This window comes from Salvia hispanica, chromosome 1 (genome assembly GCF_023119035.1).
Source record: "Salvia hispanica cultivar TCC Black 2014 chromosome 1, UniMelb_Shisp_WGS_1.0, whole genome shotgun sequence".
NCBI lineage: Eukaryota > Viridiplantae > Streptophyta > Magnoliopsida > Lamiales > Lamiaceae > Salvia > Salvia hispanica.
In genome coordinates, this window is record NC_062965.1 from 21,423,118 (window position 1) to 21,494,845 (window position 71,728).

General features: G+C 39.0%; 6 protein-coding genes and 2 pseudogenes across 6 annotated transcripts; 5 read left to right on the top strand and 3 right to left on the bottom strand.

The window, feature by feature from the left end:
- The first annotated feature begins 1,320 nt into the window (after positions 1 to 1,320).
- Positions 1,321 to 3,590, top strand: LOC125211908 (receptor-like protein 7). Its single transcript, XM_048111873.1, has 2 exons — positions 1,321 to 2,033; positions 2,160 to 3,590. Exons 1-2 carry the CDS (start codon positions 1,342 to 1,344, stop codon positions 2,881 to 2,883), a joined length of 1,416 nt encoding a protein of 471 aa, XP_047967830.1. The 5' UTR covers positions 1,321 to 1,341; the 3' UTR covers positions 2,884 to 3,590.
- An 18,122-nt stretch (positions 3,591 to 21,712) lies between these two features.
- LOC125189928 (receptor-like protein 36) lies at positions 21,713 to 25,371 on the bottom strand. Its single transcript, XM_048087147.1, has 3 exons — positions 25,186 to 25,371; positions 23,784 to 24,063; positions 21,713 to 23,721 (listed from the first exon to the last, which is right to left on the bottom strand). The coding sequence occupies exons 1-3, from the start codon at positions 25,369 to 25,371 to the stop codon at positions 21,713 to 21,715; spliced, it is 2,475 nt and encodes an 824-aa protein (XP_047943104.1).
- A 2,053-nt stretch (positions 25,372 to 27,424) lies between these two features.
- Positions 27,425 to 28,332, top strand: LOC125189939. The gene is made up of 2 exons (XM_048087158.1): positions 27,425 to 27,539; positions 27,977 to 28,332. The coding sequence occupies exons 1-2, from the start codon at positions 27,425 to 27,427 to the stop codon at positions 28,330 to 28,332; spliced, it is 471 nt and encodes a 156-aa protein (XP_047943115.1).
- A 5,527-nt stretch (positions 28,333 to 33,859) lies between these two features.
- On the bottom strand, positions 33,860 to 36,899 carry LOC125218347 (receptor-like protein 11). The gene is made up of 2 exons (XM_048120003.1): positions 36,518 to 36,899; positions 33,860 to 34,522 (listed from the first exon to the last, which is right to left on the bottom strand). The coding sequence occupies exons 1-2, from the start codon at positions 36,873 to 36,875 to the stop codon at positions 34,098 to 34,100; spliced, it is 783 nt and encodes a 260-aa protein (XP_047975960.1). The 5' UTR covers positions 36,876 to 36,899; the 3' UTR covers positions 33,860 to 34,097.
- Positions 36,900 to 39,197: 2,298 nt separating this feature from the next.
- Positions 39,198 to 41,271, top strand: LOC125204931. Its single transcript, XM_048103708.1, has 2 exons — positions 39,198 to 39,648; positions 40,851 to 41,271. The coding sequence occupies exons 1-2, from the start codon at positions 39,384 to 39,386 to the stop codon at positions 41,027 to 41,029; spliced, it is 444 nt and encodes a 147-aa protein (XP_047959665.1). The 5' UTR covers positions 39,198 to 39,383; the 3' UTR covers positions 41,030 to 41,271.
- A 2,770-nt stretch (positions 41,272 to 44,041) lies between these two features.
- On the top strand, positions 44,042 to 44,674 carry LOC125189948 (wall-associated receptor kinase-like 8). Its single transcript, XM_048087163.1, has 2 exons — positions 44,042 to 44,283; positions 44,347 to 44,674. The coding sequence occupies exons 1-2, from the start codon at positions 44,042 to 44,044 to the stop codon at positions 44,672 to 44,674; spliced, it is 570 nt and encodes a 189-aa protein (XP_047943120.1).
- Positions 44,675 to 45,751: 1,077 nt separating this feature from the next.
- On the bottom strand, positions 45,752 to 48,496 carry LOC125189952 (annotated as a pseudogene).
- A 10,177-nt stretch (positions 48,497 to 58,673) lies between these two features.
- On the top strand, positions 58,674 to 61,776 carry LOC125189977 (annotated as a pseudogene).
- Positions 61,777 to 71,728: the final 9,952 nt, after the last annotated feature.

A 71,728-nucleotide genomic window follows, 5' to 3' on the forward strand; every position in this document is an offset into this window, starting at 1 on the left:
TTATGAGACTCAAAAATGGCGGACAGAGGGAGTGATATTTTATGAAAAAAAAACAATTAATTGTAAAACACACAAGATAGGAATTAATCACTTTTTTATTTAGTGACTATCATAATCGAGTGCTGCTTTTATTTCTTTAAGCAAAGTAACTTTCTTTTATTGACTAAATAATGTCTCTTTTGATAGTTAATGGGGTAGCTTTATTGACTAAATAATCTCTCTTTTAAAAGTTAAGTCTTTTTTATCAAATATTAAGCTAGTTATGTTCACACCTTTTATTGAAAAGGCCAATTGGGGTAGACCATCTAACTGCATTAATTGTATCGAGTTGTGTTGCCAATTTTGACTCGTATTTACTTTTCAATATTACTTAGGACTAGCTCATTTGTTTTAGGTTGATTGATATTCAATTTGTTAAATCCAAACACTCGATCTCGCTACGAGATCAAGTTAATTATAATTGATTAATTAGATATTTAATTAGTTATATTTATAATTAATAACGTTCAATTATAACTAAATAAAATCAACGCAAACTTTCCATGAAAAGACCTACTCTCCATCCCATCATAAATGTCACACTTTCCTTTTTAGTTTGTCCCACAAAATATGTAACGTTTCCATTTTTAGAAAAAACACTATCTCAGATTAATATAAATATACTATTTTCTTTCTCTACCTAACACACAAAACCACATATCCTAAAGTCTCGTACCATTCTCCAAGTATGTCATCTATTATAGGACGGAGGGAGTATTATTGAGGGTCGTACACCTTTAATTTTAGAATAAAAACCATTTCTTTAGATTATGTCCACACAAACTTCTTTATGTCTTTGTACAAACATTGTCAGGGAACCCATTATTTGTCCTAAAACACTTCATGACATACTGTAGCTTAAGCAATATGGTAAATCTTTAATGTTAAAAGCAAATAAACACACTGGGATGTATAAAAAAAAAGCAGCAATACGTGTTTGATAAAATTCCTAAAAATAAATAAATAAATTCCTCATTAACTATATATAGTGATAATTGAATTTTGTTAAACTTGGCAAGCAGGGGAAATTATTATTTCTGAAGTCCATAAAATAATGGGTCCTTTTTCTTAAAAAAACATGTGGAGACTTTATTAGAAAAAGGCTATCAATAATTGATTCCTTTTACATGTATTTATTGATTCACTTTACATGTATATTGAAGAGAGTAATTAATTTCTAAAGTATATTAACTTTGTTGATTATCTCAATATAAGCTCGTTTTGCTATTTATAGCCACTTGTACCTAATCTTCATTTGCTCACACCAAAAATAAATAAAAAAGATCAATATCTTCTTTCACAATGCTTCCAAAGCTGTTATTCATTTTCATACTAATTTCATCCTTCATTTTCACTGCTCATTCTTATAATAACAAATGTCTTCGCCATCAGAAAACCTTGTTGCTTCAACTCAGCGATGAGTTGAGCTTCGATTCTATTCTTTCAACAAAGCTGGTGCGATGGAATGAAACTGTTGAGTGTTGCAAGTGGCACGGTGTTGAATGTGATGCTTCTGGAAACGTCGTTAGTTTGCAGCTCGATGATGAGGCCATTTCCGGTGGAATTGGGGATTCGTCGAGTCTCTTCAGATTTAAATATCTGCAGAAACATAACCTTGCCTACAATGGTTTCAACTACACTCATCATCCCATTCCAAAAGGTATTGGAAATTTCACTTATTTGACACACTTGAATTTGTCATCTTCTAGTTTTGGTGGACAGGTTCCGGTTGAAATTTCATCGTTGAAGAGACTGGTTAGTCTCGATATCTCCAACTATTATAGTTCGACACCTGGAGAGTGTCTAAGTCTTGAGTATCCAAATTTGGAAATGCTTGTTGGAAATCTAACAGAGCTTAGAGAGCTCAATCTTGATGGTGTCAATATCACTTCTTCAGATGAAAGGCAAAAATGGAGCCACATTGTTTCATCACATTTACCCAACCTCACCACTTTGAGCTTTCGTCTTTGTTCTCTTTCCGGCCCTTTAGCAAGGTCGTTTTGGCAACTCCATTCCCTTTCTATTCTTCGACTAGATCATAATAATCTTTCAACATTAGCGGTTCCGGACTTGTTTGCAAATTTTCCATGTCTGACCACCTTAAGTCTTGGTAACTGCAGTTTGAAGGGTTCTATACCATCCACCTTTGCTAACCTAACCGAGCTGATTCATGTCGATTTGGGAAATAACTTATTGACAGGCTCACTTCCTTCTACGTTGTTCGAAGGTCTTTCCAAGCTGGCTTATTTATATTTGAGATTTAATTCATTCTATGGTAACATTCCCCACTCTCTATATGCTCTTCCTTCATTGTTGGAACTTGATCTTTGTTACAACCAATTTAGTGGCACTTTTCAACTCGACAACTTTCAAAGCTTTCCCAATCTCACATTGCTTGATCTGTCTGGGAATAGCTTATCAATTGATGCAGACAATGTCAATTCGATTTCATATGGAGATCTCCAATTAAAACGGTTATACTTAGCATCATGTAATTTGTCCAATTTTCCTGATTTCATCAAAGATTTGGATGTGCAATATTTGGATCTCTCAAACAATAGCATTGCAGGGGAGATACCTAGTTGGATTTGGGGAACACAACTTATAGCTCTATACCTCAGATATAATCTTCTAACAGATTTTCAAAAGCCTTACCATATTCCTCCTTCTCTTGGACTCCTATACTTGGACTCTAACCAGCTCAGGGCCGAGTTACAGCTGCTCATACCACTTGAATCTGAACTCTGGTTATTGACTTTTGCTAATAATAGTTTAAGTGGATCAATTCCAACATCCCTTTGCAAAGCCACAGCCCACAAACCTTGTTTATCTTTCTTTCTCTAAAAATAACTTAAGTGGCAGCATACCCCCTTGCCTACTTGAAAATGTTCAGTGGCTTGATCTGAATCAAAACAACATTGAAAACATACCAGATATATCTTCTATGGATTGTAAGCTACAACATTTGGCGCTTAACAATAATAATTTACAAGGGAAGATCCCAAAATCTCTCAAAAGTTGCATGTCGTTGGAGGTCATGGATGTTGGGAATAACAGCATCAACGATACGTTCCCGTGCATGCTATCATCCTCATTGAGAGTTCTTATTTTGCACTCCAACAGTTTCCATGGTGAAGTGACATGTAACATGAATTGGTCTGTAACAGCCCGCTTTCCTAGGGTACAATAAATGCGGCGACTGCTACCAAAACGGACTCAAAGAAATGAATGAAGGCTAGGGTTTCAATTAAAGAGTGTTGACCAAAAGATTTGAAAGAACTATCAGAGTGTTTAAAGCAATAACTTAACCTCGAAACTCGAATAAAAAGGAAGGTGTAATAAATGACGTAAAAAAATCAAGAGTATGACATAGTTTTCCAAGATAAAACCACAAGATAGTCTAAAGCCTCTGACTCGAAAGAAGAGTGCAACCTATCCGAAATAAGCATAAGTGTATCAAACTCAGCGGAAAACGACCAAGAGAAAGAATAGCTATGTATGAAGACACAACTACGTCAGATATCCATCTTAATTAATTATCATGCTCAACACCCGCCACCGCTCGTCATCGTTCAACCTGCACATAAGGAAAACACATGCAGGGCTGAGTATTTTGAAATACTCAGTGAACTCGTTGCCAAAACATTTTACAAGTTATGCCACCCTTACCAAGTGAACTCGAGTTTTACAATTTATCAAAATAAAATATCATCGAGTATCACAAAATATTTTCATAGATTGGCCAATCAAAATAACTCCCCATTTCCTCATCAAATTCCACATCCACATATCACAATCTTTCCATGGTGCGACGAAAGCGTGGCCACGCTTTTCGCCCACGAGACCGGCCGACTAGCTAGGACGGCTCCCGATCCCCTCGTGTACACAGCCTGGTAGGGTTTGCGGCCCATACTCAGACCCGAATTCGTATATCATATCCATAGCCCTATAGCCCAATGGAGCGAACTCACAAACTAGGCATCAGGCACACAATCTCACAATAAAACAGACATAGGCATGGCATAACAGTTAAACCACCCTTATAGCTCCGATAATTATCTTTGACTAAATAAAAGAGAGTTTTTGAGAGTAAAGCCCACCTCGACTGCTTAGATTTCAAGTAGTTTCGCTTTTTCCGTTATCTGGCTTCGCAACCGAGGTTTCACCTTTAAATTCACATAGGCACATATTCACAAATTAGGTTCAATTATGACTCTTAACTTATGCATGTCTCGTTACTTCCCTCTTTCCCATCGATTCACCTTAATCTTCATAACTTATAATTCTAAGTCACACTCATCATAAATTACTAATTTCAAGTCACGCTTAGCTTACATATATTTCTTAGCATCTCAACCCTAGATCTATCATCATATGTCATACAAAAGTATTTAGCCATCAAGCACACACTACACAACACACACTCACACGCATAACACACACACACGGCACACACACCTCACACACTCTCGGCACACACACACACACACACACATGTTCCCATATCCCTTCTTATCCCTTTTTCACTCAATTAATATGCATGAAGGTTCAAGAACACCGATTAAATCGGTTGGAAGAAAAAGAAAAGAAGGGGTAGAAGAAGAACAACATAACTCTTAAGCAAAAATACCTTTTTAGAGAAAATCAATCGGTAGAAATAAGGTAGAGACTTGGTTCTTCAATATCCTCGGATTAAACTTCGATTTCTTCTCAAAAGATGAAGGATTTATGGAGTAAAGTGGAAGAAAATTGAGAGAGTATGAAGAAGAAGAGAGGGGGACGAAAATATGAGGGGGGCGAAAATAATGAACTAGGGTTGGGGTCTTGGCTCTTATTTATAGAGTCCAATAAGATCTTTAGAATATTTGGTAAGATTCTATTCTCCACAATTAAATAAATAAATATTATGGAGTAGGGAAGAAGAATTAACAAAAATAGAATAGGGCACAAAGCATGGGATTTTCGAAAATTATGGCTTCTAATTAGCCAAGATTTCGTTTGGTATTTTTCCGGAGTAGAATAAAATATCACGGAGCAAAATAAATAAAATAAAAGAATTCTCCCAAATCTTGGAATTAAAAAGAGGCGTGTACTTTGCTTGATATATAAGGAATTGGATTTCTTTATTAACTAAAATAATATATGGCATAATCTTTTGAGCTATGGAAAGATTTGGTAGAATATTTAAATTCTAGGTATGGAAAGAAATCAAATAAGAAGTCAAATAAAATAACTCCTTTCCTTCTACATGTGATTTTCGAAAATCACAAAATAATAGTGGCTAGTATTTTTGGAAATTTTCTCTAATATTCTCACTCACCCTTAATCAAATAATTCATCTCATAAATTAATTAATCACATATGCCACATCATAATAGTCAACAAATTTGACTTTTCAAACTTCTCAATCAAATAAACTCATGTAATAAATTCACTTATCAAATAATTCACATCTTCCACGGCATCAAAAATAAATTCTAGGGCTCTAAAATTAGGGTTCGAAAATTCGGGGTGTTACATCCTACCACACTTAAAAGAAATTTCGTCCCGAAATTTGGTACCTTTACGGAAAGAGTTCCGGGTATAGTTCCATCATCTTATCCTCAAGCTCCCACGTGACTTCCTCGGGCCCGTGGTTTCTCCATTGTATTTTTACGAAGGCAGTGGTTTTATTTCTCGAGGTTTGGACCTTTCGATCTAAGATTATCCGGGGTTGCTCCTCGTAGCTCAGATCCGGGCTTACAGCAATATCCTCGTAACGAAACACATGCTTCGGATCAACACGTACTTCCGCAACTGCGACACATGGAAAACGTTGTGCATGCTCCCAAGGCTTGGGGTAGCGCCAATCGGTACGCAACGGGTCCTACTCTTTCTAAGATTTCGTAAGGTTCGATAAATCGTGGCTTCAACTTTCCCTTAACACCGAAACGTATTATCCCTTTCGACGGGGATACCTTGAGAAAAACTTTATCATCGGTTTGAAATTGTAAGTCGGTTCGTCGGACGTTGGCGTATGACTTTTGTCTGTCCCTGGCTTCCTTCATTCTCGCGCGGATTTGTCGAACGATTTCGACTATTTCTTCGACTGCATCGAGTCCAAGCGCTCTTCGTTCGCCAACTTCATCCCAGTAGAGCGGAGATCTACACTTTCTACCATAAAGTGCTTCGTATGGCGCCATGCCGATCGTTGCTTGAAAGTTGTTGTAGGCGAACTCGATCAAAGGGAGTGCGGTCTCCCAACTTCCGCCTCTGTCGAGCACCACGGCTCCTAACATATCCTTGAGAGTTAGTATCGTCCTCTCGGATTGTCCATCGGACTGTGGGTGAAAAGCGGTGCTAAAGTTTAAGCGTGTTCCAAGCTCGCGTTGTAGACTAACCCAAAATTTTGAGGTAAACTTCGGGTCACGATCAGACGTAATTGTCACACATGGGACTCGTGGATGTAGATCCGAGCTAACCTATCCGATCCATGGGTTACGGGGATGGGTATGAAATGCGCACTATTGGTAAGTCGATCGATGATCACCCAGATCGCGGTGTTCCCTTTAAGGGTCTTTGGTAATGCAGTCACGAAGTCCATAGCGATGTGCTCCCATTTCCACTCGGGTATCTCAAGCGGTTGTAGTTTCCCGTACGGTCGTTGGTGTAAGGCTTTCACCTGTTGGCAGGCTAAGCAGCGCTCCACGAAAGTTGCGACATCTCTCTTCATGCCGTTCCACCAAAAGGACTTCTTCAGACCCTGGTACATCTTTGTGCTCCCGGGGTGAGCAGTGTATGGGGTTTTGTGGGTTTCGCTCATGATCTCGTTCCTAAGTCCCACGTCGTTGGGCACGCACAGTCTCCCTTCAAAGGTGAGAGCGTTGTCGGAAGCCTCGCTAAAACCTCCGGATTCACCGGTTCTTACTTTGACATCGAATCTCCTCCAATCTCACGTCTAGCCGTTGTGCTGCAATGATCCTCGTCCTTAGATCAGGTTCTATTACTAACGCGGCGATTCGGCCTTCTACGGTTTCGGGTGTTCTAACTACTTCTATCCGCAACTTACTCAACTCTCGTACTAAGCCTTCCTCTTCGGTTAGAAAAACAGCGAGTTGCGAATGGTCTCTACGGCTTAAAGCATCTGCTACTACGTTTGTCTTGTCGGGGTGGTAGTCGATGCCACAATCGTAGTCCTTCACTAGCTCGAGTCATCTCCGTTGTCGCATGTTCAGGTTCTTCTGCTCGGAAAAGTACTTCAAATTCTTATGGTCCGTAAAGATTTCACACCTAACTTCGTAGAGACTGTGCCTCCAAATCTTTAGGACATGCACTACCGTGGCTAACTCTAAATCGTGGGTGGGGTAGTTCGACTCGTGCGGTTTTAATTATCGTGACACGTAGGCGGTCACCTTGTCGTTCTGCATCAATACGCATCCTAATCCGACCTTCGAGGCGTCGGTGTAAGCTACGTAGTTCACTCCAAGCTTTGGTACAACTAACACTGGTGCGGTGGTCAGCTTTTTCTTCCTTAGCGTCTCCAGTGCGATTCGTAGGTGCTCCGCGTGCTCCTTCTCGTCCTTCGAGTGGACTAAGATATCATCTATGAACACTAAGACGTGGAAAAACTCGGTTCATCAGGTCCATAGATACGGTTGGGGCGTTGGCTAGACCGAACGGCATCACGACGAACTTATAGTGACCATATCTCGTGCAAATAGCGGTCTTTGGTATATCCTCCTTGCGAACCTTCAGCTGGTGGTATCCGGATTTTAAGTCCACCTTTGAAAACACGCCGGCTCCTCGGAGTTGATCAACAGGTCATCTTTCCTTTTTTTTTTTTTTTTTTTTTTTGTTTTTAAGGGTCAATTTGTTCAATGGTGCCTAAGGACACAGGTGCGGCTCCTGGTTCGAGATCGGTCGTGAATTCTAGTTGTCGATCTGGCGGCGGTCCTGGTAACGCTTCGGGGAAAACGTCGGGAAGAATCTCGTACGGCAGCAACGTCTTCAATCCTTCTTTCCTCCTTCTCCTCTCCGTTGAGATAGACAAGGTAGGCGGGGCGTCCTTTCTTTATCATCGCGGTGGCTTGTAGCGCAGAGATTATAGCGGTTTGCCGGTTCATCGAGATTCTGTGGTATACGATGGGTTCCATATTCGGGGCGTGTAGGGATATTCGCCTCTCGTCACAGCGATTCGTCGCAAAGTTAGCGGTCAACCCGTCCATTCCTAGGATTACGTCGACATCTCTCATCGCCATAACTCGCAGATCGTAAGCGACTAACTTAAGTTCTCCTAGTACGATTTCTACGTTCGAACAAACTCGGGAAATTCTATAACACGACATTCGATTTCCTAGCAGCTCGATATAAGCAGTTCGTAAATGCGAAATATTTCTCGTCTCTTTCTATTGGTCATGCCTACACCTCTTGTTGGTGCATCATTTCAGCGCGTGTCTGTCTGTAGAACTTATTTCCCACGTGTATCTTAAAAGATTTAAGCTTTCGCCTTCCCTTGCCGTGTCGCATCAAGAACTCAGGGTATGTATTAAGAACTTAAATTTTAATCAAACAGTCTTAACTTGGATATGGACCGATTTCAATTCGAAGAAGCACCACAAAGTGTCTTTCATCGGGAAGGCTCCAACTTTATCAAGGAAACAAGAATAACATTTCTGGCTCGACATTTTCAAATCTCATCATTAACAATTGGTTCGAAACAAAGCAAGGACTAAGTTCCTATTAAACTTAACTCGTCCATTCAGAGAATTAAATAGTTTAGGGGTATCAAGGAAAAACCCATAGAGCTTGAGAATTTAATTCTGATGAGAGCTCGAAAGAACATGGGATGGGTGATGAAAACAGGGTGAAACCCATTCTGATGTACTTGTAAAATTATGATTCTTCCTATAAGCAGGGTTCAGGGAATGATCACACAGTAGCATTGAAAGAAGGCAGTTGCGCAAGAAAGGACATGGGACAGTTGCACAACAAGATGCAAGGTTCTTGGAGAAAAACAAAATGGGCAAGTACATTCACGAAATAAGGTAGTAAAGAGTGGAAACCACTCATTGCAAGTTAAGGTAGTAGAAAAGTGCGAATTTCAATTTCGCGCAACGAGGTAGATAAGAGTAGAAACAACTCATTGTAAGATAAGATATTAAGAAGTTGCGAATTTCCACATTCACGCAACAAGGTAGAAAAGAGTGGGAAGAGCTCATTGCAAGGTAAGAAGGTGCGAATTCCCATAAATCTCAATAATGTGGTCTCAAAGGGGTCTCAGTACCACGAACGGAAAGGAGTAACGCAAATGCGAAAGTAAAAAGTTATGGTGAATAAAAGTTTTAGAAATCTTAAATCCCATACCAAACTGCCCGATAAAATTTGCAAAAATTTCGGACAGCGGTTTTTGATCGAAACATGTCAAGGCCTAAAACGATCAGTCGCGTCAAAATTTAGAAATATAGACAAATGTCATGAAGTAGCACCGATAATGGTTCAACGGTTTTGTTGAGGGCAACTCGAAGTGATTGGAACTTTTCAGATCCATTAAGGAAGAAGAGAACATGATAGCCTTAACTTGGTGCTGAAGAAAGAAAAGTCATTGAGGGTGAAACAATATATGTAGTGAAACCGAGCTAAAAGAATTTCACTTCTACCAAAGAGAGCTTGTAACAAACATGGTTGTAAGATAAAGGGGTGAACCAAAGTTCCAAGAAGAATATTCCATCCTTTGAAGAAAAGCAGGTCTGGAGATTTGGTCACACTGAAGGTCATAACTACAGACAACTTTAGGAATGAAGTTTAATAACGGAAGCTCACAAAACCAAATATCGTTCTTATGAATTTGAAGAATACTACTCAAGCAAGAGGTCCAAAGTTATAAGGGCAAACACAAATTTCGCGCCAAGTGAGTCATGACTCGATATAGGAAAAAAAGAAATAATGGGTATCACTTGCAAATTGCGAGTCAAACGAGGTGTTTAAATAGATAAGGGTTCATGGTTATTCAAAACTTCCCGAAAAGAACTTAGGATCCAAGTAAGTACTGTTGATTTTAAAATCGGTCATTCTAACTACGATGGTCGCACTTCCTCGCACATTTCTCCCGAGCCTAATCATGGTAACGTCGTTCTATGAAACCGTGGATTCCAAGTCGAGATTCATCGTATCGTCGAAAATAACTAAATTTGATGGTCGCATCTTCAAAGTCTTCTTCTTGCCGGGTCACATAGTCCTTTCGATTGCCATTCTACACATGGTCTTAATGTGTCGTAAACGTCGTCGTATTTGTGTCGCGTCGCCACTTTGGCATGGTATGCAAGACTGCATAGTTTTATTAGGTCTTGGGTATGATCTCGCCATTGTAAGGTTACACCAAGGCTCGAAGTATATTTATTTTCATTGGTTCTATCACTCAGGAAAGTGATACTGCAGTTGTCAACTTACAACTAAGTTCTAGCACGTTCAGTCTGGCCTACTTCTTAGGCACTCTATAATTTCAAGCATAGCTTGGAGTCTCATACTAGTCATTCCGAGTTTCTACTGTTGATATGAGCGCTGTGATCGTATAACTAAGTCATGCTAGGTTCCAAGTAGTCCAGATCTAAGCATCGCAACATTTCAACATAAATCTCACGTAATCACGTTCGCAAAAAGGTTCAAAAGTTCCCCATTACCACACAAACTTCATCCGTATATTGCACAATTAACAAGTTTATTTGAATAGCATATTTCACCACACAAATCATTTGATGTTCCATAGCATATCAAGCATCGTATATTAATATATGTAAAGATTAGCACTTAGTCAATGCATCGTCCACAAAATCGCAAATCCAACTTCATGCAGTTCATGTCCATCTATTTCACAATCACATAGTTGCAACTACACATGCGTCATACTTCGCCTTCACAATTTAAAAATATCATATATTTTCAACCAATTATGCATTAAAATTTTCGCCTTCCAAGAAATCAACATGTACGTCCTTCAAGTTAAACTTGCAGTTTGAATATGTAATGACAAGTCTCAACATTAAGCAACACGTGTTCACAATCATACCTCAATATGTGATACATCATGCCTCATTATTAAACAAAAGCAATTATACATTTGCATAGTGTCTCCCGTTTTATAACTTCACCATTTTTTATTTTTTATTTTTTTCAAAAGCCATAGTATTTACTTCATATTTCACATAGGAGTTGCTTCGTAGCAGCCAAACAATCACATTTCACATCTCACAATTTTCACAAGTTCTCATACAACATTCAACAAATCATTCAAGAAGCATCGCTTCGCATTCATAATATTTTCAAACTCCTAGGATCATTTAAGAAGCATCGCTTCACAAGCACGCAATATTCTCAACACATAGGGCATGTTGTTCACAAAAACAATCATACCTTTCACCGAAATTTCCAAGAGCATAAAGTTTCAATCATAGCAATATTCGGTACCTCTTCTTTGTGGTTGAACGAGACGAGTTGCGGTGTTGAGCCTTCCATTTTCAGTTCATTAACAAAAGATTACGAGGACAACCTAAATTTTGAAAAGACTCTTGGGTCCAGAGCGGAAAGAACTGAGGCTCTGATACCAACTGTAACAGCCCGCTTTCCTAGGGTACAATAAATGCGGCGACTGCTACCAAAACGGACTCAAAGAAATGAATGAAGGCTAGGGTTTCAATTAAAGAGTGTTGACCAAAAGATTTGAAAGAACTATCAGAGTGTTTAAAGCAATAACTTAACCTCGAAACTCGAATAAAAAGGAAGGTGTAATAAATGACGTCAAAAAAATCAAGAGTATGACATAGTTTTCCAAGATAAAACCACAAGATAGTCTAAAGCCTCTGACTCGAAAGAAGAGTGCAACCTATCCGAAATAAGCATAAGTGTATCAAACTCAGCGGAAAACGACCAAGAGAAAGAATAGCTATGTATGAAGACACAACTACGCTTGATGTTTCAGATATCCATCTTAATTAATTATCATGCTCAACACCCGCCACCGCTCGTCATCGTTCAACCTGCACATAAGGAAAACACATGCAGGGCTGAGTATTTTGAAATACTCAGTGAACTCGTTGCCAAAACATTTTACAAGTTATGCCACCCTTACCAAGTGAACTCGAGTTTTACAATTTATCAAAATAAAATATCATCGAGTATCACAAAATATTTTCATAGATTGGCCAATCAAAATAACTCCCCATTTCCTCATCAAATTCCACATCCACATATCACAATCTTTCCATGGTGCGACGAAAGCGTGGCCACGCTTTTCGCCCACGAGACCGGCCGACTAGCTAGGACGGCTCCCGATCCCCTCGTGTACACAGCCTGGTAGGGTTTGCGGCCCATACTCAGACCCGAATTCGTATATCATATCCATAGCCCTATAGCCCAATGGAGCGAACTCACAAACTAGGCATCAGGCACACAATCTCACAATAAAACAAACATAGGCATGGCATAACAGTTAAACCACCCTTATAGCTCCGATAATTATCTTTGACTAAATAAAAGAGAGTTTTTGAGAGTAAAGCCCACCTCGACTGCTTAGATTTCAAGTAGTTTCGCTTTTTCCGTTATCTGGCTTCGCAACCGAGGTTTCACCTTTAAATTCACATAGGCACATATTCACAAATTAGGTTCAATTATGACTCTTAACTTATGCATGTCTCGTTACTTCCCTCTTTCCCATCGATTCACCTTAATCTTCATAACTTATAATTCTAAGTCACACTCATCATAAATTACTAATTTCAAGTCACGCTTAGCTTACATATATTTCTTAGCATCTCAACCCTAGATCTATCATCATATGTCATACAAAAGTATTTAGCCATCAAGCACACACTACACAACACACACTCACACGCATAACACACACACACGGCACACACACCTCACACACTCTCGGCACACACACACACACACACACACACACACACATGTTCCCATATCCCTTCTTATCCCTTTTTCACTCAATTAATATGCATGAAGGTTCAAGAACACCGATTAAATCGGTTGGAAGAAAAAGAAAAGAAGGGGTAGAAGAAGAACAACATAACTCTTAAGCAAAAATACCTTTTTAGAGAAAATCAATCGGTAGAAATAAGGTAGAGACTTGGTTCTTCAATATCCTCGGATTAAACTTCGATTTCTTCTCAAAAGATGAAGGATTTATGGAGTAAAGTGGAAGAAAATTGAGAGAGTATGAAGAAGAAGAGAGGGGGACGAAAATATGAGGGGGGCGAAAATAATGAACTAGGGTTGGGGTCTTGGCTCTTATTTATAGAGTCCAATAAGATCTTTAGAATATTTGGTAAGATTCTATTCTCCACAATTAAATAAATAAATATTATGGAGTAGAGAAGAAGAATTAACAAAAATAGAATAGGGCACAAAGCATGGGATTTTCGAAAATTATGGCTTCTAATTAGCCAAGATTTCGTTTGGTATTTTTCCGGAGTAGAATAAAATATCACGGAGCAAAATAAATAAAATAAAAGAATTCTCCCAAATCTTGGAATTAAAAAGAGGCGTGTACTTTGCTTGATATATAAGGAATTGGATTTCTTTATTAACTAAAATAATATATGGCATAATCTTTTGAGCTATGGAAAGATTTGGTAGAATATTTAAATTCTAGGTATGGAAAGAAATCAAATAAGAAGTCAAATAAAATAACTCATTTCCTTCTACATGTGATTTTCGAAAATCACAAAATAATAGTGGCTAGTATTTTTGGAAATTTTCTCTAATATTCTCACTCACCCTTAATCAAATAATTCATCTCATAAATTAATTAATCACATATGCCACATCATAATAGTCAACAAATTTGACTTTTCAAACTTCTCAATCAAATAAACTCATGTAATAAATTCACTTATCAAATAATTCACATCTTCCACGGCATCAAAAATAAATTCTAGGGCTCTAAAATTAGGGTTCGAAAATTCGGGGTGTTACATGGTCAGTGCTTCGAATTCTTGATATATCTTTAAATGATTTTAGTGGACTTCTGGAATCAATAAACTTCTCTAGTTGGAGAGGAATGATGCAATGGAGTTATGAAGAATCGTTCATCTATACAGTGACATTAATCATGAAAGGCACAGAGTTAGAACTTGAAAAGGTTTGGCCAGAATTTGGTAGTATTGATTTTTCTTACTTCACTTCATCTTCTCAACTTGTCCCACAATGCCCTCATCGGAAGCATCCCTCAGTCATTTGGCAACTTGAGCAAGCTCGAATCACTTGACCTCTCTCGAAACCAGCTCGCAGGGCCGATACCGATGGGGCTTGGAGATCTCACATTCCTTGCTGTCTTGAACCTGTCATATAATAAGCTGATCGAAAAGATCCCAAATGGCCATCAAATTCAAACATTTTCAGCTGAATCCTTCCAAGGAAATCCCGGCCTATGTGGTTTCCCCCTCAACAAAAGCTGCACTCATACTGATGACAATAACACTGATCTATCACCGCAAGAACATGAAGATGCGGAAGAGATTGAGTGGGAATACGTATCTGCTGCACTTGGATTCGTTGTGGGTGTAGGAAGCATTGTGTGGCTACTTTTATTCTGTCGAAGCCTCAGAGTGAAATACTTTGGCAAAATAGAAGAGGTTGTTGAAGACATATTCATTGCCAGAGACATGAGAAGAAGGCGCGCAAGGGAGGCAGCAAGGAATCGAGTCAGGAGGAGACACTAGTGTTAGTATTGCTATTAAATTTCTTGAAATGTTTTCTTCACGTGTGTTTGTGTGTGTTTTTGATATATGACCAATAACAGAACAGGAGGAAGAGCAGCAACCAGCCGGAGAAGTAGAGCGTCATGAGGAAGTAAACCTAGCCATGGCAAGCTCTAACACCACCTTCTCCTATGACTTCTACGGCTCCAAACTGACCTACCCAATCCACTAACGCGACGCCTAATTCCCACACGTCGGGATCAACGTCGAATCCGTGTGTGATTTTATGTGTGTGATTGTATGTATATACATAAAATATGTGTGTGTGATTGTTTACAATAAGGAATTGTGATCTATCTATTTGTGTTGTTTTTACTCCTAATAAATGGTCTTTTCGTTATAATTTCCCATAAATTATAGACAATGCACATGCAGACATGCTGCATATTGATCAAAACACAGGTTTCACGATATAAGTTCTGAGATAACTAGTGGAAGCATTGCCTAATTAATTCAACATAACTAGTTCTATGAGCCAACATAACACAGCCTTGTCGAGTAATTTCATCCACATAGTAGAGCGCTTGATTCTTAGACCATGTTGATTAATTCACATGTGGGCCAGCCCAGCGGGTTTCAGGTTAATCGGGTGCGGGTCAATCGGGTTGTGATTTTTTTTCGAGTTATAAAAGTTCAACCCTAACTCTAAAAGCTCGGGTTTCGGGCTAGCCCAACGTGTCAATCGGGTTGCTACCGATAAAATTAACATGCGATCAATCCAATATATAATGATGAAAATTTGTTATATTTATAAAATGTAAAACATTTAATTATGATAAATTTGATAATTTGAGATATATGCTTAAATTCAAACATAAACATGACCATATATTAATATTTGAGATTTGTGCAAAGGAAGTATAAACATATTTCGAAAAAATTTAAAGCATGTTTTAGAAATTCATAGAATATTTTTTACTGAATTTGAAGTTTCTCATTTATTTATCTATTATTATATTAATAAAATTTAATATATAATTTGTATATTTAATATATAATTGAAATTTTTTTTGTAGTTATATATATTATAAAAATAATCAATGAAGTGACGAAAAATAGAATAATAGAAATTTTATTGGGTTTTCGGGCCAGCGCATCGGGTTTTTGGGTCTGGCTCTAACGGGTTGCGGGTTAATCGGGTGCGAGCTAATCAGGTTATAATTTTATTGGGCTATGAATTTTCAACCCTAACCCTATAAATTTGGCGGCTATTCGGGTCAGCCCACGGGTTGCGGGCTGCACTGACATCCCTACATGTGATCATTGGTTGGATGCATCGATAAGGAATAGTTAAGTTCGTTTGTAACGTGACTAATAGACAACATTAGCTTGAGTGACAATGACAAATTAAACATAAAAGACAAACAGAAATTCATTTTTTCCTTTCTATCACACATATTTGGGGCGACATATGGAGTAGAGACATTTTCTAATAAAGAAAAACCATTTGCACAAGCTATAGGTTTCTATAGTAGTTTCGAGGAACTTGAGGGGTTTGGCTGTAAAAGATAGAAGCATGGGGACTAGTTGTATATTAAGGGATACTTATAAAAGGGGGCTGGTTTTATATTTAGGGATACTTATAAAAGTGGGCTAATGAATTTTTCACTTGGGAAACCAGAATCATGTATGAACCGATATTGGGCCTAGGCCCAACAATTTCGAATAATAGTTATGGTAGTATTTTTGTAATTTTATATTATTATTCAATTAACTATTTGAGAATTATTAAAGTGAATTATATAGTTGATTCAACCGCCATGAGCATTTTGTTGCATTTGGATTTGTTGTGGGCTAATTGAAATAAAATCCTACAAAATAATAATAAATTAAATCATTAATGGGATGAATAAGGCCTAAAACGAATTTAGGCTCAGAAGCCCATGAAAAGGAATGCTCCATTTACACAGAATCCCATTCTTGTATATTATCGTACATTTACAAATAAATGTACGAGCATATTAATGAAAGAAGGATGGTAACAGAGTACACACTTACTGTTGAAATATGAGCTAAATAATCAGAGAAGGAGAATTTGATCGATTTATCGTATGTTCGATGAAATGCATGACTGATTTCTATAAAATGATTCAGTTCTACAAATATAAGATGTTTATAACATGATGTTTCTCTTTATTCATGTTGATGTATTTACACGCATATAATCTTGTAAATAAGGCAAAGGATAATTCTCAATAACAATGAATCTTTTCCTCAATATATAGTCAAAAGATATATATTTATTACTATTCGTAAGCTTTCAAATCCATTATTTGCGATAACTTTGCAATAATTCTTATCATTTCTCCTCAATTTTTTCCACTTGCGTATAATATATTACATAATTATATAAGTTTGTAGACAAATCAACACACTGAATGAGTACCGTGAAACACTCTTTGTATATCGAAGCAAAGAAATCAAAGAATTGTAACGTTTTGAAGAAAATAGTCAGGCATTTCGTCGAACATATGATAAATCGGTCAAATTCTCCTTTTCTGATACTACCTCCGTTCCCCAAATTTTGACACACTTTGACCCGGCACGGGTTTTAAGAATGTAATGAAAAAAGTGAGTTGAAAAAGTTGGTGGGATGTGAGTCCTACTTTTAAAGTATTAGTTTTATAATAAAGAGTTTTATGAGTGAACTACAAATTTGGTACCTATGTATGGGGGTTCGAACGCTAGACACTCATATGTTTTAAAAATATCGCCACACACCTCTATGTATGGACTTAATATTATTTTAAGGATTTGTTCACTGTTCACGGACTTTTAAACCCTTTTTCCACTTGAATTTAACCAAAATGCCACTAAGGGCATTCTGGTCTTTCTAAAACAAGGGGTACCATTTATGATATTTTAATATTCTTATAGGGGTACCTCAAATGAAATTTTAATACTATTGATACTCGAAATGATATAAAATTTAACACTTTACAATTTTAAAGGAAATAATTTGTCTTCATGTCTACATGTTTAACACGAAAGCTAATATAATAATATTATATTATTATTTTTTATAAAGTTTACTCTTCTTTATCCTCTCCGACGAGGACATCTATTTTTTACCTGCGCAATTTTGATACAAAAATGTAGTTCAGCCCCTTCTACCCTCCCTTCTACCCTTCCAATTTTGATAATTTACTCTCCAACAATATTAACTTGGTGAAGGTTGAAAAAAGTTTTTAATAATTTTCAAAAATATTGAAATAGAAAAAACAAAAAAAGAAGAAGTTCTCAAAAGGGGCTTAAGCCCTCCGTCGAGAGAGAAGAGAAGAAGTGAACGGTCCTTCTTGTTGAGAGTGAAGTTCAAATAGACAACAAGCAGAAGTGGCAGAGAGGAAAAGAAAATGGTTCACTCTAAAGATTAAAAAACCCTTCTATTGGCATTTTGGTTAAATTTGAGTGGAAAAATAGCATAAAATTATGTGAGTAGTGAAAAGGTCTTTCAAATGATATTAGGTTCATACATAAAGGTGTGTGGCGATATTTTTGAAACTTAGGGGTGTCTAGCGTTCGAACCCCCATACATAGGTCCCAAATTTGTAAGTTACTCTATTTGAAAAGACTGAAATGCCCTAGGTGGCATTTTGGAAAAAAACGAGGGTGAGAAGGGCATGAACGATAGTAAAAAGTGAAAAAGGACTTCAAATGATATTATATGCATACATAGAGGTGTCTGATGCATTTTTTGAAACATGGGTACCTCCAATGTTCGAATGACAATACATAGGGGTGTTTTTTGTAGTTCACTCTATAATAAAATGTGAGTCGGAATGAGTTAGTGGAATATGGGGTCCACTACCAAAAATGTTAAAAGTGAAGTATGTCAAATTTTCAGGGACGGACTGAAATGGTAAACTGTGTCAAAATTTGGGGGACGGAGGTAGTACAATTTAGCATGAATTTCAACAATGTTGGTGCACTATGTTTTCATCCTATATCATTAATACACTAATACATTTGTATGTAAAGGTGGCTTTCGGTTAACATGACTATTTATCATGAGATTATCCATCTAAGATTAAGTTGTGGGATTATTTTAGTTGGAGAGAGAGGCTATGACTAATTATCATGAGACTATACATCTAGGATTAAGTTGTGAGGGTCTATCTTATGAGCCAAACATGATACATATTTAATAATGAGAAAGGGTTTCTGAGTGGATGGAAGTATGGAACATTCCTTTTTATGGGCTTTTGAGCCCAAAATCGTTATAGGCCTTATTCAGCCCATTAATGATGGAATTTATTTTTGAAATTATTTTTCTTTAGGATTTTTATTAATTTCAAATTAGAATTAATTTTTAGGAGCCCACAACAAATTCAAGTGTGACAAAATGCTTGATAGGCTAGTTTTCGTCACTCGGATTTGATCACTTTTCGTACTTATTAGTTGAATATTTGCATGAAAAAGATGCTTTTTGGCAGAGAATGGATCATTAAGTTCGAAAGCTGCTTAATGAAGGCATGAAGAGGAAAACATGCAAGAAAGAGGACAAAATGACAAGGAATGGAAGAAAGTGAAGGAAGAAGACAGAGAAGACCCAAACTGCCTAATCTGTTGAACTAGCCAGTTTGAACCTGATGGGACAATGACTAAAGCCACTTCCACACACTTATCAAGGATGTGTCCCAGTTGCTACACACGCCCATATCTGCCCTTGCCCTTGGAGAGTAAAAAAGAAGGAAAAATATATTTTATTGGATATATGTATTAAAAGTACTCAACTTTCCAAGAACAAGATTCCATCTATCATCTTTAGTTTTAGTTTAGCTAACTCTCTCTGTTTAGAAAATACTCTCTTTCATTGCAGAACAGCCACCATCTTTTGCTCACCATGGGGTGAAGTTGTAGTTTGTTTGTAGTGTTTGAATGCTCTAGCTCTTTTGTAGCACTTGGTTTGGTTGTACTCTTTCTAGCATCTTAACTCTATAGTTTAGAGTGTTGGCCTTATTTTGCTGCATATTGAAGTAGTAGTAATTTAGTAGTAGTGTTTATTTTCTCTAGTCGCTTGTTCTTAACTTTTGGAGTTCTTTTGCATCAATCTCACTCTTAGCTATTGTTGATGGACCTGTTTTAAAAACTTATTTCAAATAGTAATTTCTCTAAGTGTTTGTGTATTCAATGTGTTTTAAAGTTTAGCTCTTGCTTGTTTTCGGTTTTTAGCTTGTTGATTAGCTCTAGTGTTTGTTGCTTTCTTGTTAGTTAAAACTTCTTTCACTCTTTTAAAATCAGTTCCTCAAGCATTTTTCTTAGCTAGTTTGTAGTTAAAAACGTGGAGAAAGAGTTGGAAAAGTTTCAAAAAAATCAGCCATGGTTATTATGTGTTTTCGGTGCCTCGTCGGGTGTCATTTTCATATGATTTGGCATGAGTTTGATGAGCTCGGTTCTTGAGTGTTCTTCCACCATGTTTAAGTTTTCTTAAGCTTTCTTTATCTTCTTCAATGAGTCTTTATGTTTCAGCTTTTAGTTTGGTGTTTTCAATGCATGTTTAGGTAGTTTAATTGTTGATCTTGTGTTTGTCTAGCATTTTTGTTTATGTAGCAGCCATCTACTCTCTTTCTCCTCTTTAATTTATGTGCTTTTAGTGAAGGAGCAGTAGAGAAATCAGCTTTTAGGAGTAAAGTTGAAGAACCATTAGTTGTTGGCTTTTATCCATTGGTTTTACACCTTGGATAATAGAAGTTGATAGAAAACAAGTACATGATTCCTTTTCACTTTTGGCAGCCCATTTAGCTTGGTTAGCTTCTGCACTCAACCTTCATTTACATCTTATTTAGTTTAGCTTTTAGGATTAAATTAGTTTAGCTACTTTTAAGGGTCACAATCCTAGTTTCTAGATTTATTTAGTAGCTAACACTTAGTTTATCTCTCTTACCTTTTAACTTAGTTCCTTTGCTTCTGAACTTAGTAATATTCGTGCAAGATGCTGCTTTGTTTTTATTTTCTAAGAGTTCTTATTTTCGCCAAGTGCAAAATTCTCTGCTAAGTTGCCCATTTTATCAGATTGCCCAGTTTATATGCCTCCTTTTAATTGCATGTTATTTTCACTTTTAGTTCCCAATCTTAGTTAAAGTCTTGTTTACATTTCGTAGTTTAGTTCCCACCCCCAATTAAGAGCGTGGCGGCATCGCCAAAACCTTTCTAAGTGTGGAAATACATAACGGATGCTACCGTTCCTCGTGGGTTAGACACCCTAACTTACCATATGCTAATTAATAGTATTTTGGAAAGTGCGAACTTATAAATCTTGTTGAATAGGAAGGGACACGTGCCTACGACACTCGTGCAAAAATCCCCGACCCTCTCAATTCTCATGGTGGAAGTTTCTATGGGCTTATGAGCCCAAATTTGTTTTAGACCTTTTTCAGCCCATTGATGTGTTTTTATATTGGAATTTTATTCTTTAGGATTTACTTCTTTTCAAACTAGAATCCATTTAATGGATCTATTAAACTAACTAATTTCCTATCGAGTAAGAGAAAGAGAACTAGGATTTTGTGGAGTAATTGTAAAAATATTAAAGGGATAATCTTTTTTCTTAATCATTTAAAGATGACAAGGTTCCCTGTTAATATTAACTAGGACCCTAGGGTTGGTTCGACTCTCTTTTGCATCTCGGGAAAGAACCAACAAAAAAAACCTGAGATGGAGCTTATAATTACGATCGACACTCTACCTATTACATTAATAAAATAAAAAGATAAATGGGCCAGCGTGACATGGCCTGGGCTCCTCTGCTCCGCATATCACAATACGAACACTAGTGTCTCCTGACTCGGTTCCTGGCGATGGCAGCCATTCTTGCTCGCCTTCTTCTCATGTCTCTGGCAATGAATATGTCTTCAGAGGGAAGCCACAGAGGCCTGGATTTCCTTCAAAGGATTCAATTGAAAATGTTTGAATTTGACGGCCTTTTGAGATCATTCCGACCAGCTTATATATGACAGGTTCAAGACTTCAAGGAATGTGAGTTCTTCAAGCCCCGTCGATATTGGCCCTGTTAGCTGGTTTCGAGAGAGGTCAAGTGATTCGAGATCACCCAAGTGGCCAAATGACTGAGGGATGCTTCCGTTGAGGGCGTTGTGGGACAAGTTGAGATGATAAAGTGCGGTAAGATTGCCAATTGCATTTGGTATCTCTCCGATGAAATTATTGCAAGAAAAATCAATACTTCCAAAGTCATGCCAAATTTTTTTAAGTTCTAACTTTAGCCCTTTCATGATTAATGTCACTTCAACTTCGTACGATTGAGCATAACTCCATTGCATCATTCCCCTCCAACTAGAGAAGTTTATTGATTCCAGACGTCCAATGAAATTATTTGAAGCTATATCTAGATTTCGAAGAGCTGACCATGTCATGTTACATGTCACTTTACCATGGAATCTGTTGGAGTGCAAAATAAGAACTCTCAATGAGGATGATAGCATGCACGGGAACGTATCATTGATGTTGTTGTTCCCAACATCCATGACCTCCAACGACATGCAACTTTTGAGAGATTTTGGGATCTTCCCTTCTAAATTATTATTGCTAAGCGACAAATATATTAGCTTACAATCCATAGAAAAAATATCTGGAATGTTGCCGCTGATGTTATTGTTCCCAATGTCCATGGCCTTTAACCGCCTACAATATTCGAGGGACTTTGGGATCTTCCCTTCCATACTATTATTATAAAGATATAAAAATTCTAGCCTACAATGCGAAGTAAAATGATCTGGAATGTTGCCGCTGACCTTGTTTTGATCCACTTCAATCCCCCTAACGTTTTCGAGTAGGCAAGGGGGTATGCTGCCACTTAATTTATTTTCGGACAAGATAAGAAAATCAAGGTGTGTTGCATTGCAAAGGAAGGTTGGAATTGATCCACTTAAACTATTATTAGCGAAAGACAACCACCAGAGTTGAGATGCAAGTGGAATGGGAAGCTGTAACTCACCCCTGAGCTGATTAGAGTCCAAGTATAGGTACTTAAGAGAAGCAGGAATATGGTAAGGCTTTTGAAAATCTGTTAGAAGATTAAATGAGAGGTTTAGATACGTAAGTTGTGTTCCCCAAATCAAACTAGGTATTTCCCCCGCGATCCGATTGTCTGATAGTTCCAATATTTCTATATGCGAATGTTTGATGAAATTCGGAATATTGGACAAATTACATGAGCCTAGTGCTAACACTTTCAATTGGAAACGTCCATATGAGCTTGAATCGACTTTGCCAACATCTACTGACAAGCTCTTCTGAGCTAGCCCCAGGTATGTAAGATTGGTCAGGCTTAGCAAGTTGTCTAGTTTAAAAGTGCCACTAAATTGGTTGTAAATAAGATGAAGTTCCAACAATGATGGGAGAGCATAGAGAGAGCGAGGAATGTTACCGGAGAATGAATTCCACGTGAGATTTAGATGAGCTAGATTGGAAAGACCTTCGAACAACGTAGAAGGAAGTGAGCCTGTCAAGAAGTTCTTTGACAAATCCACATGAATCAGCTCGGTTGGGGTAGCAAAGGTGGATGGTATAGAACCCTTCAAACTGCAGTTACGAAGACCTAAGATGGTCAAACTTGGAAATTTGGCAAACAAGTCTGGAAGCTCTACTATTGAAACATCATTAACATTTAGTCGAAGAATAGAAAGGGAATGGAGTTCCCAAAAAGATTTAGACAAAGGGCCATATAGATTACAATGAGCCAAGCTCAAAGAGGTGAAGTTTGGTAAATGTGATGAAACAATGTGGCTCAATTTATTCCTTTTCATGAAATGAGGTAATATTGACACAATCCAATACAGCTCTCTAAGCCCTGTTAGATTTCCAACAAGCATTTCCAAATTTGGATACTCAAGACTTAGACACTCTTCGGGAGTCGAACAATCATAGTTGGAAATATCGAGACTAACCAATATCTTCAACGATGCTATTTCAGCCGGAACCTCTGCCCACCAAAACGAGCGCGTGACAAATTCAAGTGTGTCAAATAAGTGAAATTGCCAATACCTTTTGGGATGGGATGAGTGTAGTTGAAATCATTGAAGGCAAGGTTAAGCTTCTGCAGATATTCAAATCTGAAGAGACTCGATGAATCCTCAATTCCACCAGAAATGGCCTCATCATCGAGATGCAAACTAACGACGTAGCCAGAAGCATCACATTCGACACCGGGTGTTACGATTCCATCGGCATCACCGGAAATAGAGACACCAGCAGCAACACAGAGGAGAGCCCCCCAGAGCCGCCGTCGACAACACCAACAATAGAGGAAGACTCCACAGAGCCGCTGGCAACCCCATCGTCGACGGCAGAAGTAACGAGGATGAAGAATCAGCGCCGAACACTGAGGAGCTGGAGGAGCCGACGAGAGAGACGGAAGAGAAGCCGAAAGGAAGGAACCTCAGGCCAAGGAAGGATCTCAAGTAGCTGGATCGCTATCAGGACTTCGTTCCCAAGTAGCTGTCCAACTGCTCGACGAAATGCCTGAATGAACTATTTATTTTATTTAGACTTTGGTTTATTTAATTGTAATTTCTTTAATTATGAACGGTTTATGAGTCGAGCGTTTTATAAGCTCCGTCGGGTTTTTTTTGTTGGTTCTTTCCCGATGTATAGGATTAAGTCGAACCAACCATAGGGTCCTAGATAATATAAATAGGGCTCCTCATTAATTTCCAAAAACAATTAATGAAGAATTATTTTGCCCAAAGCATCTTGCGTAATACATCACAAACCCTAACAGCTGCCGACAGAGAACTCCTCCGCGCCAGCCTTCACGTTTGACCGCCGACCCGCATGCCGGGCGCCAGATTATCTGGTGTTACTCTCGTAACCGGTAGATCGTTCTTCGTTAAGGGAGGAAGCTCCCTAACAACTGGTGCTTTTACATCTTGAACTCACTCATGGATATTTCAAACGTATTATCCAACGTTCCTGTGTTGACGGGGGGCTGGATCGGTGCCCCGCCCCCAGGGGAATTGGCGGGATAACGACGGTCCGCCGCGCCCTCCACCGAGGGGCGAGCGACAACCGGTGGATGCAAACCCGCCTGACCCGTTGACGCAAGGGTTTGATCGAATCATGTCCCGTTTCGATCAATTGGAAGTCAGATTGGAGGTATTGGAGAACCCGATATAGCAGGATAAGGATCCGCCGGATGAAGGATTTGATTCAGATGACGCAGCCTATGCGGATTATCGCGACTCTGATCGCGGTCGGGATCCCACGAACCCACGTCGCCAGCAATTGGGGTTTTGGGATCACAGAACACACAAGGGGCGTGGCGGCCGCGGCGGTACGTTTGGAGGCCGTGGGAATTACCGGCGCGATGGCGCTTGGCCTCGAGAGGAAGTTACTGATCGACGAATGACAGTTTATCGTCCACGTGCGGTTTCAAGCTGGGACCCACCAGCGACCCGTCAGCAGGGTTGGCACGACCGCCACCGATCCTCTTGTTGGGACCCACCACCGCGTCGCGAGCGCTTGTCCTACCCCCAGGATGCGGATAATCGTCACGGTGTACAGATGCGAGCCCCACATTGACGGATCGGACACGACGAATTGGATTTCCCGTGTCGAATACTATTTCGACCATCTTATGATGTCGGAGGAGGATCGCCTTCACTATTCAGTAATGTGATGTGGGCATAATTCCCAGATGATGTGCGCCATCGTTTTGATCCTCAAAGTTTTCGCAATTACATGTGCACATTGGCAAAATTGGTTCAAACAGGGTCGGTGGCTGACTATCACGACACCTTTGAGAAATATTTAAATCGCGTTGAAGGCCTCTCTGACTATGCCCTTATCCCGATATTTATCGAGGGACTGAAGCAACCGATTCAGGAAAAAGTGGAGTTACAACATCCTCAGTCTCTAGCAGAGGCGATGGCGATTGCCCTGCGCCTCGGCGCTACTCAGGAGAACACATTTCAGCAGGCCGCATCAGGATCGAAGAAAAATTGGACGCACCGGGAATCACGCCAGTCAGCACTGCCAGCCCCTGGTCCCTCCGCCACAGCACGACCGCCGTCATCAACCAGCACGAAGATAACACCGATCCTCGTGTCTAACGCGGAGAAATCTGAACGTTCCTGGAAGGGCTTATGTTGGCATTGCCCGGAAAAATATGTTTCGGGCCATGTATGCGCGGTGAAGCTTCTGTGTTATGTGGGGGACGAGGACGTCAACGAGGAGGTGGGCCACCTCGATGTACATCAGCAAGTTGACGAGGTGATTACAGCAGACATTTCCCATCTACACTCTTTGAATGGGAACAGCCGGTCTAGACCTTTTCAGGTGACGGGTGACATTGGTTCCACGGAGGTGATGATATTGATTAACACGGGAAGCACTCATGACTTCCTTCACCCACGCATTGCCGAACGCTTGAGACTATCACTGACCCCCATTCGACCTTTTCGGGTCGACGTGGGCAATGGCGGCTCTCTACCGTGTTCTCACGTCTCCCGGAAGACTAAACTAACCATACAAGGTGCGACGTTCACCACATTTTGGATATTCATGGACCTGATATCATCTTAGGGATGGCTTGGTTGGAGTCCCTGGGGAAGTTGTCCGTGGATTTCGTGGGCAAGACATTAGAATTCCATCAGGACGATACGATGTTCTTCATCCAAGGCAATCAGCCAGGTCCACGGCAGATATCTCTTCACTCACTTGCTCTACTCGCTTGCCACTCACCAGCTCATGAGTTCTATGAGCTAGTGCCTCTCGAGCCCGAAGACCAGGCCGGTATGCTACTGACCGCTGACGTGGAAATACCGGCTGACCTGCCGGAGGGGGTCCGTGCGGTGTTGGAGGAGTTTCGGCATGTGTTTGCCCTACCAGAGGAAATGCCGCCTGCCCGACCCTTTGATCATAAGATCCATATGCTACCCAACTCCAAACCCGTTAACGTACGGCACTATCGATATCCATATTTCCAGAAAAATGAGATCGAGAGGCAAGTAAAGGAGATGTTGGATCAAGGAATTATACAACGCAGTCAGAGCCCATTTTCCTTCCCGGTATTGCTGATCAGAAAGAAAGATGGCACTTTTCGGTTCTGCATAGATTACCGTGCCTTGAATTTGGCGATGGTACCTGACCACTTCCCCATCCAGACGGCTGATGAATTATTCGATGAATTAGGGAAAGCTAAGTTTTTCACTAAGCTGGACTTACGATCCGGGTATCATCAGATCCGGATGCACGAGGGGGACATCTATAAGACGACGTTTAGGACGCACGATGGGCATTTTGAATTCTTGGTGATGCCATTCGGTCTGACCAATGCCCCCTCCACTTTCCAAGCGGCAATGAACAGTATATTCCAGCCACTGCTACGGAAGTGTGTGATAGTATTCTTTGACGATATTTTGGTGTATAGCCCCACCCTGGAATCACATTGCGGCCACTTAACCGAGGTACTATCGCTCCTACTTGCTCATAAGTTCTTTGTAAAGTTGTCGAAATGCGCTTTTTGCAGCACTACTGTTGAGTACTTGGGCCATTTGATTACAGATGGCCAGTTGAAGGCTGATCCGGCAAAGATAGAGGCGATGACGGCGTGACCTCTACTGCGCACGGTCAAACAATTGAGGGGATTTCTTGGATATTATAGGCGTTTTGTAGCGCACTATGCAATGATTGCATCCCCGTTGACTGACTTGCTAAAAAAGGATGCGTTCGAATGGTCGGCGACGGCAGAGGAAGCATTTGTGGCTCTCAAAGCCGCCATGACATCTGCTCCAGTCTTGAGTTTGCCGGATTTTAATAAAACATTTTGCATTGAGACTGATGCTTCTGATATAGGGATCGGGGCGGTGTTAATTCAAGATAGCCATCCCATTGCATTTTTTTGTCCAAAATTGGGCCCTCGCCGCAGGGTGGCATCCGCCTATCACAAGGAACTGTTTGCTATTGTGGAGGCGATTCAAAAGTGGAGGCAGTATTTGTTGTGAAGAGAATTTATAATTCGCAATGATCAAAAGAGCTGAAAGGAGCTACTGCAACAAGTTGTGCAGACTCCGGATCAACAACTCTATGTGCGAAAACTAATGGGTTATAAATTTCGCATTGAGTACAAGAGAGGCATCACTAACAAGGCGGCCGATGCTCTCTCGCGTCGGGATGTGGAGGAACCGCCGTCAACTGCAATTGACACTCGGGATCGAGGTCCAATCTGGTGCTGTCAGCGGAGGAGCTGGCAGAACAGGTAACGGACGTGGCATTGTTTACCACCGTCGCCCACCCGATACCAAAACTCCTCGAGGTGTTGCGGCAGGAGACAGCAACGCTTCCTGATCTGCAGGTGCTGGTGGGGAAAATCAAGGCGGGCGATTCACTTGCCCGTTTATCGTTTGCTGACGGGCTGATCTACTTCAACCGTCGGATCCTAGTCAGCCCCACGTCGTCTATGAGGCGGCTGCTGTTGGAAGAGCACCATAGCACACCATTGGCTGGTCATCCTGGCCACGAGAGAACTTTTCGCCTCATGGCGGCAGGTTTTTATTGGCCTAAGCTGAGGCGGGAGGTCAGGGATTTTTATTGACCAAGTACTCGACCCAGAAGCCGGCTGGTTTACTTCAACCTTTGCCGGTGCCATCCCAAGTGTGGGAGGACGTCTCAATGGACTTCATAACCGGTAGTCTAGAGGGTACACGACCATAATGGTCGTCATTGACAGGCTGTCCAAGTATGCACATTTTGCACCATTGCTGACCCGCTTCGACGCCTTGCGCGTTGCCCACCTTTTCCTCAAAACGGTTGTCCGCCACCACGGCTTTCCAAAAATGTTGGTATCGGACCGTGATTCTGTGTTCCTAAACGCGGTTTGGGAAGAGATATTGCGCCTCAACGGGACCAAGTTGAATTTTACAACGGCATATCACTCGCAATCAGATGGCCAAACTGAGATAAGGAATAAAGGCCTGGAACAATATTTGAGTGCATTTACGGTGGATAGACCGTCTACATGGTCGAATTTTCTGCCTTGGGCGGAGTTGTCACTAAACTGTTTCCATCACGTGGCATTGTGCACTTCTCCATTCCGCGCATTGTATGGTCGTGATCCTCCATTGTTAGTGGCAGCGGTACCATCCGCGAAGACCCCTCCCAACGTGGCTGAACTTGTCAAACAGCGGGGGGAGTTATTGGTTGAGTTGAAGCGGATTCTGTCCAAGGCTCAGCAGTGCATGAGTGCAGCGGCGAACAACCATAGACGGCACATTTAGTTTGAGGTGGGGGATTTTGTGTGGCTGAAGTTGCAGCCATATCGGCAACATTCGGTGGCGAGACCGATTTCTGCAAAGTTGGCAAAACGTTTCTATGGCCCTCTCGAGATACTGTAGCGAATTGGGCCGGTGACGTATAAGCTGAGGCTGCCGGAGGGTAGTCGCATTCACAACGTTTTCCATGTCAGCTTGTTGCGAGCGTTTGTGAGCGGCGACAATGTTGTTCCGTTTCCAGAGAAGTTCAAGGGAGGCCGGCCGATTGCTTACCCGGTTGCAATTTTGGATTCTCAGACCATGTGGTATAAGGGCGCCCCAGTCGAACTCGTGTTGGTCAGATGGTCGGATGGGTCTGAATGGCCATCGTGGGAACCGTTTGAGGAGCTACAGAAAATTTTTCCTTCTATTCCCCTTGAGGACAAGGAGGTGCTTAAGACGGGGAGAGTTGTTACGATTCCATCGACATCACCGGAAATAGAGACACCAGCAACAGAGAAGAGCCCCCCAGAGCTGCCGTCGACAACACCAACAATAGAGGAAGACTCCACAGAGCCGCTAGCAACCCCATCGTCGACGGCAGAAGTAACGGAGGATGAAGAATCAGCGCCGAACACTGAGGAGCTGGAGGAGCCGACGAGAGAGACGGCAGAGAAGCCGAAAGGAATGAACCTCAGGCCAAGGAAGGATCTGAAGTAGCCGGATCGCTATTAGGACTTCGTTTCCAAGTAGCTGTCCAACTGCTCGACGAAATGCCTGAATGAACTATTTATTTTATTTAGACTTTGGTTTATTTAATTGTAATTTCTTTAATTGTGAACGGTTTATGAGTCGAGCGTTTTATAACTACGTCGGTTTTCTTTGTTGGTTCTTTCCTGATGTATAGGATTAAGTTGAACCAACCCTAGGGTCCTAGATAATATAAATAGGGCTCCTCATTAGTTTCCAAAATCAATTAATGAAGAATTATTTTTCCCAAAGCATCTTGCGTAATACATTACAAACCCTAACAGCTGCCGACGGAGAACTCCTCCGTGCCAGCCTTCACGTTTGACTGCCGACCCGCACGCCGGGCGCCGGATTATCTTGTGTTACTCTCGTAACCGGTATATCTTTCTTCGTTAAGGGAGGAAGCTCCCTAACACCGGGCCACTTGCAGCACTCTCCACTTTCATTCCATTGCACCATTTTAGTCGAAAGAGAAGAATTGAAGATCAACTCATCCATGAGTTGAAGCAGCAGGGTTTCCTGATGGGGAAGGCATTTGTAGTTATAAGAATGAGCTGTGAAAATGAAGGATGAAATTATAAGTGTGCTAATGAACAAGAACTTCGGATGCATTGTGGAAGAAGATACTAATAATTCACTCTGGATAGGCAATTGGCTTTAAATAGGCAATTGCAGTTCACTTGGATATCTCTTAAGGACCACCACTTGGAAGACATAATAACGTGGGGATGGGTTTGACCATTTCAGTTTTTTTCTCAATTAATTGTAAGTTCTTTTTCTTGTTCTTTGTTTTATGTAAATTCCACAAGTAGGCCTATATGATTTTGGACTTGATGAAAATGATAGAAGAACACTGGGTCTGAGTTGACTTGAGGTCCACCTTCTTTAAGTCATAATATTAATTATTTAAAAAAACAATCCTTAGATGTTAAATTCTGGCATTGCAACTTTGAATTGGTCATACTATATTAGTTGTTAATGATACAACACAATCTTTCATGATCCAAATGTTCCACAAGAATGACCGAAAGTGATTGAGACAAAAACCCTAGTTTCTTAAATTCAAATTAATAATATCAGAACTGACTGCGAAACAATGAAAATCACCATTATAAGTGGTTTGGAAACCCTAGAAACTAAAAAAATAAATGAAGTGAACTTATGAAAATATTACAGTCTAAAAAAATAATGAAATCATTGAAATGATGATGTTGAACTTAAACGTATCTAAGTCATTTCGACACTGTTCGATAAATTAACGAAATATTTATTACCATTAAAGAATTGTAATTTTTTTATGAATAATAGCAAATATGAGAATTTCTTGTGGAGTTGGAATTAAACATTTAGCAATTGTTATATAAGGACAATATGATATACTATCATTCATAAAAGTCTTTTGTCTTAATCGGAGAAAAACTTTTCAGTGCCGTGTGTTTTACTTGTGTTTTTCCACTAAAAAACAAAGAAAATTAGATGCCTTGTTATATACGGGTGACTTGGAGTTATGGTTGATGTAAAATATATAACAATTTAGATTATTTAATCTCAGCTATACATTTGGCAAATTTGTGAACCTTCTATAAAATGTTAAATTATAAATATTTTTTAATTAGAAAAATAAAAGAAATGAAAAGTGCATTTAGAAATATTGAGATTATTAAAATTAAAGAAAGATGTGTTTATGGTTTAAAACATCACACCAATTTAAAGACGGTCCTTATTGATTTAATATAGAATATGACACATTCTCGAACATCTCTTTGCTTCACACGTTCTGGAGTTTGAAACCACTCGAAACTAACGGCTTTCATTTATTCCAAACGAAAGGTGTATGGCCCTTAATAAACTTGAATAAAAACTAATTATAAATAATTGAATATTAATTGGGTCGAGCTTGTTTGTGGTTTTGCTTTTATTAAATTGTAAATTGTACTGTATTAACTTAGTTCTATTAAATATCTCATTTTATTGTAAAATTATTACAGGATATGAGTTGAGCTTGTATGTGATTTTGCTTTTAATAAATTGTATTAACTCAGTTTGCTATTAAATTGTCTCATTTTACTGTAAAATTATTACAGTACATAAAAGTGAAATTTATGTTAAACTAATTTTTTCTTACTCATATTTCTCTAAACATAGATAATTAAGAGGGAAAGAATAAACACTTGAACCAGTAGACTAGTCATAATTAACACTACTTGTCAAACAAACTACATTTATCCCATACTTAGATGTCAGACTTTCTTTTTTAATTTATTCCATAAAAGATATCACACTTTTTTTTGAAAAAAGTTCTTTCTCACATTTATAAAAAAATATTTTCTCTCACCAATTAACACACAAAACATCTCCTAAAATCATGTGACATCTATTATGAGAAGGAGAGGATGAATTACTACTCAATTCATACATAAAATTTGGAAAGTTACGCATTCAGATTTACACATACAAATGCAAATGATTTCTTTTCTCTACTTGACCTTCTTCTCCCTTGTTCTTCACCCACTAGCAATAGCATCAACTCCTGAACCAGGTTGCCCTGCGCACTGCGGAAACGTAACGATTCCATATCCATTCGGAGTCGCGCCACGTTGCTCTCTCGGGCCATCGTTCAACATCACTTGCAACACCTCCACCACCCCTCCCAAACCCTCCTAAACATCATTAACAAGACTATAGAAGTGGTTGACATAAGTTTTGATGACCCGGCCCAGATCCGGATCCGGTACCCCTACCTGATTTATGGAACTTGCTATAATGTATCCTCTGGCGATTCGAGCATCATTGACTTGTCGGGGACCCAATATACGTTGTCGGAAAACAACTGGCTGACCACCATCGGCTGTGATGACTTCGGAGCGACAAGCACAGCCGTGGGCGACAACTATTCCCACAATGCCTGCATAGGCTTTTGTTCAGACACGAGCTCTTATGTCAGTGTTTGCCCGAGCAACGGAAACATCAATTTCGTCGGCCAGGGATGCTGCCGGGTACCCATTCCCAAAGGTATTCATCAATAGTTTTCAATGAAAATTTATTGGAATCACTAAATTTTAGCTTGTGATGGCCACAAGTGGGATTAAGCCCCAATCAAAGTTTTTTTTTTTTTTTAATTATTTGAAATTATTATTAGTGTTCATAAAATTGATGCAGAGAAAGACTAAATTATTAAAGGGCAAATTGGTGAAAAAACATCAGTTTCTGGTCAATTTCTAGACTTTCAAAAATAATTGATTGCACCGTAAATTTGATACTCCCTCCGTCCTATATAATTTTAAAGTATTAGTTTTATAATAAAACGTGAGTATGAATAAGTTAGTGGAATATGGGATCCACTACCAAAAATGGTAAAAGTGAAATGGGTAAAATTATGTGGGACGGCCCAAAATGGAATCCTGGATAAAATTATGTGGGACGGAGAGAGAATTTTTTCTTAACTGTCCCATGATTCTGAATTTTGGGAAAATTGAGTATGATGTGGCAGATCAAAAATATACTACCTCCGTCCCCCAAAATTTGCTACACTTTGACCCGACACGGGTTTTAAGAAATGTAATGGAAAGTGAGTTGAAAAAGTTGGTGGGATGTGGGTCCTACTTTTAAAGTATTAGTTTTATAATAAAATGTGAGTAGGAATGAGTTAGTGGAAGAGGTCCACTACCAAAAATGGTAAAAGTGAAGTGTATCAAATTTTCAGGGACGGACCGAAATGGTAATATGTATCAAATTTTCAGGGACAGAGGTAGTATTCTTTAATTTCGTATATCCAAACGACATTGTTTAATACACGTAGTAATAAGCTATTTAGTTTTTACACATGTACAATAACGTTAATAAACTAAGACACGTAAAACATAAAATTTTAAAAAAAATGTTAAAATAATGATATAATCGAGAATTTTTATAAGTTACGGGATTGAACTGAAATCGACCAAACTTGATAGTTTTTCTTACACTGTCTGATAGGATGCGGGATCCATTTAACTTATATTCTTAAGGATTTAACTTATTTTCAAATTAGAATCCATTTAATAGATCTATATATATGAACTAATTTCCTATCGAGCAAGGGAAAGAGAACTAGGATTTTGTGGAGGAATTTCAAGAGCGTAAAAATACTAAAGGGGTAATCTTTTATCTTAATCAGTTAAAGATGACAAAGTTCCCTATTAATATTAACTAGGACCCTAGAGTTGGTTTGACTATCTTTTGCATCTCGGGAAAGAACCAACAAAGAAAACCCGAGATGGAGCTTATAATTACGCTCAACACTCTACTTATTACATTATTAAAATAAAAAGAAATGGGCTAGCTTATAAATGGTCTCCTCTGCTCCTCATATCACATACGAACACTACTGTCTCCTGACTCGGTTCCTGGCAACCATTCTTGCACGTCTTCTTCTCCTATTTCTGCCATCGAATACTTCTTCAATAATCTCATCAATTTTTCCAAAGTATTTATGTCTGAAGCTTCTGCAGAATATAAGTAGCCATACAATGCTTCCGAATCCCACAACGTATCCAAGTGCAGCAGATACGTATTCCCACTCAATCTCCCTCTTCACTTCGACATCTTCATGTTCTCGCGGTGATAGCACATCAGTATGAGTGCAGTTTGTGTTGAGAGGGAAACCACATAGGCCTGGATTTCCTTCAAAGGATTCAGCTGAAAATGTTTGAATTTGACGGCCTTTTGGGATCTCTCCGGCCAGCTTATTGTATGACAGGTTCAAGACTTCAAGGAATGTGAGTTCTCCAAGCTTCTGCAGGATCGGCCCTGTTAGTTGGATCACAGAGAGGTCGAGTGATTCAAGATTACTCAACTGACCAAACGATTCTGGAATGCTTCCATTGATGGCATTGTGGGACAAGTTAAGATGATAAAGTGAGGTAAGATCACCAACTGCATTTGGTATCTCTCCAATGAAATTATTGCAAGAAAAATCAATACTACCAAACTCTGGCCAAATATCCTCAAGTTTTAACTCTATGCCTTTCATGATTAATTTCACTCCATAGACGTACGATTGTGCGTAACTCCATTCCATCATTCCCCTCCAACTAGAGAAGTTTATTGATTTCAGACTTCCACTGAAATTATTTGAAGAAATATCTAGAATTCGAAGCATTGACCAGTTCATGTTGCATGTCACTTCACCATGGAATTTGTTGGAGTGCAACATAAGAACTCTCAATGAGGATGATAGCATGCACGGGAATGTATTGTTGATGTAGTTGTTCCCAACATCCATGACCTCCAACGACATGCAACTTTTGAGAGATTTTGGGATCTTCCCTTCTAAATTATTATTGCTAAGCGACAAATATTGTAGCTTACAATCCATAGAAAATATATCTGGAATGTTGCCGCTGATGTTGTTGTTCCCAATGTCCACAGACTTCAACAACCCACAGTTTTTGAGGGACTTTGGGATCTTCCCTTCCATATTATTATTGTTAAGATATAAATATTCTAGCCTACAATGCGAAGGAAAATGATCTGGAATGTTGCCGCTGACCTTGTTTTGATCCACGTCAATCCCCCTAACGTTTTCGAGTAGGCAAAGGGGTATGCTGCCACTTAATTTATTTTCGGACAAGGTAAGAAAATCAAGGTGTGTGGTATTGCAAAGGAAGGTTGGAATTGATCCACTTAAACTATTATTAGCAAGAGACAAATACCAGAGTTGAGATTCAAGTGGAATGGGAAGCTGTAACTCACCCCTGAGCTGATTAGAGTCCAAGTATAGGTACTTAAGAGAAGCAGGAATATGGTAAGGCTTTTGAAAATCTGTTAGAAGATTAAATGAGAGGTTTAGATACATAAGTTCTGTTCCCCAAATCCAACTAGGTATTTCCCCCGCGATCCGATTGTCTGATAGTTCCAATATTTCTATATGCGAATGTTTGATGAAATTCGGAATATTGGACAAATTACATGAGCCTAGTGCTAACACTTTCAATTGGAAACGTCCATATGAGCTTGAATCGACATTGCCAACATCTACTGACAAGCTATTCTGAGATAGCCCCAGGTATGTAAGATTGGTCAGGCTTAGCAAGTTGTCTAGTTTAAAAGTGCCACTAAATTGGTTGTAACTAAGATGGAGTTCCAACAATGATGGGAGAGCATAGAGAGAGCGAGGAATGTTACCGGAGAATGAATTCCCCGTGAGATTTAGATGAGCAAGATTGGAAAGACCTTTGAACAACGTAGAAGAAAGTGAGCCGGTCAAGAAATTGTACGCCAAGTTGACATGAATCAGCTTGGTTAGATTAGCAAAGGTGGATGGAATCGAACCCTTCAAACCGCAGTTACTGAGGCTTAAGACGGTCAGACATGGAAAATTGGTGAAGAAGTCCGGAACTTCTACGGTTGAAAGATTCGCATAATCTAGTCGAAGAATAGAGATGGAATGGAGTTGCCAAAACGAGCTTGCTAAAGGGCCGGGAAGAGAGCAACGGTGTAAGCTCAAAGCGGTGAGGTTGGGTAAATGTGATGAAATAATGTGGCTCCATTTATTCCTTTGATGAAAGGAGGTAATAATGTTGACACAATCAAGATAGAGCTCTCTAAGCCCTGTTAGATTTCGAACAAGCATTTCCAAATTTGGATATGCAAGGGTTAGAATCTCTCTGGGAGTCCAACAATTATAGTTGGAGATATCGAGACTAACCAATCTCTTCAGCAATGAAATTTCAACCGGAACCTTCCCACCAAAACGAGCGCATGACAAATTCAAGTGTGTCAAATAAGTGAAATTGCCTATACCTTTTGGAATGGGATGAGTGTGGTTGAAATCATTGAAGGCAAGGTTAAGCTTCTGCAAATATTTAAATCCGAAGAGACTCGACGAATCCCCAATTCCACCAGAAATGGCCTCATCATCCAGCTGCAAACAAACGACGTGGCCAGAAGCATCGCATTCCACACCATGCCATAAGCAGCACTCGCTACGTTCATTCCATCGCACCAGTTTTGTCGAAAGAGAAGAATTGTAGATCAACTCATCCCTGAGTTGAAGCAACAAGGTTTCCTGATGGAGAAGGCATTTGTTATTATATGAATGAGTAGTGAAAATGAAAGACGAAATTAGTATACAAATGAAGAACAACAAGTTTGAAAGCATTGTGAAAGAAGATATTGATTTTTTTTTTTTTTTTTTGTGTACAAATGAAGATTAGGTGGAAGTGGGTTTAAATAGGCAATTGCAGTTTACTTGGATATCTTTTAGGACCACCTCTTGGGAGACTTAATAATGTGGGGAGTGGTTTAACCATTTTAGTTTTATTCACAATTAATTGTAAGTTCTTTTTCTTGTTCTTTGTTTTATGTAAATTCCACAAGTAGGCCTACAAGAATTGGACATGAAAATGATGGAACAACACTGAGTCTGAGTTGACTTGAGGTCCACCTTCTTTAAGTCATAATAGTAATTGCTTAAAAAAAACAATCCGTAGGTGCTAAATTCTGGCATTACAACTTTGAATTTTTCATAGTAGTTGTTAATGAAAATGATGGAACAACACTGAGTCTGAGTTGACTTGAGGTCCACCTTCTTTAACTCATAATAGTAATTGCTTAAAAAAAACAATCCCTAGTTTCTTATATTCAAATTAATAATATCAGAATTGACTGCTAAACAAACAATGAAAATCACCATTGTAAGTGGTTTCGAAACCCTAGAAACGAAAAAAAATAAATGATGTGAATTTTTGAAAAATTTTGATAGAAATCCATGGATTCCATCCTAAAACCAATTGGTGATAGGAGGAGGGTCCATGAGACTTATATACTAGTTTCAGTTTTCTTTTGACACCGATGTGGGACAGTTATATATTATATTTTTAGTTTCAATTGCCAACACCCTCCCTCAAACCCTTCAAGGTGAACCTTGGAGGGGTTGGACTTTTTTTCACCTTGGAGGGGTTGGACTTTTTTTCTAATCGATTGGACAATCGGCCCAATTTTTTTCGATCGGTTGGACCACTTGGCCCAAATTTTTAAGTCCAGATATACTGCTGGGTCAGTCATTTTTTCGGTTTCGGCCCAGATATACTGCTGGGTCAGTTAAATTTGACCCACAGTCGGTGACCCGCTCTGATACCATGATAGAAATCCATGGATTCCATCCTAAAACCAATTGGTGATAGGAGGAGGGTCCATGAGACTTATATACTAGTTTCAGTTTTCTTTTGACACCGATGTGGGACTGTTATATATTATATTTTTAGTTTCAATTGCCAACAATTTTTAAGTCCAAAAAAATAATGAAATGATGATGTTGACCATAAACATATCAAGTCATTTCGACACTGTTCGATAAATGAAAACAAAATATTCAGTTATTACCATTAATGAAACTCTTGGCTAAACCTGTAAAGTTCTATAGAAAATATGAGAAATTCTTGTGGAGTTGGAATTAAACACTTAGCAATTGTTTAGAAATACAATATGATATACTATCATTTTCTTTCATAAAAGTCTCTTGTCTTAATTGGAGAAAAACTTTTCAGTGCCGTGTGTTTTTGTATAAAATGACTTGCGATATACCGCTATGACTTGGATTTATGGTTGATGTAAACGATATAACCATTTAGGTTATTTAATCTCAGCTATACATTTGGCAAAATTGTGAATCTTCTATAAAATGTTAAATTATAAATTTGTAATTAGAAAAATAAAAGAAATGAAAAGCGCATTTAGAAATATTCAGATTATTAAAATTAAAGAAAGATGTGTTTATGGTTCAAAACATCTCACCAATTTAAAGATGGTCCTTATTGATTTGATATAGAATATGACACATTCTCGACCATCTCTTTGCTCCACACGTTCTGGAGTTTGAAACCACTCGAAACTAACGGCTTTCATTTATACCAAACGAAAGGTGTATGGCCCTTGATAAACTTGAAAAAAAAACTAATTTTAAATAATTAAATATTAACTGAGTCGAGCTTGTTTGTGGTTTTGCATTTAGTAAATTGCACTAACTCAGTTTGCAATAAATGTCTGATTTTATTGTAAAATTATTACAGGATATGAGTCGAGCTTGGATGTGGTTTTGCTTTTAATAAATTGTATTAACTCAGTTTGCTATTAAATGTCTCATTTTGATAGTAAAATTATTATGGTACATAAAAGTAAAATTTAGGTTACACTAATTTTTTCTTACTCACATTTCTCTAAGCATAGATAATTTAGAAGGAAAGTATAAACCCTTGAACCAGTAAATTAGTCATAATTAATACTACTTGACAAACAAACTACATCTATCCCATATTAGATGCAAGACTTTCCATTTTAATTTGTTCCATAAAATCTGTCACACTTTTTTTAAAAAAAGTTCTTTATTATATTTATATAAAAATATTTTCTCTCACCACTTAACACATAAAAAAACATCTCATAAAATCATGTGACATCATTCAAGTGTGACACTGCGGAAACGTAACGATTCCATATCCATTCGGAGTCGGGCCACGTTGCTCTCTCGGGCCATCGTTCAACATCACTTGCAACACCTCCACCACCCCTCCCAAACCCTACCTAAACATCATTAACGAGACTATAGAAGTGGTTGACATAAGCCTTGATGACCCGGCCCAGATCGGGATCCGGTACCCCTATCTGATTTATGGAACTTGCTATAATGTATCCTCAGGCGATTCGAGCATCATTGACTTGTCGGGGGACCCAATATACGTTGTCGGAAAGCAACTGGCTGACCACCATCGGCTGCGACGACTTCGGAGCGACAAGCATAGCTGTGGGCGGCCACTATTCCCACGATGCCTGCATAGGCTTTTGTTCAGACACGAGCTCTTATGTCGGCGTTTGCCCGAACAACGGAAACATCAATTTCGTCGGCCGGGGCTGTTGCCGGGTACCCATTCCCAAAGGTATTCATCAATAGTTTTCTATGAAAATTTATTGGAATCACTAAATTTTAGATTGTGATGGCCAATCAAAGTTTTTTTTTTTTTGTTGAAAATTATTTGAAACTATTACTACCTCCGTCCCTAATAATTCGTCACCATTTGACCCGACACAAGTTTTAAGAAATGTAATTGAAAGTGAGTTGAAAAAGTAGGTGGCATGTGGGTCCTACTTTTATATATTAGTTTTATGATAAAATGTGAGTGTAAAAGAGTTGGTGGAACGTAGGATTCACTACCAAGAATGGTAAAAGTGAAAGGTGACAAATTTTTAGGGACGGACGAAAAAAGAAATATGTAACAAATTTTCAGGGAAGGAAGGAGTATTAGTTTTCATAAAATTGATGCAGAGAAAGACTAAATTATTAAAGGGCAAATTGGTGAAAAAACATCCGTTTCTGGTCAATTTCTCGACTTTCAAAATAATTGATTGCATTATAAATTTGATATTTTTTCTCAATTGTCCCATGATTCCAATATTTGGGAAAAATTAAGTATGATGTGACAGATTGTACATGTACAAATTGGGAAAATTGGAGGGAAGTGCATGTACATCATTGCCATTGTCCAACAACATCAAAATTGTCTTAATAGGTAAAATTCGATTAAATTTGAAATGGTATTGATTGATTATTAGATTGATATGGTTAATCATGTGCATTTGGAGTGGAATTAAAAAATTTGCACAAGTGAATGCAGTGTGAACTTTGTCTTACTAATACAATGATGTTCCCTGAACGATGTGTGTTGATATTCATTTTTTTCAAGATAGGTAATATGCAATGTAGTCCAATTAGGAAAGAATGTTGTACTGATAATTTTATTAGTACAATGATATTATTTTTTCGATATAAAAGGCGGACACATAAATTTTATTTTTGGAGGGGCTATATGTAGTACTCCCTCTGTCCCAATAGAAATGCAACGTTTTCCTTTTTAGGTTGTCGCAATAAAAATGAAATATTTCTTAAAATGGAAACAATTCTATCTCTACTTTTTCTTCTCTCTTACTTTACTCTCTCTTCATTAACTCACAAAATAAGTATAAAATCTTGTAGCGGAAACCAAATGTTGCATATTTATTGGGACGGAGGGAGTATATAATTTGGATTTGAAATTTAGAATTATCGTATAATTTATTATAATTTTCCAAATTTTTCACGCAGGTTTAGGTACTTCATTGGGACTTATACTTCTTTTACTACGTTTTTGGTTGCATAAGGTGTTCAAGAAGAGGAAAAAAGAAAGCTCAAAGAAGATCTCTTCAAACAGCTTCTTCTCCAGCATCAACAAACAAGTGAGGGAACATTTGGCAAAACCAAACTTTTCACAACAAACGAATTGAAGAAAGTGTTAAGGGCCTTCTTCCCTTAACTGAGGCCGGCGGCGTTGCTCGGCGGCCGTTGAGGATTCCGGCGCCCTGCGTAGGGTCGGCGGAGATCGATTGGGGCTGTGCGCGGAAGTACTTCCGTCGGGCAGCAAGTAATTAAGGTTTCAAAACCTTGAGTCACACGATAGTGGAGAAATAATAATTCTTATTGATTGATTGGAGGATGGAAATAATAACAATCTATGCCCTATTTATAATACTAGAATACTATACCCTAACTTATTGAATAAGAAAACTAAGATATGGAAAGATTTGGTGAATCAAAAGATAACTAAATAATATGGATATCCATGATATAGAGGATCGTATCAACTCCCCCGCGGTTAAAATCCGCCTTGTCCTCAAGGTGGAAACCACGAAGCAACGATGAGAGTTGAAAGCAAGCTTTGGCGAGGCATCTCCTCCTGGATCAAACACACACCGAGCAGCTGAGCGTTTCCCTTCATCACCTCCATAAAAAATCAATGAAGGCAGACCGATGTGGTCGTCCAAATTCAACGCTAACGAATGCAGACTGATGTGGTCGTCCAAATTCAACGCTAAAATGGAATGCTCTGCCACACGTCCAATGCTCAAACACGGCTTGTTTTTACGCGGAGGAATCAACCGTGCATCGGCGTTGAGCGATGGTAATCGAAGATTCATGTTTGAAATGTCAGTGACATTCAAATCCACATAAACATAAGCAAGTGCTTGCAAAGTGTGCGCCCCTCCTTTCTTACCCAATCCGTCCGTATGTAATTTAAGATCATTTAGAAACAACCTTTGTTTCTCTTTCATTTCTAATTGATTGTCCTGCTTCTGTATTTCAAATTCATCCGTGTGCTCATCAACAAGGCTCTGAATCTTCATGCTCTCTCTTTTGCTTGGCTTCTCAATCAACACACTGAAATCCTTTTCTTTCGTCTCTAAATTAGATTGATGAGTATCAGCTATTATCTCTTTCTCGATCAGCTTCGGAAATTTTTTATTGACATCTTCTTCTCTTTTGGCAGTAGAGTCACTCACTTTCTCTTGTTGATTCCACACACTATTAAGTTCTGTCAACTTATCCTCCCTCTTTTCTTCACCATCGTGCAAATGTGTTTCCCACTCCTCTTTCCTTGAGCTTGATACACCAACCAGTGGATGATGAGTAGAGGCCAAGAATGGAGCTGACACGGGCAGCGATTGCAACGGCTGACAAGCTCTTGGTGCAGCATAGGGTGGCTGCTCAATAGTCGACGTTGTATCTGGCTGCTTTTGCGGACGATCTGATCGCAGCGGCGGTGACGGTGCAGCAGCAGCGAGCGGTGGCGCTGCTGAGCGGCAGAGACTCGGTGTTTGCCGGCAGGAGGGTTGTTGTTGATGTCGTGTTCGGTCCGGCTGCCAAGGGTGATGTCCTGGTTCAATGTTTGAAATACACCCATATCCTACTCTCTTCTCAATGCCACGTGAAGAGTTCATGTCATGAGTCATAAAACAAGTGTCTTCATGAATATGTTGTCTCATATACCCAACATCAACATTTTCATCATAGGCTTGGTTGCGTCTAGGGGAACGGGCGTCCGGCGGGTCCCAACAGGATGGCTGGCGAGTAGTATAGTCATGTTGCACGTACTGATCAACATATCGGTGAGAGAAATCTCGATAATCATTGCCATATCTCCCACGTTGGTCCCGCGTGTCGATGTATTGGTCACGAAATCTTGCCGGCGGATTGCAGCGGCGCTGATCGTACGTCGGTGGCCATGGACGGCGGAAGTCGTCATAATCCCTTTTTTCTTGGGCAGGAAACTCATAAGGAAACTCGTCAGGAGGCCGAATCCATCTTGCTGCGCGAAGTTTGGACTCATCCCATCGCCTCTCCATGTCGGTTAGTTTTGAGAGCAAGAGATCGAGCTTTGCACTGTAAACTTGCTGTCGTGACTGTTGCTGGTGGTCGAATTGCCGATGGGTGTAGTTGGATGACATGATGAGTGAGTGCTTGGGTGATGACAGAATATGGAGGGTAAAATGTGGCGGTGATGGTGGTTTGACTTCGACGCGGTGCGCGGGAATCCTTCCCGTCGGGCGTTGCAGAAGTAGAGTTGTCCGGTGGCTAGAGCTCGGCGGACAGGCGGGACTCGACAACCTAAGCAGTTGCTGTGCGCGGAGTCTTTTCCGTCAGGCAGCGGTGTAGCTTCGGTTCGAGATGGTGGGAGGGTGAGATCACGATGAAAGCACCAGTTGTTAAGGGCCTTCTTCCCTTAACTGAGGCCGGCGGCGTTGCTCGACGGCCGTTGAGGATTCCGGCGCCCTGCGTAGGGTCGGCGGAGATCGATTGGGGCTGTGTGCGGAAGTACTTCCGTCGGGCAGCAAGTAATTAAGGTTTCAAAACCTTGAGTCACACTATAGTGGAGAAATAATAATTCTTATTGATTGATTGGAGGATGGAAATAATAACAATCTATGCCCTATTTATAATACTAGAATACTATACCCTAACTTATTGAATAAGAAAACTAAGATATGGAAAGATTTGATGAATCAAAAGATAACTAAATAATATGGATATCCATGATACAGACCAAACAGGAGAACTCATCCCAAAAGACTAGCCTGTTAGGAGAGAGAGCCCATTTAGTCTATATACCCCACACCAGTTGTTCTCACAACCGATGTGGGAATTGAGTCCGTAACAGAAAGCCACCGATCACTTCAACAAGAGCGAATATGTGGACGAGGAGGCCAAGGCATTGTCTACAAAGGCATGTTATCAGATGGCACAATCGTGGCGATCAAGAAGCTAAATAAGGTCGACGAGAACCAACTTGAGCAGTTCATCAATGAGGTTGTGATACTGTCGCAGATCAATCATAAGAACGTGGTCAAATTATTAGGGTGTTGTCTGGCGACCAAAGACCTTCTGGTCTACGAGTTCTTACCAAATGGGACGCTTTCAATTTCATTAATGATCCCAAGCCCAAATTTCGGCTAACATGGAACATGAGGTTGAAAATTGCCACAGATGTAGCGGAGGCACTAGCATACTTGCACTTCGCGTCTTATGTACCTATCTATCACAGAGACATCAAGTCTACTAATATCCTTCTGGATGAAAAGTACGTTGTCAAAGTGTCAGATTTTGGAATTTCCAAACTTGTTGAAGTGGATCAGACTCATCTAAGTTCTAACTACACTGGTGAAAGGGACGTTTGGGTATTTAGATCCAGAGTATTACCAGACAAGTCAGTATATAGAAAAGAGCGACGTATACAGCTTTGGAGTAGTGCTTCTTGAACTCCTGACAGGGCAACGACCGATATCAATGGAGAGAACGGAGGTGGAAAGAAACTTGGCTTTGCAATTTTTGCGTATATGAGAGCGGACAACCTTCACGCAATTTTAGACACCCAGGTTTTGAATGATGGTGGGAAACATGAGGTTAACTTAGTTGTGAGGCTTGCGAAAAGATGCTTGAATGTTAAGGGGCAAATACGACCTACTATGAAAGAAGTGGCTACGGAATTGGAAAGTTTAGTAATGTCCCAAATACATACTGCCAATGATATGGAGCTCGAAGAAGAAGCAATAGTGTCTGAAGCAAAGGACATGGAGTTTTCAGACATTGAGTGCTAAACTGCTAATGGACAAGCCATGATCATGGTATTGCCAGATCATTATCAGATGCACATCCCTTGATGTCTGAAGACTAAAGGAGGATATATATTTCATTTATTTCTTATTATGATTGTTGCAATAAGAAAAGATCCCATAAATTCGTTTTTATTACTTGTGTGTATTACTTATATTGTAAGTATGTTATTCTATTTTCTATTTTTGGTGAAAATTAATCCCTTTGAGTTCAAAAATTTGTAATATGATATGCAATTGATTTCATGTTAAATAAGGATTTTTTTAAGTGAGCCATTTTGAGTTATACGTCCAATAAAGGATAACGAGCTTGAGACGAAGTTAATATATTTTAGAAATTAATTACTCAATATACATGCATAAATTGTAATTAGAAAATTCATTTGGCTTCAATTAAGCAATTGGAATTTTCGCTTGACAAGTAAACGAACCAAGCTCGAGCCCAATTGTTTCTGCTCAGCTTAGTTCTTTATTAAAATTGCAAGTCCATGAAATTGAACTAAGCCTGAGCAGAAACAATTGTGCTCGAGCTTGGTTCGTTTATTAGTCGAGCGAAAATTGCAAGTGCTTAATTGAAGCCGAGCCAATTTTCCAAATTCAATTTTTACATGTATATTGAAGAGAGTAATTAATTTTTAAAATATATTAACTCTGTCTCAATATAAGCTCGCTTTCCTTCTTATAAGCCTATGATTCTTAAGCCAATGAAAATACTTGCAAGTACAACAAAATACTCATGGTGGACTTTTCTATGGGCTTCTGAGCCCAAATTCGTATTAGACCTTCTTCAGCTCATTATTGATTTTTTATATATTTGGAATTATTATTCATTAGTATTTTGCTTCTTTTCAAATTAGAATCCTTTTAATAGAATCCTTTCAAATTAGAATCCTTCGGCCCACAACAAATCCAAGTCCGACAAATGAAATTAATTATAGATATTTTATCTAAAGTGACACCAAAAAAAAATTATTGAAACATATCCAAACAAAAACTGCTTATGAAGAAAACACACGACATATACATAAACTCACCAAACAAAAACGGCTTATGAAGAAAACACTACTGTCTTCTGGCTCGATTCCCGGCTACCATTCTTGCTCGCCTTCTTCTCATGTCTCTGGCAATGAATATGTCTTCAACTACTTCTTCTATTTTGCCAAAGTATTTGGCTCTGAATCTTCTGCAGAATAGAAGTAGCCATACAATACTTCCAAATCCCACAACATATCCAAGTGCAGCAGATACGTATTCCCACTCAATCTCCCTCTTCTCTTCCACATCTTCGTGTTCTTGCAGTGATAGCTCATCAGTGTGACTGCAGTTTGTGTTGAGAGGGAAACCACATAGGCCAGGATTTCCTTCAAAGAATTAGCTGAAATTGTCTGAATTTGACGGCCTTTTGGGATCATTCCAACCAGCTTGTTGTATGACAGGTTCAAGACTTCAAGGAATGTGAGTTCTCCAAGCCCCATCGGTATTGGCCCTGTTAGCTGGTTTCGAGAGAGGTCAAGTGATTCGAGCTTGCCCAAGAGGCCGAATGACTGAGGGATGCTTCCGTTGAGGGCATTGTGGGACAAGTTGAGATGATAAAGCGAGTTAAGATAACCAATTGCATTTGGTATCTCTCCAATGAAATTATTGCAAGAAAAATCAATACTTCCAAAGTCTGGGCAAATGTTTTCAAGTTATAACCGTAGCCCTTTCATGATTAATGTCACTTCAACTTTGTACGGTTCAGCATCACTCCATTGCGTCATTCCCCACCAAGTAGAGGAATTTATTGATTCCAGATGTCCACTGAAATTATTTGAAGATATATCTAGAATTCGAAGCTCTGGCCAGGTCATAATACATGTCACTTCACCATGGAATCTGTTGGAGTGCAAAATAAGAATACTCAATGAGGATGATGGCATGCACGGGAACGTATCGTTGATGTTGTTGTTCCCGACGTCCATAATCTCCAACGACATGCAACTTTTGAGAGATTTTGGGATCTTCCCTTCTAAATTATTATTGTTAAGCAATAAATATTGTAGCTTACAATCCATAGAAATAATATCTGGTATGCTGCTATTGATGTTGTTTTGATTCATATCAAGCCCCTGAATGATTTCATGTAGTCAAGGGGGTATGCTGCCACTTAATTTATTTCTAGACATGTCAAGAGAATCGAGATGTGCACCATTGCATAAGGAGATTGGAATTGATCCACTAAAACTATTATTAGCAACAGACAAGTATCAGAGATTAGATTCAAGTGAATGGGCAACTGTAACTCTCCCCTGAGCTGGTTAGAGTTCAAGGATAAGCTCTCAAGAGAAGCTGGAATATGGTAAGGATTTTGAAAATCTGTTAGAAGATTAATTGAGAGGTCAAGGTTCTTTAGTTGTGTTCCCCAAATCCAACTTGGTATCTCTCCTCCAATACTATTGGCCGAGAGATCCAATTCTTGCAGATCCAAATCTTTGATGAAATCAGGAAAATGGGACAAGTTACATGAAGCTAGGTGTAACACTTTTAATTGGAGACCACCATATGAACTTGAATTGACGTTTCCAACATGTACTGACAAGCTACTGCCGGATAGATAAAGCTCTGTGAGATTGGTCAAGCTACTGTCCAGTTGAAAAGTGTCATTGAAATGGTTGTTTCTAAGATCAAGATGAACAAGATTGGAAAGACCTTCAAAGAATGTAGAAGGAAGTGAGCCTGTGAAGAAGTTATCTGACAAATAGACATGAATAAGCTTTGTTAAGTTAGCAAACAATGTAGAAGGAAGTGAGCCTGTCAAGTCGTTATATGACAAATCGACATGAATCAGCTCCGTTAGATTATCAAACAGTGTAGAAGGAAGTGAGCCTGTCAAGTCGTTATGTGACAAATCGACATGAATCAGCTCTGTTAGGTTAGCAAACAATGTAGAAGGAAGTGAGCCAGTCAAGGAGTAATCTGGCAAACTGACATGAATCAGCTTGGTTAGGTTAGCAAAGGTGGATGGAAGGGAGTTTCCTTTTAAAATGCAGCCACTAAGAGTCTAGGTGGTCAGACTTGGAAAATTAGTGAATAAGTCATGAAGTGTTACAGCTGAAAGATTGTTCCAATCTAGTCGAAGAATAGAAAGGGAATGAAGTTGCCAAAAGGATTTAGGCAAAGGGCCATCAAGGCTACAATCAATCATGCTCAAAGAGGTGAGGTTGGGTAAATGTGATGATTCAGTGTGGCCCCATTTTAGCCTTTCATCTAAAGCAGTGATACTGACATGATCAATATAGAGCTCTCTAAGCTCGGTTAGATTTTGGAGAAGCATCTCCAAATTTGGGTTCTCAAGGCTAAGAGTATTGCCAAACTCGTTGGAGATATCTAGACTAGCCAATCTCGTTAAGGTCAAAATTTCAGTGCCCAAAAAAACCAGCATGTGACAAATTCAAATATGTCAAACAAGTCATATTGCCAATACCTTTTGGAATGACATCATTAAAGTAATTGTAGGCAAGGTTAAGCTTCTGCATATATTTAAATCTGAAGAGACTCGATGAATCCCCAATTCCACCATAAATGGCCTCACCTTCGAGCTGCAAACTAACAACGTGGCCAGAAGCATCACATTCCACACCATGCCACAGGCAACACCCAGCACTTTTATTCCAGTGCACGAGTTCTGTAGAAAGAGAGGAATCAAAGATCAACTCATGCTTGAGTTGAAGCAACAAGGTTTCCTGATTGATGATGAAGGCATTTGGTATTATAAGAATGAGTGGTGAAAATGAAGGACGAAATTAGGAAACAAATGAACCACAACATGTTTGAAAGCATTGTGAAAGAGGTTTTTGTGTACAAATGAAGGTATGTGCAATCGGGTTTAAATAAACAATCGCAGTTCACTTGGATATCTTTTTAGATCACCACTTGAATGTCTACATAATGGTTGGAGTGAAATATTATCATCATTAATTTTTATTTCATTTTAATTATATCATTAGTTTTAACATAAAAATTAAAGCCTGTTTATATTAGAGTGAGTTAATCAAACACATAAAATTCCACAAGTAAGGCCTACATGATTTGGATTTGAAAAAAATGATAGCACTGATATATGTTAATTTCATCAAAGTTACAATGAGTTGACTTGAGGTCAATGGATGTACCAAACAGAGAATTATTGGTGGCAAACTCCAATAATTTAGAACTGTGAATTGGTCATAGATTAGTGTCTGATGACACAACAATATTTTCAGTATTATAATTTCTATAAACACGGTATGATATATAGAAAATTTCCATTTTTAGAAATAGGACCACTTTTTTGTGGATATTTCAAAATGGCAAAATTAAACTATTTTTAATGGATAAAAAGAGTAGTAAATCTGTAAATGGGAATTTTTTTGGCTAGGGAGTGATTTAATTAACCGTAAAAACTTTTGAAGAAAAATAATACTATGAGTTGTGACTTGTAAATTAACTGCACTAACGTATAGAATTGGAAAGACTTGGAAATTGACTTGGGTCTTCGGAGTCATATGAAGACAATATGAAATCATTTTTTCTTAAAATTTTTAATGTCGTCGAAAAATTATGCAATGCAATGCCATGTCTTAAAAGATATTACAGGTTCAGACCTCGTCACCTGCTGGGAGACTTTTGGTCTTAATCTGCAAACTCGGTTGAGTAGGATTAGTGGGATTCCGATCTATGTTGCGATGTTGTAGCATTCTTTCCATATAGTAGTTGATTTGTGAAATAAGATCAATATATCCTATTTGTGAAAATAACATCTTAGACAGATTTGAGGTCACTAAAAAAACATACTCCCTCCGTCCCAAGATATTAGACCCTTATTCCTTTTTGGGGTATCCCAACATATTTGAGTCATTTCTATTTATGGTAAAAATTTACTTTACTACAAACTACACTTACACCACTAAACAACATCTCATAAATTCATGTGCCCAAAAGAAAGGGCTCTAATATCTTGGGAAGTAGGGAGTATCTTTCAAGGATATAAAAATTGAGAAGCATCCCTAAAAATTGAGAACAAATTATCATATTTTTTTGCGTCTTAAGGACGCTTATATTTGTGTCCAATAAATTTAGTTGGAACACCAACAAAGGATATTTTATGAAGTGTTGGTGGTCTAGTTAGACACACAAATTGGCATCTGTAGCTGTTGGATTTTGGATGGACTCTTATTGGGCTGTGATTATTTGTTAAGCCCGGGTGTTATTAATTGGGCTGAGCCCAATTACTTACCTCCTCACTCCAGATGTTGCCACGTGCCCCTCTCTCTCAGATGTTGTCTTCTGACCGTTGGATGTAGGGTTGAGTGTTTTATGTGAGTGTTGGCTTGGTTGAGCCGTTTCATTACTCACAATCTCTCTCTCTCTCTTCCTTGTGAATCAGAGTGTCTCTCTCTTCTCTCCTCTCTTCTCCGGTGGACTTCCGGCCATCTCTTGGTGATCTCCCATGGTTCTTTGAGTGGTTGATCTCTTGTGAGTGCTAGTGTGAGGCAATCTCTTCGATTGCTTGTTACTGGAGTGGAACTAGGGTTTTGTGAGAACCCGAAGAGTGTGTGTGGAGATTTGTTCGGTGGAACTTGATCTGGTGTGAGGGGCTTTCACGGTGGAGGTATTGGTGGTCTGAGGGTTAACTCTATCCAATCCATTGGTGCTCCCTTGGATCTAAGTTCTGGAAGAATAGATCAGTGTTGATTGCGGCGGGTTCTGAGCCAAGTTTCTTTGATCTCTTGTTCTTGCTCTCTGTTGTGTAGTTGAGTTCTAGTGTTTAGATCCGAGAGGATCTCTCTTAGTAGTTCTAACTTGTTTCTTGAGTGTGCAGGTGCAATTGAGTACGATTGAAGCTGTAGTGATAGCTTCAAGACCTTGTAATAGTTAGAACTAGATTCTTGTAATCTTAGTTGTATTACTTGTGTAAATCAGCCGCGTGGGTGAGAGTTTGGCTGAGCTCTCTTGTACAAGAACAAAGAGGTCTCGGTAATTAGTGAATCTAGACTAATCTGATCCCTACAGTGGTATCAGAGCCACGGGGGGATTAGTCTAGCACGCCGAGTCGCTTAAGGAGGTGGGCAAGTGGAATCCTCCTTCGAGAGGGGATTCACTCTGGTAAATTGGCTTATCCTTCTTGGTTTATGTTTCTGTTTAGTGCCAACTATAGGCTTGGGCTTTTGTTTCTGGTAGACAGTCTCTGGCAAGGACTTAGGACTTCTGTGCTTTCTTTTCTCTGTGTTGCTTCCGCTGGTTTTAGTGCTCTGTGATCTGTGATCTCAAGTTACTTGACCACCAAGCATCTTGTACTGCCCAAGTGACCCCCTGCGCCCTCCAGTAGTGAGTGATTGCGAGCTGGGATAGCCTTGGCCAGTCTTGCTCGTGACAGTCAAGGATTTGAGTCCCTTTCTGTTGTGTGAAAGCTCTTGGTCCGTTCTTGTGTTGCTGGTGTATGTCTCTGTGCTTTCAGGTGTGTAAGGCTGTGTGTTTCTGTCTTGCTTCCTGCTTTCTTGTAAATTTTCTTGCTAAAATGGCTCAACCTGTTGGTTTGGTTCCTTATAATGGAAAAAATGATTTTGCTATTTGGAAACAGAAAATGAAATGTGTTTTGATTCAACAAAAAGTTTTCAAAGTTGTTGATGGTACTTTACCTGAGGATACTACTCAGGATAAAATTGATGAGATGAATGATCTGGCAAGGGCTACCATTGTGTTAAATCTATCTGATTCTGTGATTAGGAAAGTTGATCATGAGGAATCTGCTGCTGAAATGTGGAAATTGCTTGATACTCTGTATACTGAAACCTCTATGTCTTCCAGAATGTATTTGCTTGAAATATTGTTCAAATTTAAGCTTGATCTTGCTAAAGACATTGATGACAATGTGGATAGGTTTCAGAAGTTAGTACAGGACATTAAGAGGTCAGGTGATAAAACCATAGATGAATACACAAGTATAGCCCTGATGAATGTCATACCTGATTCCTATAGTGATGTTAAGGCTGCCATTAAGTATGGTAGAGATTCTGCTCCTCTAGACCTCATTATTAGCTCCTTGAAATCCAAAGAACTTGAACTTAAGGAAAGGGCTGCTGACAAGACTGCTTACAATAAGGTGTTGAATGTCAGGGGTAGATCTAAATCTAGAGGGGGCAATGAGCCCAGTAGTGGTTCTGGTAATTCCTCAAACTCTAGGAAAAAGTTTAGGTCTAGGTCTAGAAGCAAGGATCCTAAAACCTATAGGAAGTGTTTCAACTGTGGTGATATTGGGCATTATAAGAAAGAATGTACAAAACCTAAGAAGAATAAGTTCCCTAACAATAATTCCCAAGTTGAAACCCTGGTTAATGTTGCTGCTTATGATAATGTAAATGATTCTGTTTTCATGGTGCATGACCTGCAATTTGTTAATGCCTCTCCTGCATGTCGCTTCACTTCAAATGATTGGTTGTGTGATTCTGGATGTACTTATCATGTGAGTCCTTTTAAGGAAGTGTTTTCTGAGTTAAAACCTGTTACTAAGACTTTTGTGTCTATGGCTGATGACAAGAAGTGTGAAATTCTTGGTATTGGCACTGTGTGTTTGAAGTTTGAAAATGGTTATGTGCTCAGCCTAAAGGATGTCAGATATGTTCCTGATCTATGCTATAATTTGATGTCTTGTACTGCTCTTGAAAATGAGGGTATGGGAGGGAAGTGGGGGGAAGGCTGTATGAAAATTTGCAGAGGTTCTATGTGTCTTTTCAAAGCTCAGAAGAAATGTGGCTTATATGTGTGTAATGTTGTGCCTCTTGCATGTGACAAAGCTTATGCTAATGTAGTTAAAACTGACAGAACCATGTTGTGGCATAATAGGCTAGGTCATATGAGTGCAAAAGGTTTGAGTATCCTGAAAAAACATGCCATTCTTTCTGATAATGATGTTCAAAGTGAGTTGTCTTTCTGTGATTCTTGTGTGCTGGGTAAACAACACAGAGTTTCTTTCCCAAGTACCCCTGCTCCTGCTAATGTGAGTAAATGTATTCTGGAATATTTGCATATGGATGTTTGGGGTCCAGCTTCAGTGTCTTCTCACTCTGGATGTGTCTACTTCTTGTCTGTGATTGATGATTTCTCAAGAAAAGTGTGGTGTTTTTTGATGAGACACAAGTCTGATGTTTTTGAAAAACTTAAAACTTGGAAAATCTTGATTGAGACTCAAACTGGTAAGAAGATTAAGGCTATTAGAACTGATAATGGCCTGGAGTTTTGTAATAATCAGATGGATGATTTATGTGATAGCTTTGGAATTAAAAGACATAGAACTGTGCCTTATACCCCACAACAAAATGGGGTTGCTGAGAGAATGAACAGGACTTTACTTGAAAAAGTGAGATGCATGCTTTCTAAGTCTGGATTGTCAAAAAAGTTTTGGGGTGAGGCTTTGTTAACTGCTACTTATTTGGTAAATAGGTCTCCTTCTGTGCCTCTGGTTGGTCAGTGTCCTGAGTATGTGTTCTATGGCAAGCCTCTTGTTTTTTCTCACCTAAGGGTTTTTGGCTGTACTGCTTTTGTGCATAATAAGTCTGACAAACTTGAGCCTAGATCTAGGAAAGGTGTTTTTCTAGGTTATCCTGAAGGTGTCAAAGGGTATAGAGTCTGGCTAAGGGATGAACCTGGGTTCAAGGTCATAATAAGTAGGGATGTGGTCTTCAATGAAGATGAATTCCCCTGCTTAAGGCTGACATTGAGCCCAGATCCTATAGATGTGGACAATGAACCTCTTACTGAGGTGGAGTCCACAGATACACTCACTGGAGTGGAGCATCCTAGTGGTGCTCCAAGTGAGGTGGAGCAGCCATTTTGGAACACTTATCCAGTCTATACTCCTAATGAGACACTTGATGAAGGAAACCCTAAATTTGCTGCATAATAACCCTGCCCAAAATGTTGATGACAATGTGCCTAATTTGCATAATAGTCCTGTTAGAAACTCTCCTCCTGTTCCTGTTCAGAATGTGATAAATAGCCCTAGTGGCATTCAAAATGCTATTGATAATACTAACTTGCAGGATTATATTTTATCTAGAGATAGAACTAGAAGGGTAAATGTTGGTAAACCCTCTAGATATGATGGCTTTGTTGGTTTAGTTGCTCTGATTAATTTGGCTTTCAATGTTTATGAATCTGATGGTGATGAGCCTCAAACCTATAAGCAGGCTACTAAGTCTAAATTCTGGAGTCAGTGGCATAATGCCATGATGGAGGAGATGCATTCTCTGAAAATTAATTTCACTTGGATTCTTGTACCTTTGCCTCCTGGTGCATCTGTGGTTGATTGCAGGTGGCTCTATAAACTGAAAAATGAGGTGGAGGGCCTTAGGTACAAGGCCAGATTGGTGGCAAAAGGCTTTACTCAACAAGAGGGGGTGGATTACACAGAAATCTTTGCCCCTGTTGTTAAATTCACAACTGTTAGAATGATGTTGGCTTTGTGTGCTCATTTTAATTGGGAATTGAAACAGATGGATGTTAAAACTGCTTTCTTACATGGTGATCTTGATAAGCCCATTTACATGAAACAGCCTGAGGGCTTTGTTGATCCCAAGCTTCCCAATCATGTGTGCTTGTTGAAAAAGGCCCTTTATGGTTTAAAACAGTCACCTAGGCAGTGGAACATCAAGTTTAATACATGCATGCAAAAGTTAGGTTTTGTTAGAAGTACCTTTGATGCTTGCTTGTATGTGAAGAACCTTGACACTGTGCATGCCTGTGTTTTTGCTTTTATATGTTGATGATATGCTTATAATGGGTCCTTGTTTGAAAACCATTAAGGGTGTGCAAGCTGCTTTGAGTGAGAATTTTGATATGAAGGATCTAGGTGATGCTCAGAAAATCTTAGGGATCAATATCTATAGAGATAGAGATACATCCACCCTTGTGTTGCATCAAGAACCTTATGTGTACAAAATTCTGAAAAAATTCAACATGTTTGATGCTAAGCCTGCTTCTGTGCCTTTAGCTGCTCATTTTATGTTGAGTAAAGATTTGTGCCCTAAGTCTCAGTCTGAAATTGATGCTATGAAAAGAATTCCCTATGCTAATGCTATTGGATCTGTTATGTACTTGATGGTTAGCACTAGGCCTGATATTGCCTATGCTGTATCTTGTCTTAGTAGATATATGTCTAATCCAGGTCCTGTTCATTGGGAAGCTCTGAAATGGCTTCTTAGATACTTGAAGCAAACTGCTAAGTATGGTTTGTGCTATTCTAAATGTGATGATGGTGTTTTACTAACTGGTTTTGTGGATTCCAACTATGCTAATGACAGAGATAAGAGGAAGTCAACCACCTCCTATGTATTTTCAGTGTGTAGGTCTTGCATAAGCTGGAAATCACAACTGCAGCATATTGTGGCACTGTCCACCACTGAGTCTGAGTATATTGCTATCACTGAGGCAATGAAAGAGGCTGTATGGTTAAAGGGAGTACTTTCTGAACTCAAGTTTGTGAAATCCTCTCCTGTGTTGTTCTCTGATTCTCAATCTGCTATTCAGTTATGTAAAAATCCTGTTTTTCATGATAGAACAAAGCATATAGATGTAAGGTTTCATTACATTAGGGATGTTGTAGAAAAGGGTGAAGTGTTTCTTCAAAAGGTGCATACTGATAAAAACCCAGCTGACATGGGAACTAAACCCTTACCTTTGGAAAAACTTCTTTTCTGCATTAAGTACTTGCATTTTGATCTAGGATAGGTTGCATGTCCCGGGGAAAGACCTCAGCCACCTTATCAGCTGTGGTAAGGGTGGTAGGTGGCTGGAGGCATGAAGTCCTTTAGACTAATGGGTGTCAGCCCCTCTGGTGTCTAAAGGCAACCTGGTAGTTCCCAAGATGCTTGTGGACTTAGTCCTTTGGTGCTGAGGGATCTGCCTTGTAGGCTATGATGATTTTGTCTCAGCCCACAACACTTGATTGGTTTCCCAGAATAAAAGTCCAAGGTGGAGTATGTTGGATTTTGGATGGACTCTTATTGGGCTGTGATTATTTGTTAAGCCCATGTGTTATTAATTGGGCTGAGCCCAATTACTTACCTCCTCACTCCAGATGTTGCCACGTGCCCCTCTCTCTCAGATGCTGTCTTCTGACCGTTGGATGTAGGGTTGAGTGTTTTATGTGAGTGTTGGCTTGGTTGAGCCGTTTCATTACTCACAATCTCTCTCTCTCTCTTCCTTGTGAATCAGAGTGTCTCTCTCTTCTCTCCTCTCTTCTCCGGTGGACTTCCGGCCATCTCTTGGTGATCTCCCATGGTTCTTTGAGTGGTTGATCTCTTGTGAGTGCTAGTGTGAGGCAATCTCTTCGATTGCTTGTTACTGGAGTGGAACTAGGGTTTTGTGAGAACCCGAAGAGTGTGTGTGGAGATTTGTTCGGTGGAACTTGATCTGGTGTGAGGGGCTTTCACGGTGGAGGTATTGGTGGTCTGAGGGTTAACTCTATCCAATCCATTGGTGCTCCCTTGGATCTAAGTTCTGGAAGAATAGATCAGTGTTGATTGCGGCGGGTTCTGAGCCAAGTTCCTTTGATCTCTTGTTCTTGCTCTCTGTTGTGTAGTTGAGTTCTAGTGTTTAGATCCGAGAGGATCTCTCTTAGTAGTTCTAACTTGTTTCTTGAGTGTGCAGGTGCAATTGAGTACGATTGAAGCTGTAGTGATAGCTTCAAGACCTTGTAATAGGTAAAACTAGATTCTTGTAATCTTAGTTGTATTACTTGTGTAAATCAGCCGCGTGGGTGAGAGTTTGGCTGAGCTCTCTTGTACAAGAACAAAGAGGTCTCGGTAATTAGTAAATCTAGACTAATCTGATCCCTACAGTAGCCATTTTTTTGTTGCAGTGATATTTCATACTTTCATTATACTATACTATAATTATTTGATTTATTTCATACTTTGATTATATATTTGCAATATTTTCATTTAAGCAATTGAGCTGATGTAGCATCATTTTCCACACACTATTTAAAATCTAAAGGTGTTGGATGATATTCTCGTTGCACCGAAAGGTGTTGGATGATATGCTTGAAGAAGATGATTTAGAGTGGTATAATTGTAGGATAGGTTAAGCCTTCTTCACATATTTGATAATAAAGTGAACATAAATGACATTTGCGACATAACGCTATAATTTATAAAGTCAGAGGTCCAAATCATTACGTTGGTGAAATGGTTCTCAATATATAAATGGCCCGACCCAAAAATTCAAGATTTAGTACTTGGAATTGGATCCAATGTCTTTATCTGGTGATATGTTTCACAGGCTGATAAACTGTCTTCAAGGAAGGGATAATGAATAGATGGAGCAACACTTTTTATCTGATCAGTCCAAAATCGATTCAGGCCTTATTCAGCCCATTAATGATTTTATATATTTATTTTTTAGATTATAGTATTTCATTTCAAAGTATAATTAACATTTTATAGAAGGTTCACATTTTTGCCAAATGTATAGCTGAGATTAAATAATCTAAATTGTTATAAGTATCTTTTACATCAACCATAACTCCAGTCTCCAAGTCACCCGTATATCACAAGTCATCTAATTTTCTTTGTATTTTTAGTGGAAAAACACAAGTTGAACACACGGCACAGAAAAGTTTTTCTCCAATTAAGACAAGAGACTTTTATGAAAGAAAATGATAGTATACCACATTGTCTTTCTATAACAATTGCTTAAGTGTTTAATTACAACTCCACAAGAAATTCTCATATTTGCTATATAACTTTATAGGTTTAGTCAAGAGTTTACAGAGTTCTTCTCTGTTCATAAAAAATTACAATCCCCTGTAAACTTTTAGTTTAACAACGTATAATGGTAATAATAGAATATTTCGTTTTCATTTATCGAACAATGCTTATAAAAATTATAGTAATACTTAAATAATGCAATTCTATCAGCCGATGATGTCGAAAATATCAACTTTGTCGAAATGACTTGACACGTTTAAGGGTCACATCATCATTTCATTATTTTTTTTAGACTTTAAAATTTTCATAATTTCACTTCATTCAATTTTTAGTTTCCAGGGTTTCGAAACCACTTATAATGGTGATGTTCATTGTTTTGCAGTTAGGTCCAATATTATTAAGTTGACTTTAAGAAACTAAGGGGCTTCTTGGTATGATGGAATGGAATGTGATTCCTACTATCAATCTATTCATTTGCTTGGTGTGATGAAATGAATGGGTGAATGGATGAAAATGAAAAGGAAATCCAAGGAAATTGACATTTCATTCCTATCTTCATTCCATTCCATCCTCATTCCATTCCATCATACCAAGCATGGCCTAAAGTTTTTGTCTCATTCAATTTCGGTCATTCTTGTGGCACGTTTGAATCATGAAAGTTGCTAAGCAAGAATTTAACACCTACACATTGTTTTTTTAAGTAATTACTATTACTCCCTCCGTCCCCGATTAAGAGTCACACTTTTCTATTTCGGTCCGTCCCCAATTAAGAGTCACACTTCATTTTTACCATAAATAGTAAGTAGGTCTCACATTCCACTAACTCAATTCACTCACATTTTATTATAAAACCAATATAAAAAAATGGATCCCACATTCCACTAACTTTTTCAATCAACTTTTTTTTACATTTCTTAAAACTCGTGTCCGGTCAAAGTGTGACTCCTAATTGGGGACGGAGTGAGTATGACTTAAAAGAAGGTGGACCTCAGGTCAACTCAAGACTCGGTGATGTTCTATCATTTTCTTCAAGTCCAATTCAAATATGCCTACTTGTGGAATTTACATAAAACAAAGACCAAGAAAAAGAACTTACAATTAATTGTGAATAGAACTAAAATGTACAAACCCCTACCCACATTATTATGTCTTCCAAGTGGTGGTAACAAGATATCCAAGTGAACTGCAATTGCCTATTTAAAGCTACTTGCACCTAATCTTCATTTGTACACAAAAAAAAATCAATATCTTCTTCCACAATGCTTCCAATGTTGTTGTTCATTTGTATACTTATTTCGTCCTTCATTTTCACTACCCATTCTTATAATAACAAATGCCTTCGTCATCAGGAAATCTTGTTGCTTCAACTCAAGGATGAGTTGATTTTCAATTCTTCTCTTTCAACAAAACTGGTGCGATGGAATAAAAGTGGCGAGTGCTGCTTGTGGTATGGAGTGGAATGTGATGCTTCTGGCCACGTCGTTGGTTTGCAGCTCGATGATGAGGCCATTTGTGGTGGAATTGGTGATTCGTCGAGTCTCTTCAAATTTAAATATCTGCAAAAACTTAACCTTGCCTACAATAATTTCAACTACTGTTCCCATTCCAAAAGGTATTGGCAATTTCACTTATTTGACACACTTGAATTTGTCACACGCTCATTTTGGTGGGCAGGTTCCGGTTGACATTTCATCGTTGAAGAGACTGGTTAGTATCGATATCTCCAACCATGATTGTTGGACACCCAGAGAGTGTGTAAGTCTTGAGTATCCAAATTTGGAAATGCTTGTTCAAAATCTAACAGGGCTTAGAGGGTTGTATCTTAATTATGTCAATATTACCTCAGATGAAAGGAATAAATGGAGCCACATTGTTTCATCATATTTACCCAACCTCACCGCTTTGAGCTTGTACCGTTGTTCTCTTTCAGGCCCTTTAGCAAGGTCGTTTTGGCAACTCCATTCCCTCTCGATTCTTCGACTAGATTATAATGATCTTTCAACAGTAGAACTTCCAGACTTGTTTACCAAATTTCCAAGTCCGACCACCTTGACTCTTCAATACTGCGGTTTGATGGATTCTATACCATCCACCATTGCTAACCTAACCAAGCTTTTTAATGTCGATTGGTCATATAACTTCTTGACAGGCTCACTTTCTCTTACATTGTTTGAAGGTCTTTCCAATCTCGTTTATATAAATTTGGGGGAAAATTCATTCTCTGGTGACATCCCCCAATCTCTTTTTTCTCTCCCATCATTGTTGGGACTTAATCTTGGTTACAACCAATTTAATGGCACTTTTCAACTGGTCAACTTGCTTAGACTAACCAATCTTACATACCTTGGGCTATCTCATATAGCCTGTCAGTAGATGTTGGCAATGTCAATTCCAGTTCACTTGGAGGTCTCAAATTGGAAAGATTAGGCCTAGGTTCATGTAACTTGACCCAATTTCCAGATTTCATCAAACATTTGGATCTAAAGTATTTGGATCTCTCGGCCAATAGTATTGCAGGGGAGATACCTAGTTGGATTTGGGGAACACAACTTGATTATTTGGCCCTCTCATTTAATCTTTCTAACAGAGTTTCAAAAACCTTACCAAATTCCTGCTTCTCTTGAGCTCCTATTCTTGGAATCTAACCAGTTCAGGGGAGAGTTACAGCTGCCCATTCCACTTGAATCTCAACTCTATATCTTGTCTTTTTCTAATAATAGTTTAAGTGGATCAATTCCAACCTTCCTTTGCAATGCCACAAACCTTGATTCTATTGATTTGTCTGAAAATAAATTAAGTGGCAGCATACCCCCTTGCATACTCAAAAACATTTCGGTGCTTAATCTGATATACTCAAAACAACCTCAATGGAAGCATTCCAGATCATTTACCATCGGATTGTAGGCTAGAAGTTCTATCGCTTAACAATAATAGTATGGAAGGGAAGATCCCAATGTCCATCGACAGTTGTCAGTGGTTGAAGGTCATCGACATTGGGAACAACAACATCAACGGCAACATTCCAGATATTTTTTCTATGGATTGTAAGCTACAATATTTGGCGCTTAGCAATAATAATTTAGAAGAGAAGATCCCAAAATCTCTCAGAAATTGCACGTCATTGATGTTCATGGACGTCAGGAGCAACAACATCAACGATACATTCCCATGCATGCTATCATCCTCATTGAGAGTTCTTATTTTGCACTCCAACAGATTCCATGGTGAAGTGACATGTAACATGAACTGGTCAGTGCTTCGAATTCTGGATATATTTTCAAATAATTTCAGTGGACGTCTGGAATCAATAAACTTCTCAAGTTGGAGGGGAATGATGCAATGGAGTTCTCCACAATCTTACGGAGTTGGAGTGACATTAATCATGAAAGGCATAGAGTTAATATTTATAAAGATTTCGCCAAAATTTGGTAGTATTGATTTTTCTTGCAATAATTTCATTGGAGAGGTACCAAATGCAATTGGTGATCTCACCGCACTTTATCATCTCAACTTGTCCCACAATGGCCTCAACGGAACCATTCCACATTCCAGATTCGTTTGGTCAGTTGAGTAATCTTGAATCACTCGACCTCTCTGTGAACCAACTAACAGGGCCGATCCTGGAGAAGCTAGGAGAACTCACATTCCTTGAAGTGTTGAACCTGTCATATAATAAGCTGGTCAGAATGATCCCAAACGGCCGTCAAATTCAAACATTTTCAGCTGAATCCTTCAAAGGAAATCCAGGCCTATGTGGTTTCCCTCTCAACACGAATTGCAGTCATACCGATGAGCTATCACCGCGAGAACATGAAGATGTGGAAGAGAAGAGCGAGATTGAGTGGGAATACGTATCTGCTGCACTTGGATATGTTGTGGGATTCGGAAGTATTGTATGGCTACTTATATTCTGCAGAAAATTTAGACAGAAATACTTCAGAAAAATAGAAGAAGTTGTTGAAGACATATTCATTGCCAGAGACATGAGAAGGCGTCGTGCAAGAATGGTAGCCAGAAATCGAACCAGGAGACAGTAGTGTTGGTATTGCTATTAAATTTCTTGAGACATGTTTTCTTCACGTGTGTTTGTGTGTTTTTGATATATGACCAATAACAGAACAGGAGGAAGAGCAGCAACCAGTTGGAGAAGAAGAGCGCCACGAGGAAGAGGTGATAACGGAGCAGGATGAACCAATTGCTTTGTTTCTTTAGTCTTTTGTTTTATTAAATTGTGTTTTGTTTTATTTTAAATTGAGTCGGGCTTAAAGCCCCGTTCGGGTTTTCTTCCGGTTCTTTCCCGAATAGATTAGGAGGTCGAACCGTGTAAGTTAGGTTTAAATACTGTTAAAAATGGAAAATCGATTTGGATTGGAATGGAGAAATCTCCATTAGAGGAGCAAGAAGAAACTGTGAAGAAGACGTCGACTAAAGGAGAGAGAAGGGGATATTTTCACTAATGACTACATTTTTCCAAAGTTGACTACAACTTACAATATTATGCCTTATATATAGGCTGGATTAATGCTAAACTAACTAATTAAAAGCTACTAATTACATATTTGTTTTTCTATTTCAACAGCCTCCCTCAAGATGAATGATGCAAATGAACGGAGAGGTATGAGAATGACTGAACTGATAAGATAAAAAGAACTCAACTAAATTGAGAACTTGAGAGTATAAAACTCAATGTCAAAATATATAATCAAAGTCTATCTCTTAAGATCAATAATTAGGCCTTTATATAGGCAAAGGGAAATCCTAAACTTATGGAAAGAAAATAACTAAAAAGATTATAAGCAAAAATAACTCTAAAGAAAATAAGCAAAAAGAAAAACCTAATTTGTAGAAGGAAAACAATTAATATTTTTCATCTACTAATTCTACTAACTAGGAAATAAATAAAATCCAAAATATAACTTTCTTAGCCACCAAGTCATATATTTTACTGCATCATACTCCCCTTCTTGAAAAAGACTCGTCCTCGAGTCAATTCTCGAGTCTGCTTTATTGAAATAGCATCTTAACCCATTCAAAATTTCTCCAACTACATTAATCATAATGCCAGCCCATTCTGCCCAATTTTTCATACGTCTTCTCTTTTTCCTCTTTTTAGTATGACTAACTTGCAATATCTTCCTATTCTTCGAACCCTTCAGCCTTCCCCACTTTCCACTCCCAAATCCACCACCATTGCCTTCAACAACCTCCTTGTAGTTTAGGCACTCTTCTGTTGTAAGGCACATCGCTTCTCCATCAAACTGAATGCTTCCACCTTCAAGAATCATAGAATGAGAAAACCTTGGAACATTTTCAATGTCCAGAACCTTATGAGCTATAATTAAGTCAAGGCTCCAATCATCATAACAACCTTCATCTATGCCACCATAGCCACTGAAGTTCCAGTCAATTCCTGCAACCTTGCTGCCCAACTTCTCTTTATCTAAGAAACTATTTCTGATAACAAACTTCTCATCAAAACCAACAACAACATCATGTTTGGTTGTGGCTAGAGATATTGACAGTGAAGCACTCGGATCTTTAGCAAAGTAAGACACAAAATATTTGCTTGTAGGTGCAAACCTCGATGATGATGCAGCAACAACAGAATCAGTGAGATCATCATCGTCGTATACGGGCTTATCATACACCGCCATCGACAATATATCCTCGTCATACACTGGCATCCACAATATATCATCGTCGTATATGGGCTCATCATACACCGGCATCAACAATATATCCTCGTCGTATACGGGCGTATCATACACCGGCATCGAGTTGCTGGTACAATTCTTTGACGGTTCATCCGCATCATATGATGTAAAGACGTCGCTGAATAATGGATCGTCCATCGAACAACGCTCGGGCGCAATAGATCTCATCGGGTTGGATTTCCCCCGACGCTTCTCCAGTTGCGCCAATCGTCGTTGTAGGTCTCGAACCTGTTGTCGCAGATCACCGTTCACGATCTCGCGCTGGAGGTCCTGTTGTCTCAGATCATCGTCTCGATGTCGCGCAGATCACGCTGTCGTGCAGCCTCTTTGTTTAAGAGATCTCCAAGTTCCCCACCACGATTGCCGCCACGAGCATCGCCACGTCTGCCGCCATATCTACGTTATCGTGATACCAATTGTTGAAGTTATTGCACCGATCACAGAATGTTTGAAGGGTGGGAAGTTCACGTGGAGCAGTGAGGCAGACGCTGCATTCCAGTTGTTGAAGTTAAAGGTAACCCAAGCCCCTGTTTTGACTTTGCCTAATTTTGATGATGTGTTTGAGGTGCATTGTGATGCTTCGAATGTTGGGATTGGTGGAGTATTGAGTCAGAATCAGAAGTCGGTTGCCTTTTTCAGTGAGAAATTGTGTGACGCCTGCAAGAGGTATTCTACTTATGACAAAGAGTTTTATGCTATTGTTCGTACTCTTGACCATTGGCAACATTACCTCTTGTCCAAGGATTTGTGTTATATTCTGATCATGAGGCATTGAAATACATACAAGGACAACACAAATTGAATTTTCGTCATGCTAAATGGGTGGAGTTCATACAAATGTTCAACTTTGTAATTAAGCATAAGGCTGGCGTGCAGAATCGAGTGGCTGATGCTTTGAGTCGACGACATGCCTTGTTGTCATCTATGCAGGCACGTGTAGTGGGATTTGGCACTTTTGGTGATCTATATCGTGATGATCCTGATTTTCGTGATATTTGGATAAGGTGTGCAAAAGGGAGTTTTCAGCAGTTCCAGATTCACGACAAGTTCCTTTTCAAGGGAAATCCTAAACTTATGGAAAGAAAATAACTAAAAAGATTATAAGCAAAAATAACTCTAAAGAAAATAAGCAAAAAGAAAAACCTAATTTGTAGAAGGAAAACAATTAATATTTTCCATCTACTAATTCTACTAACTAGGAAATAAATAAAATCCAAAATATAACTTTCTTAGCCACCAAGTCATATATTTTACTGCATCAATGGAAGCATAACAAATGCAACCATCTTGACAAAAACATCAAAAAGCAAAACAACTACAATCATCAAAAAGCAAAACAACTACAAACATCAAATATCATTCTAACTTCTAACTTCTAACTTAGAATATCCATCTTCAACATTTGTAAATCATCCACTTGATGGAATTAGAGCTGTTGCTGCATATTATGGTAGAACCTTGCTGTCTCAAAACATTCACTAGCATTGAGTACAGCCAAGATCACCAAACATTCCATATAACATCCTCCAATATAGCTCAACAAGAGCTTTCTGCAGTTCGAGCAGTAGCAGAAGCTCTGATAGCAGATTTCCACTCCAATTTCTAGCTTTGATTCATTGAGTGAAAAACATCTTCATCATCTCAGCAACAAATTTGAGATATGCAATAGTGCTGCTCTTTCCATCATAGGAGGCTCATACTACCAGCATATAACCAACGCAAGACCATCAACATTCACAAAAGGTCTTGCAGTTGCAACCATGTTTGTGAAAAGAGCATTACTATCCATCTCCACAGGGATCTCAAAGAGGTTTGTGAACAGAGCATCACTATCCATCCACCAAAAACACTCCACATGGATCTCAAAGAGACTCAAACATCGGAAACTGTCCGATACAATCAGAAAACAAAGATAGATCTGAAAATATATTCAGAGATTCTATCAACAACAAATTAGAGAAAACATATTCTCAAACCGAAACACTCAACCGATTTTAATTGGAGAGATAGAAACTTGGATTATACAAATCCAATGAACATACTTGAGATTCACGGATCTCAAAGAGAATAGAAACCGATTCACAATCGGAAACGGAATACAAAGATTCACAGACAATAGAGACGAATTCAACCGATAATCGGTGAATAGAACCAAAAAAAGAGATTGATATGAGATAGAACCGATTAAAATCGGAATTGAACAAAAACAAAGAGATTTGAACTGAGAAAACACCTGAAGCGGAAGAACTATGGCAGAAAACATCTTATCTAGCTTGAAGAACTCTCCCGGAACAATCAGCATAAATTTCTCACGATTCAAAAACACAAACCCTAGCTCTATGAGAAAATGGCAAACGAAAATCCAAAAAGGATAGAGGAGATAGAGGTAATCAGAGGCGCGCGGTGGATTTGTGCTCTGATACCATGTTAAAAATGGCAAATCGATTTGGATTGGAATGGAGAAATCTCCATTAGAGGAGCAAGAAGAAACTGTGAAGAAGACGTTGACTAAAGGAGAGAGAAGGGGATATTATCATTAATGACTACATTTTTCCAAAGTTGACTACAACTTACAATATTATGCCTTATATATAGGCTGGATTAATACATAAACTAACTAATTAAAAGCTACTAATTACATATTTGTTTTTCTATTTCAACAAATACATCGTTAGTTTTATCATTCCATAAGAAATCTAATTTCGCCTCTCATTCTCTTACAAACTAACATGAATTCTTCTTGAACGAACGATCAGACCATGCGAAGTTCATGCAATACGAGATTATTTCGTATCAGTTTTTGTCTAGCAAAAGCAGATATAATCCATGCTATTGTCATTTGTGTTGGAAATTTAACACACAAAGTATACGAACACTTAACAAGGATGAAATATGGAGGATAAGTATTTATAGACTTCTCACAACAGGATTACAAAATACATACAAACAAAAGTGCTTCAGCACTACAAAGCTTTCTTCTCTCTTTCTCTCTATGAGCTACGACTCTTTCCTCCTAACTCTCACTCAAAATTCTAACTTGATTGATTTTACAATGAACTACAACTACCTATTTATAGATTTCAAAGATAATAAAGTAGTCAACTATGTATGGCTAACTATTATACACATACATGCTACGCCACCTCCTCATAATCATTCTAAGAGACAATTTACTTAGCCATGAAGAGATTAAAGATTGATCACTCATCCCACCGCCATGTGACGTAGAGAGATTGTGGCCTTCTCTTAAGCCATGAAGAAACAAAATTTCATCCACATATGATAAGTAGGTGATGCACCTACTTCATCACTTCCACCGAGCCTTTATTTAATATTGAAGTAATTGAGTTTAATAACTCAACATCCTCCCTTAAGCTCAATTCTATAATGTCTTGCACAGCATCTGCGTAGGCAAGATCCACATCCATATGAAAACAAATAAGATTCACATTTTCTTCTTCAGCTCCATCAACTCCTTCAGTAGCTTCATACATATAATTTAGACCGCGCATTCTTCTTGGCTTTCCACCTAGACCTTGAGATGATTCAGGTGATTTTGGTTCTTTAATTTCACATGCATCTTCATGTTGATCAGGTACAATTTCTAGCATGCTTCCAATATTCTTATCCTCCCAGCTCCATGTTTGATCTTTATTCCCGCACATGTGATTACTTGCTCCAGTATCAAAGTACATTGTGCTATACTGATTACCCTCAATTTCTTTATATGTAAAAAGGGAGGTTGAAATTACCTGCTCATCATCATCTCCACCTTCGGCATAATTGACTTGTTGATTGGTCCTGGTATTTCCGGCTGTTGGACACTCATAGCTGTAATGCCCGAATTCGTGACAAGTATAACACTCGACATTTGCTTTATCAAACCCTTGTTGATTGTAGGTTTGAGAATAACCGCCTCTGTATTGTCCTCTTCCTCGTTGTCCATAAGAATTTCTACCTCTGCCTCGATAAGTGAAGTTTTGACGTCCTCCCTTGTTTTGATAATTCTGGCCTCGTCCTTCTTGATTTAAGTAATTTTGTCCACGTCCTCCTTCATACTGGTAATTCTGGCCGCGTCCTCCTCGGCCACGATAGCCTCGGCCTCGGCCTCAGCCTCGGTTGTATCCACCATGCGATGTCCCAGGCTCAGACTTCTTATCTTCTTCAATTGACATCTTCGCTTGTAGCATATGCTCAAGTGACGGAATGATCTTTCTCTTCATGCGTTGCTCGTGGACTTCCAAGCTGCTCTGCAGTTGGTCGATTGACATGGTGTTGAGATCTTTTGATTCTTCGATAGCCGCAACGACGTGCTCAAATTTCGACGTCAAGGATCGAAGAATTTTCTCAATGCCACGAACATCTTCAATGTTCTCCCCTTGCCTTTTCATTTGATTCACAATAACTAATGTTCTTGTGAAATAGTCTGAAATGCTCTCCGTTTCAGACATGGCCAAACTTTCAAACTCGCCACGTAGAATCTGCAGTCAAACTCGTATCGCCTTATCAACGCCGGTGAAAGCATTCTTCAGAATCTCCCAGGCTTGTTTTGACGTGGTGGCAGCACTTAATTCTCAAACATGGTTTCATCAATACCTTGATAGATATTGAATAATGCCTTCTTGTCTCGTTTCCTTGCATCTCTGAGGGCGTTCTTCTGGTTGTTCTTCCCTGAATCTTCGGCTTCTTGGGATGCAGGTTCGGTGTAGCCGTCTTGAACAATATCCCACAACTCTTGTGATTGCAACAAGACTCGCATCTGAATACTCTAATTTCCATAATTGTGTTTCTCCAATTTGGGAATTTGGGGCTGGACCATGTTCAACGTTGCCGCCATAGGTAGGATCGAGTGGCTCTAGATACCAGATTTGTTGGAAATTTAACATACAAAGTATAGGAACACTCAATAAGGATGAAATATGGAGGATAAGTATTTATAGACTTCTCACAGCAGGATTATAAAATACACACAAACAAAAATACTTCAGCACTACAAAGCTTTCTTCTCTCTTTCTCTCTATGAGCTACGGCTCTTTCCTCCTAACTCTCACTCACAATTCTAACTTGATTGATTTTACAATGAACTACAACTACCTATTTATAGATTTCAAAGATAATAAAGTAGTCAACTATGTATGGCTAACTATTATACACATACAAGCTACGTCACCTCCTCATAATCATTCTAAGAGACAATTTACTTAGCCATGAAGAGATTAAAGATTGATCACTCATCCCACCGCCATGTGACGTAGAGAGATTGTGGCCTTCTCTTAAGCCATGAAGAAACAAAATTTCATCCACATATGATAAGTAGGTGATGCACCTACTTCATCACTTCCACCGAGCCTTTTCTTAATATAGAAGTAATTGAGTTTAATAACTCAACAATTTGTACTATGTTCAAGTATTTTTATATTTCATCTCATGTTTAGAAGAAACACTGTTACAAACACACCTAATTTTAATTAAGGAAACCCCAATGAATATAGACCTTAAAAGAATTCTAATTTGAAAAGAAATGAAGTCCTAAAGAATAATTCCAAAAATAAACTAAATCATTAATGGGTTGAGAAGGACTAAAACGAATTGGGCTCAGAAGCCCATAGAAAGCCTAAAACGAATTTGGGCTCCCCCAAAAGGATGCTACATATTCTCAGAATCCTTTTCTGGCAAATTATCGAATAGTTTGACTGCATGGAAGACATACCTACATTTTGCATCTAAATATGTGAGCGTATTAATGATGTAAGAATGAATCTGAGCATTTAAATTGTTGAAAGTTGAGCTAAAATGTTATCAGAGAAGAAGAAACGCTGTTACAAACACAACTAATTTAAAATAAAACATTTCATCCAACACTTGATGATAAATGGTATCCCCAATTATGGAACATTACCGTTTGTATTCAGAAATTAATCCACCTCTAATCAGAAATTATGGAACATTACCGTTTGAAAGGTCTTTCCAATATAGCTTATTTATATTTGAGATATAATTCATTCTATAGTAACATCCCCTACTCTCTTTTCGCTCTCCCATTATTGTTGGAACTTGGTCTTAGGTACAACCAATTTAATGGCACTTTTCAACTGGTCAACTTGCATAGACTTCCCAATCTTACATCCCTTGGGCTATCTCGTAATAGCCTGTCAGTAGATGTTGGCAACGTCAAGTCGAGTTCATATGGTGGTCTCCAATTAAATAGTTTAAGCCTTGCTTCATGTAACTTGTCCCAATTTCCCAATTTCATAAAAGATTTGGATCTGCAAGCATTGGATCTGTCGGCCAATAGCATTGCAGGGGAGATTCCTAGTTGGATTTGGGGAAAACAACTTTGGCTTTTGGACCTCTCATATAATCTTCTAACAGGTTTTCAAAAGCCTTACCATATTTCTGTTCTCTTGAGGGGCGAGTTACAGCTGTCCGTTTCTTCATTGTTGAATCTCAGATTAATATGACCGTTGTTTTTAGTTCGGGCTTAAATAGTTGTTAACTTTCCCAATTCTAGTTAGTTTTTGCAGTTTTGATTTCTCCGTCTCATCTCTGTAATTCGCGAGCTCAATTTCTCTTTTGAATAAGATTCTTCATTCGATTCAATCAATGTTTCATCTTCTCGGATCAACCATCAATTTCTAACAGTAATAATAGAATATTTCATTTTTTATTTATCTAACAATGATTTTGAAAATCTATACAATATATAGAAGGGCGGTAAGGGTCTCCTCATCCACTTTTCCTCTTCCACTCCTGCTCCACCTCTCACAATGGAATAAAATAATCTATTATCACTTATTAAAATTGGTCTTGATTATAATATTATTTTATTCTCTTGTGAGAGTGGAGCAGGAGTGGAGGAGGAAATGATTAAGGGAAATATTAAAATTGGTCATGATTATAATATTATTTTGGGGTATTAAGGAAATGCCTTTTTAAAATAGATATTATTATTTAAATATGACAATTATTTTGTTGACTTAATTCTAGTACTCCCTCCGTCCCGGCTAAGGTGACACATTACTTACCTGGCATGGGGTTTTAGGAGTAATTAGTTAATGTGTTTAATTGGAGAGAGAAAGGGTGGGTGGAAGTATTAAAATAGAGAGAGAGAAAGGTGAATATATTAATAGGGGTGGGAAAAAGTGGTTGAGTGTATTAATTGGAGAGAGAAAGTTTCCAAAAAAGGAAATGTGTCAGTTGGGACAAACTAAAAAGGAAAACATGTCATCTTAAGCGGGACGGAGGGAATAGTAAATATTAATCGCCTTTTTGTGTGGCCTCTCAATTGGAGAGTGGAGTGAGTGGGAGGTAAGGTGCATAATATTTTTGTAACCGCAGGAGGTTTGCATCGACATATTTGCTCCAGTTCTATTGTTTGATTCGTTACTCACTGATACGATCCTATATCATAGGATATTCCAATTATTTAGTTTTCTATTTATTCACCATATCTTTTCTATTTATATTTCGATATTTGTTTCTTATTCAATAAGTTAGGTTAGGAGTATTCTAATATTATAAATAGGAGAGAAATCAATCAATGAATCAATGAAATACTTTTCCTAAACTTGTCTTGAGCAACAAGAAGATTATCTTTCGTTCCTAATTGTTGTTCGTCGGAGAACGTCCGAAAATCAACAATTCGTGGTCTATCTTTCGAGAACGTCGAAGGTTCGATCACCTTATCAATCCGAGAAGTTAGTTATCCGGCCTCGTTACGGAGAACATGGTGCTTTCATCCCATGCTCATCCTCTGTCTTCATTCATCCATATCCCCCAAATTATTCACCAATAAAAAAAAATAAAAAAATCACCGTAGCACCACCATCACAGCCACACCTAATCCTCCGTCTTCCATCATCTAGCCATAAACCCAAACCTCAACAAAAAAAAAACCACCGAACCCCTTGTTTGCAAAGAAGGCACTCCAACTTCATTCTTTTTCCAATTATTAGTTATGGCTATTTACCACCAATATCAGCTCCCGCACCAGATACACTCAATGTTTGCAAAATTTGATCGACTATTGGACATGATGGAATCTCGTATGGACGCAGTAGATCGGCGCGTGGAAAATCTTCGTCGGAAACAATACCCAAGCCCACACCAATGTGGGCGGTCGCGCAACATCTCTGACGGCTTTTTCAGCCGCCATCCTGAAGATGCAGCCAATCGCTGCGTTGGCTACCCTTGTGCACCTCCGCTGCCGGAGCCACCGCCACATCCGACTCCATCCTCGCCATACGCGCAGCGAACCCGTCGCAGCTATCTGTCCCACAGTCAGCCGCCGCCAACGCGCTCTAATTCCAGCGGGTATACCACCTGATAGAATGCCCACCAGCCGCCGCTCAACGCCTCCACCTTTGGGGACCAGTTCATGGAAACAACCACCCCGAAAGCCGCATTGCGTGCGCAAAAGCCCTAACCCGGGTTGGTTTTCGCAAGAATCACACCAGCAGCAGTTTCTGCCACCAAAAAGGCAGACTTTCTGGGACCTGCCCAAGACAGTATGTGGGGTTTGCCCTAAAACTCTAAACCCTAATAAGCAGACTTTCTGGACTTGCCCGAGACAGTATGTGGGGTCTCCGGTCTCTGACACT

Bases quoted from the DNA above. Each gene is read 5' to 3' on its own strand.
- LOC125211908 (XM_048111873.1), top strand. From the start codon at position 1,342: ATGCTTCCAAAGCTGTTATTCATTTTCATACTAATTTCATCCTTCATT. The intron at 2,034-2,159 runs GTCGTTTTGGCA...TGGTAACTGCAG, and splicing joins CTTTCCGGCCCTTTAGCAAG to TTTGAAGGGTTCTATACCAT.
- LOC125189928 (XM_048087147.1), bottom strand. From the start codon at position 25,371: ATGGTCGAAATAGTATTCGACACGGGAAATCCAATTCGTCGTGTCCGA. The intron at 24,064-25,185 runs GTGGGTCCCAGC...TGGGGTTGCCAG, and splicing joins ACCCTGCTGACGGGTCGCTG to CGGCTCTGTGGAGTCTTCCT. The intron at 23,722-23,783 runs GTATTGGCAATT...TTTGGTGGGCAG, and splicing joins CACTCATCCCATCCCAAAAG to AGGTTCCGGCTGAAATAGCA.
- LOC125189939 (XM_048087158.1), top strand. From the start codon at position 27,425: ATGATTGCATCCCCGTTGACTGACTTGCTAAAAAAGGATGCGTTCGAA. The intron at 27,540-27,976 runs GTTTGCCGGATT...TGGTGCTGTCAG, and splicing joins GACATCTGCTCCAGTCTTGA to CGGAGGAGCTGGCAGAACAG.
- LOC125218347 (XM_048120003.1), bottom strand. From the start codon at position 36,875: ATGCTTTCAAACTTGTTGTTCTTCATTTGTATACTAATTTCGTCTTTC. The intron at 34,523-36,517 runs GTATAGGCAATT...TCCAACTAACAG, and splicing joins CACTCATCCCATTCCAAAAG to GGCCGATCCTGCAGAAGCTT.
- LOC125204931 (XM_048103708.1), top strand. From the start codon at position 39,384: ATGGAACTTGCTATAATGTATCCTCAGGCGATTCGAGCATCATTGACT. The intron at 39,649-40,850 runs GTATTCATCAAT...TTTTTCACGCAG, and splicing joins CCGGGTACCCATTCCCAAAG to GTTTAGGTACTTCATTGGGA.
- LOC125189948 (XM_048087163.1), top strand. From the start codon at position 44,042: ATGAGGTTGAAAATTGCCACAGATGTAGCGGAGGCACTAGCATACTTG. The intron at 44,284-44,346 runs GTCAGTATATAG...AACTCCTGACAG, and splicing joins TCCAGAGTATTACCAGACAA to GGCAACGACCGATATCAATG.